Here is a 72089-nt window from a genome sequence, read left to right on the forward strand (position 1 = left end):
CAGAGGTGTTTTAGTGTCATCTGGTCTACTGGGATGGCAGACAGAGCTGGTTGTAGGTTCATGTAGGTTTTGCTATCTTTGAAAAACATAGTCATATTAAAATAAAACGACAGTGTTACACTTTTTTCCTCGTTTGTTTTTTTTTTATTTTTTATTTTTTTTACCAAATTAGCAGCGCGGAGCACACACAGGGATGCAACCGGAACCTTTGTCCCTGGCCGTGAATGTAGCCGGTGCTTTTACGTTGCAGTACCAGAGACGGACCAACGAGAGAAACAAATCCGGCTGTCACGGATTCTCAGTGATAACGGATTAAAAGACAAAATCGGCGCTGAAATACTTTTCAAAGATATTAAGGGCAGCTACTCTCCGTTCGTGTTTAACGTTTTTAATTGAGATCCAGGGCGTTACGTCATCTCTGACGATACGCCAACGTTATAAACAATAATAACAATGGCTTCTGGGTCGCCGTCGTCCTCTCCGGACACTGCGACTGGCTCAGGTACAGATCCAGCCCGGCCCGACACGGGGAGCCTCTCGGTGGGGCAGGCTCGGACTCGGACTCGGACCTGGGTTTGAGTAAATTTGACTGCAGCGCCGTGGAAATGGGGGACCGATTGGAGGGAGAAGAGCTGGAGCGGGAGTTTCAGTCTGCAGCCGACCGGGTGCGAGATCTGGTTCAGACGGCCAGCAGGGACCAGCTGCTGTACCTGTATGCACGATACAAACAGGTGAGCGTCGGATTAAATGTCACTCTTTTCGTGCAGGCTAAATATAACCCCTCAAATACTAGCACCATGTGACTTTAGATAATAATCACATCCATTGAATCCCCAAACATCCTTGTGGCATCCCTCATTTTTGACAGATGAGTTTTTATATATTATAATCTGATGTAATAATGTTTGGATAATACAAGATATACTTGTTTTATTTTCAGGCCAAAGTTGGAAAGTGCAATACGACAAAGCCTGGCTTCTTTGACTTTGAAGGACAGAGAAAATGGTATGTAGCTTAAAATTAGAAGCCACTTTGCATAAATAAGTTCTTAAATGTCTTCTTTCCTAAATATGTTTTCAGTTTCAATGAGAGTTCAAATTAAAGTTTCTTCTCTGTTAAATTATTGTATTGTTTTTTTCCACAATGAAACCTTTCTAAAACATTATTATGATTATGATGTCATTACAGGCAAGCTTGGAAGCAGCTTGGAGACATGGAGCCAGATCAGGCAATGCAGGAGTACATTTCCTGTGTCAATGTGTTAGACCCTGAAGGCTGCACAAAGGTAATAAGAACAATCTCTGTGAAGTCAAAGCTTATTGCCAACACCAATCTTGATTATAAACTACAGTGTATGGTACTACTACTGCTTTGTATCATTCGGAGTACCATTATAGTGGATTCAGTAGGGTAGGAACAGGGAGGTTTAATAATACTTTCTTAAGGGAATGATGTAAACATCACAGAGGGTAAACTGGTGGCAGACTTGGTGAAATTAAGATATCTTATTTTGTTCTGCTTAATGCTGTTTGTCATTTGTCATGATACTGAACTGAAGGTCAAATTCATCCATTCAGGAAAAAGTTCCTACTCCTGTCCAGTAGATTATACATTGCCTACCGTATTATAACATTCTGCTAAAAAGCAAATTCCAACCACCTTTATGTGTATTAAAACCAGCCTTTAGGGGTGCTTAAAATTGGCATTAGTATTCGACAAAGCTCTGCTCCAGGTTTAACCCAAAAAGGATGACAAATATAGAAACATCCGATCTCATTGCTGCCCTTTACTGATGCAGTGCGTTCTTTTTGCCAGCAGAGGTCAGAGTCACATTGTCATTATGTCCCGGGCCTTTCAGTGGCTCTTTATTCTGTTCATGAAGCATGAAAAATAAATGAGAAGGTTATGTTGTCTTCCTCAATAGCTGACATTTTTGGCTATGAATCATGCAAGAAACTGTCATAGTGAGATGTGCCTGTGTGTATGTTGACATGAGAGAGACTGTTTACATCTCTACAAGACCTTTGTCATATCCCTGTGGTCATATCACTCGACTGTGTCAGGAGAATTATGTTGCCATGGACAGGCTGTCCTTTGGGGCAGCAGCAGAAGCATTTAGTTACAACAACAACACATTTGTACTGTCTGCTTGGTTGGGAAGAGTATTATTATTGGGACACTAAGAACAAACTTGTCAGGTGTGATTTTCACTTCAAATGTTTTGCTGACTTCTGGGTAAATATGAATATAAATATTAGACAAAGCCCACTGATGTAGTTTTGCTTTGTCTACACATTGAGGGTTTTACATAAAAAATAATGTTCCAAAATTGAGATGGTTGATATTAGGCCAACAATATGGAAATTGTTTCCTGAATTTAGTCTGCATTGTTCTGGAGAGGGCTGGACCGTTCTGCTAATTTGTGGGAATTTTAGACTAAGTTTCCGTCGCTTGTAATGAGTGTGGCTGCCATGTCCATATGAGGCAACATCTGGACAAGAGTGTGTGGATCCTTCTACAAGTGTAGCATACTCTCAAAACAGGATTCACGATCACCAAATCCTATACAAGCACCGCCCAAAAGGATTTAAGTAGGTTGTTTTCTCTAGAATTGGAAGCCAAAGAATACATTTACGAGTGCCTTAAGAGGCCTGTCACATGTCCTGTGTGACCTATTGTACTCTTCGTTTCCATTATCTGCTTGTCCTCTGGCTTCCCTCACCTCTTCCTTGCTGCACTTTTCCCTCTTTGTTCTCCACCTCTATGCTGGCTGCTTTTCCTCTATTAATCCTCCCCCCACCCTCTTGTATTCTGTAACCCCTTCACTCTTTTATTAACCCAACCCCTGTTTCATTCCTTTCCTTCCATATTTATGTCTCTTTAATGGCGTCAATGTCAACCACATGTCCAATTCTGACACATTCTTTTCTCTTCGGCCATGCTGCGGGGCAATACTCGCTGAGTCTGCCCCACAGCTGCACAATGCCAGGAGAGAGCCCGGCAGACAGGCCAGCAAACGCACAACTGTCCACCTGAAAAGAAGCTGATTGTATTAGTGTTAACAAAGCACCATAGCATGGCAGTCGCTATTCTTTGGGAACCACAGTCAAACGGTGTAAGTAGGAGTGCATAGACAGAGAAGCAGGGGAGAGAATAATAGCAAGACTTTGACCTCTGTTCCTGCCTCAATTGTTGAGCAGACACTGGCTTTATATTACATTATTCTGCAGAGGAGCAGGGCCAGTGCATTAGCGAATATTCTGAGTTTCTGAAGTGAATTGGGTTCTCCCAAAAGTGCACGTATCGTTGTTTTGCTTCGCTTGTCATGTTCTCCCCACTTTCTCTATTTTCTGGAATCAGATTTGTGGGGGTGCTTTTGTGAGTCGAGGTTGGCCAGTGAAGAATAGGCCGGGTAATAAAGTCCTGGCTGAACTGAATGTGGAACACAGAAGATTAACAAGAGTGACAATTAAGGCGCTGTACGTTTTATATTGGTCTTGTGCATATTGTTAGTCATTTACTGCCTATGAGGTCATGTCTATAGCCCCAGAGGCTTGTTTCAAAATTGCACATTTTGAACTTTGTCTGTGTCATGCATTAGCTTTGCTACAGGTACATTGAGTAGATGGACCAACCCTTTTGTGTAGCATTGAGCACACAAAACAACAACACAGGCTGCTGAACTAAGCCAAACTAGGCTAGGTTGGTGTTTCACACCAGCTATCATTGAACAAGAAGTAGGTTTTGTTAACAATGTCTAAAATGTAATATTTTAAGGTGAATGTTGTTCGTTAATGTGTGTTTTTAATTTGACAGGAAAGACGAGGAGCAGAAAGAAGAACGGGCTTTGGAGCAGCAGTCAGCTCTCTATACCAGGAGGAGATGATCAGGTATTTACATCAAAAGTAACACACACACATACACACACACATCAGAAACTGCCCATTACATAGATTACTCTGGGAAAGCATCTCATAGACCTACGTTGTGCATTGTTGACTCCATACACATCTCTCACACACTCTCTTTATTTCACTCTGTGTTCTGAGGTTGTGTTTTCAGAGACCAAAGCATTAAAATGCAATTTCCCAGTTCTTGATTGTGCTGAAACAGACTCAGCTTTTTGCTTCAGTTGTGAATCACTTCTTATCTTATGCTAAGGTCAACTGGATCTGAGTCTGGCTTTGTTAACCACTGGCCTTGATGCTGTATTTGATTCCATTCAACAGACCGGAACTGTAGCCCGGGCCAGGAGACGTCATACAGTTCTGATTTATGTTAATGAAATATATTCTCCATTTACTTCTGCCTGGCAGACTTACTCAAGCTTAAAAAACCTCATCTTCATTTCAATGAAAAAAGAGCTCTTTTGGAGATGAAAATTAGATGTGTGAATCCTGCAGGTTTTCCTTCCTAAATGGCTGTATCTGATTAGTATGCACGGTCTTGGAAAGAGGAGGCCAGAGTCTCCCCTTTTTAATTACGCTACGATTCGGGAGGTACTTTGGGGGAGGGCGGTGATGAAGACGTGCCGGGTACAGCAGAGAGAGGCAGGTACAGCAGGTTTCCCGCAACGATGCTTTCCATCGGTGATATCCAGTAGCAACGATGCCCCGGGGGGGAAACCAGCAAGGAGGAAGTCATTAACATGACACGTACACACACCTATGCACACGTGTGCACACATAAATATACACTTGCCGCTATACGTCGACACGATTGCATCCGAATCCATGCGTAACCTGCCGGAACTGTCACACTCACTGCTCTGCTGCATTTCAATTTCCTGTCTCTCACACACAATCACACACAAACACACACAGACACAGACCCACTCCATATTAAACAGCTAAGCACCTGTTAACCAGACAGAGTTAATTGCATTGCTCATCTCGATATGTGTGTGTGTGTGTGTGTGTGTGTTTGTTTGTGTGTGTATCGACACAAGCAGGATTGATTAGCGATATCCCTGGGCTACTGAGCTGATCAGTGTGTGATTGAAGAGGCTTTGAATGCTACATCTGTAATTCTCTCACCCACCTTGAAAACAGGACTCTGATAAACACTGGATGCTTTGATGTCTGGACGCTGTGCTGGAAGCCACCGCTGAGTTATTTGAGTTCTCATTGTTTCTCGTACTTCTGTGGAGCTCAGCCATGTTGAGAGTGCCGACCGTGGTCCTATAGGGGAAGTGATGACCGTGTGTGTGGGTGGGTGTGTGTTTGTGTGTATGTGTGTGATGGATGGCGTGGCTGTGGTGTTGATCAGTGAAGCTCAGGTCAGGTAGATGAGTGTTCTCCACCACTGTGGCCAGTTTAGCCTGATGGATGAAGGACATATCTGCCAGTACACCGGACTGGACGGACACACACACACACACACACACACACACACACACACACACACACACACACACACACACACACACACACACACACACACACACACACACACACGTGAGCACGCAACACACTAACGCACACATACAGAAACGCACACAAAACCCTTGGTACCCCAGCTGCTGTGATGACAGAGTAGCCTGTGACCTTCCCAGCATGCATTGCAGTGCTGTTGATGTCAGGTCGTTTATAGGACCCACATTAATCATTTGATTGTTTAAAGTGTGTGTGTGTGTGTGTGTGTGTGTGTGTGTGTGTGTGTGTGTGTGTGTGTGTGTGTGTGTGTGTGTGTGTGTGTGTGTGTGTGTGTGTGTGTGTGTGTGTGTGTTACTCTCACTGTGCAATGGACTAAATACACGTGTTGGTTGTGTCTGATTGTGTCTTCTTTTAGCATTGTGTATTCTATATAACCTTACACTGCATTAGACGTGTGCTCGTGCTTTATATGTGTGAGGATGTGTCATGCGCCCGTCAGGCCAGCCCCGTCCGACCATCGACGAAAGACTGATGAGCTGGCCTATTGATTAGTTGCCGGGGGAGACGGATGGCGGCCACACATCAGGGACACTTTGGGTCACCGTGGCCATCAGACAAGGAAGTGGGTGTGGCCCAGTGTGGAGGCTCATGAATAAACATAGCGCTGGTAATCAGGAGTATGTAAATGAATGTGCTCATACATAACCCAGAAGTGATAAAAGTGTAATGAGTTATTCATAATTCATCACAGGCTGATGAGGCGATGGCGGGAAGAGGGAGGGGAGGAACGAGAGAGCCGGGGGAGATAAAGCGTGTAGATGAAAAGCTGAAGAAAGGGAAGTACAGGGGTTCATTAAAGAACAAACAGCAGACAAAACTTTGTTTGTGTATCCTCACAGTAAACAATACAATGTTTTTATGATGAGTCAGAATGTTTTATCTCCACTATAGGTAGTTTTAAGTTGTAGTTGATCCAGCTGTGTTTGTGGAGAGGGGGCAGATGTTGGAGGGCAGTGGGTTGCAGTGGGACCGAAGAACTGCGCTACGATTCTTAGATTCAGCTGTTGCTCTTTGTATCAAACATATCAGTACACACAGCCTATCAAGCATATACACTTGTCAGATGTCTTGCTAGTGATGCTGCCAACTGTGTTTTTGTTGTGTTGTGTGTGTGTGTCACCTGCAAAAATGATGGATAAACACATTTTTCATATACAGCCCCGTTCTCTTCAAGCTGAAAGACGTCAGGAAAAAGACTATTGGAAATCCTCAGAAATCCATTTCATTGGCTGTTAGTCCAACAGTGCCTCTGGTTTGCTTTTGTCTGGGTGCAAACAAGGATTTCCAGCAAAAAATGTTTAGCAGAGGTGGTAAAGAATTGTTTGGTTGAAATTGGTTAAAATGTAAGAAAAGGGTAAATAATCCCCATCACCAATTCCCAAAACCCAAGTTGATGTCTTCAGATGTTTTGTTTTGTCTGACCAACAGTCCAAACCCCAAAGATATTCCTAAAGAATGACGTGAAACAATTAATTGATTATCTAAATTGCTGCACATTTGATTCACTAATCTTTGAGGCGTTAAACCCATATCCTGACTCATCTTCATTTGTGATTCATTTAGTTAGGATGTGACAATCTTAACAAAAACTCAAATCATTGATTAAATGCCAACACAATGTTGTGTAATATGGCCCCTTTTGTAATTAGATAATTGTAATTAATTATGATGTCTTTATTTCATGCAAATCATTTCTTTTAAAATATGACTTTTCGGCTTGAATTTTCGTGGCCAAACCTCTGTATCATCATGCTAACAGAGCAGTTTGAGCTAACTGAACCCCTACCTATGATAGAGTTATGGCCACATACTCAACATGAAGCTAAACAACATCCCCAATCTGATAGGAGAACAGCCCACGTCGTCTCCTGTGTGTCTAGAAACAGGTGTGTGCTGTGGGATTTGTGAGGCCCAGTGCAGCAGAGCGAGCAGACATCACAGACAGGAACTGGGGGATTTGGCCTTGGGGATGACTGACTTACTGCGTGGGAGTGGTAAAGCGGCTGGTATGCCGGGGTTCCTGTCAGACAATAGAGCACTAAATTCAATTAATCTGAATGGCCGCTATCGGGTAAGAGGGGAGGGGAAGGCGTAAAGCTCCAAATGAGATTTCGCCCCTTCTCTCCCCTTCACCCACCACCACCACCACCACCAACACCACTGCACCCTGTCTCCCCCCAGCACTCACTCCTGTCCCCAAAGCCAGGAGGTGATTAGAGACACAGAGATATAATCAGAGGTGGGATAGGATGTGTGTGTGTGTGTGTGTGTGTGTGTGTGTGTGTGTGTGTGTGTGTGTGTGTGTGTGTGTGTGTGTGTGTGTGTGTGTGTGTGTGTGTGTGTGTGTGTGTGTGTGTGTGTGTGGTGTGTGTGTGTGTGCGTCCCGGTTGGATGTGCGTCGCGTGCGGCTGCTGCTTGTGTGCGTGCGTGCGTGCGTGCGTGCGTGTGACACAGAGAGACTAGTTATGCGTTTGCGTTATCTTTTAGGTCTGTTTCATTGATGACTAAATGATCTAGTAGCATGGTGTACACACACACTTCACACATAAAGCACTTAATTGACAGGCACAGCAGTTAAAGAAAACCCAAATAAAAAAAAACCAAATTACAGAAAAAGTATTTTCTCAGTGTCCCTGTTACTCTGCATCATAGACTACATGCTGTCACTATTTATCTTGGGACTATTTCTTCAGTAAGAAGTAGTTCCAATGATAAATTAACAAACGGGACTGAATGTGTAAAGAAACCTAATCAATTCACCTCCATTGTGTTGGTGTAGAGGCTCCTGAAATCTCACACATATTTATCCCAAAATCTGGTTTAGGTAAAACCAAAGAAAAGCAAAACAAAGTAATCTGATTCTTTACCCACAAATAAAAAGAAAATAATAAAGTGGACTGAATGTTCTCCTTTATCTCTGTTTTTGTGTCACCCTCAGGGAAGAAGACAAGAACATCTTTGACTACTGCAGAGAAAATAACATCGACCACATCAGCAAGGCCATCATCTCCCAGAAAGTGGATGTCAATAATAAAGACGAAGAGGTAACTACAGAGCGCAGCGTCTAGAAATACATCAAGGGAAACTGTAATGTCATAGTGTTGGTATGTTGCGACAGGGGGCAGAGAGAAAGGGGAATTTATGTATCCAGAGGATCCATGCTCAACCCCCATGTCAGGAGGGTGAAGTGCCCTTTAGCAAGGCACTGAGTCTGTACATGCTGCAGGGTTATGGTTATGTGCCCTGACCCCTGGTGCAGGAGGGCAGATGAAAATGATCAGTGGAGTATCATGAAAGAATACAGGTCACTGGGGGACGGTTCATGCAGCTCTTTTTTTGCAATCGTTACATAATGGTTTTCAACGATCTGAAGCACAAACACATGGGAGCCACTCCTCAGGCAGCGGTGAGTAAATTGTGCGAACAGCTATTACCATGGCGAAGGTGTTTTCTGGATTGACCCTGATATCCATTCATCTGTCCCCGATTCATTATCGGCCAGGCCAAATGGCTCACTCTCTGCCTCCCTTTTCATCACAGCCGCTCTTCAGATAAGCAGTCGGCCTGTGAGTTCCCAGCCAGAGGCCAGATGGTCGAGGGACCTCGGCAGAGAAAGCTTTGTCTGTCCACGGCCGTTGTTGTCGTTTTTGTGCTCCTGCAGTGCAGCTTGCTCAACAGCAGAGGGCAATGGTGAAGTAAGTTTCACATCAGCAAGAAGCCTGATCTGCTCCTGCCGCTCAGTGAGAGAGTGGTACTCTTTAGGTGTGAGGCCACATATCCACCTGTGTTATGTATTTATAGTAGTCGGCCCCAAAAAAACTAAATACCAGTTTAGGCTGGAGCTGTGTGGAGGATTTCTAGAATACATTAGGACAGGTTTGGTTGGTCATCCCGTCATGCTAATATGTTACACATTGCTCTTGTTTGCTCAGACACAGTGGCAGATGAAAACTTATTTTTTCAGAAAGATAACAAGCAGCAGCCACCTAGCATCACAATTATATTCAAGTAACAATAAAACAAAAACAGAAAAATCAGGGAACCAAAAGGTGTTATTCATTGATCAGAAATGATTAATGATAAAGACACATAAAATGATAACACGATCAAAATAGGATGTTTCCTGTAGGATAAAACATTATGTAAAGGTATGTACTTCTCAAAACCATTAATGGGGGAAAACAGAAGGAAGGACGGACATTATTAGATTATTTTGTATGTAATTTATATGAATTGTCAAAAAGGGATATTTGAGTCATAATCACCTCTCTGACGACAAGATGGATTGTTTGGATGTAAATTAAATAGTTCAAATGTTTATTGCTTCCCAAAAGAGAGGACACAGCTGTTGACCCCAATTAAAACATTTTATTAACAATTCTAAAACAAGATAAATATAATTTATAGTTTTGTGTTGCATTCCTTCAATTGTGGAGATGCTTGCCAGTTTATATATTTACCCCTATTTGTCATTAATATGTTCTTTTTGATAAATCTTATCATTGTTGCTCTTCCAAAATCATCAAACTGCTTGTATTTTTATAACCATTCCAATCTAATTAGGTTCCATGAATTCTATGAATGTGGTTCATTTTTAAATCATGAACAATTAACTCCAACACCAGAGTGTTTCACTCTTAAACATCTAACTCTGTATTGGTTCATTGTTGACTCAAACCAACTAGTGTGGCAAAGTAGAAGATCCTGAATGGTCTGAATACCATAAAGCATGACTAGGAAAAATTAATAATATCATGTGTTGGTTAAGTTGGTTACCTGCAGTCAACACAAAAGTCTAGAGAGGTTTATTATTGACCAGAATTGTGGAATAACCTTTCATAAATATCAAACAGACAACATCTGTACTGACTTTAAGTAATCTGTTTGGTAAGATAGGGATACTTTTGCATAAATGTATGTTTCCAATGTGATTTTTAGCATTATATTGATGCATGTTAGCTCCTGTCCAATGTGCAACACACTTTTGCATACTTGCCTACACTGCATACGTACTGATTCTTACTAACCTAAACATGCCAAAACACAAGTGAGCATTGGGGCAGAGCTGAGGAGAGAGGACAGGAAGAAGAAGAATGTACCTACATTTTGCATACATTGATCAACGTTTGTTTCTGGTCAGAGTTGTTCCTTCCTTCACCCAATAACTGCTAATCTTTCCAAACAGCAGTGCTTCTTTCCTCCTTCTCAAATGAGGAGAAAGGAGGATTTACTTATCTTCCCACTTCAGTGCTTAACATTTATCACCAATGGTTTAACTTCCTGGATCGGACTATTTCAGCTCTAATCAGAACAGACTCTCCTTTATGCCCAGACTGGCTCGCCCAAACTCTGAATGTTTCTGTTAATGGTGTTTTCTCAGCTTTGAATGCTGCACTTATTCTATTTGACACAATCAATGTTTTATTAATCACTGCAACTCCCCCAAAAAAGCCCACTTGTGTTTGTGTGTGTGTGTGTGTGTGTGTGTGTGTGTGTGTGTGTGTGTGTGTGTGTGTGTGTGTGTGTGTGTGTGTGTGTGTGTGTGTGTGTGTGTGTGTGTGTGTGTGTGTGTGTGTGTGTGTGGTGTGTGCAGTGCAGTGTGCAGTGTCCCGAGGTAGTAAACTCTGGTCTTTAGTGAGAATGTTGCCAGAAGTCATCAGCAGAAACACCTGGAAGAGAGCAGGAGAGAGAGAGAGAGGGAGAGAGGGAGGGAGAAAGAGAGCAACGTATTGGTATTCTGGCCCGGCTCATAAGTATCCATTTTAACATGCTGCCATGGTGATCAATATGATTTAAGCAACAGAATTGAACTTGGAGAGTTTGCTTTACCTAATTGGCCTGACTGAAAAATGAGCTTGCTTGGTTTTATTAGAACAAGGATCTTGGACCTAAGGAGTGTGTGTGTGTGTGTGTGTGTGTGTGTGTGTGTGTGTGTGTGTGTGTGTGTGTGTGTGTGTGTGTGTGTGTGTGTGTGTGTGTGTGTGTGTGTGTGTGTGTGTGTGTGTGTGTGTGTGTGTGTGGCTATATGTGTGTGAGATAGAGTAGGGGGTTGCTGATCAGGGGGCCGCGCTTGTTTTGTGCACGGGGTCTCATCGATCAAGCTTTACAGACTGTGTGCAGGTTACTGTGATTTGTCCAGGAGCCCTCATCGGTCTATGCTTGAACCACCGTACTGCTCTACTTTGCACACATGTGCACATCAAACACACATCATGTGCACATCAAACATCAAATGTTTGTGCATCATTTATTTGGTCTGAAAGCAAAGAAACAAATTGAAGTAGAAGTTAACTTTGAGGAGCATGAGGTAGAGGAGGAGTATGCACTGTGTATTTTTGATGTAATTCATAACTGTCTGAAATTCCACACATGACACTGCCTGCAATAAAGCTAATTTAAACATACAAGTGGTTTTAATTGTTTAGTTGTTCTTTCAAACTTTTGTACATGCCATTTAAATGAGCAGGTTCCTACTTATCCTCTGATGTGCACTTGTTTGCAGGGCCGAGCTCTGCTGCACTGGGCCTGTGACCGAGGACACAAGGAGCTGGTTTCTGTATTATTGCAGCACAAAGCAGACATCAACAGTCAGGTGAGCTTCCTTTTCCTCTTTCTGGGATAATTAATCGCTAAAGGAATGAGTGGAAATCAAACAAGCCTCTTTTGTTTGAAATTGATGATTTCTTATATAGTATTTACAGAGAATGTCTCATTTGAAGTTATTGCCATTAAAGAACAAAAGTCCCGCCTCCATCTTCAGGCTGTTGAACATTGTAGTTTCTATTTAATTTTTTAGTTTCCATTTCTCATTTTTAACAAAGACCTAACACCATTGTTTCAGATGCATTCAACAGCTTCATCGGCCATGAGTTTTGACTTGTTTTATATTGACTGAAAACACCAATATTGAGTTTCAGCTTTTCAAAAGGTTAAACTTAAGAAAATCTCTATGGAAAAATAGATTTTGGAACGGCCACTTGCCTAGAACTGGGGCAGGACAGACCTCTATTACGTTATTAAATTACACCTCTAAAATTGCATGAATTACTGAACTTGAGAGCAGGAGTCAGTTCTTTTTAGGTGATGGCAGAACAAATTCACATGCATGCAGTGTAAAGGTTCACTCACGACAACTGCTTTGTTCAGAGTGCCGGAGCCCTTTAATGTGTTTGTTTGATCCTGAATGTGTTGCAACATTTATTACACCTAACAGAAGTATAATATCTGTGTTTTGTTCAAAAAGTCAGTAGAGAAAATAGAGATGTGTGTTGTAGTGAATAACAGGTGATTTAGTGTGAAAGGAAAGTTGCAGGAGCTTTCTGATTTCTTGTAACACTGTTTTGCACATGTGTAGAAGCTCAAGGCAAATAGTGACATCTCCAGCATTCCAACTGTCCTTCTCTTCTCTTCTCCCTCTCCATCCCTTCCAGAAGGTCACCTTTAATTCACTTTGTGCCACAGACAAATCCCCCCAGGGCTTTAGCAGACAGAGTTAGCTGGTAGCTAGCATGGTGTTTTGCCTCCCTGAGGTTTAGCAGCGACCAGGAGGCTTTAGCTTTGGCGGTAAGCTGGCTCAGCTTCACATCGGAGAAATTACTCCTCTTCCCTGCCCAGTGGCACGACACAATGCAGTTCACCGGGCTGCACACTGAGGCTTTAACTGTAAGGCCGAATCAATTGGAAGTAATCAGGCAAATTGTTTTACGTTGCACAACCCACATAATCAGGACATTTCACAAATGACTTTCTCTTTTGTGGTCATGCTAGACCCTTTTGTTTTGAATGCTCGCAGGGAGGGGGCGGATTTGTGGCGAATGGTTCATAAAAGACTTAACAGTGGGATAACTACGAAAACACTCCACTAATGATTTAGAGCCATATCAAGATAAGGACAGCAGAGGAGGATTGATCTATAGATGGAAGCTTTTGTCCTTTTGTAAGATGCAGCCTCTTTACAGTCATGTATCTATCAATACAATATAAATTGATATCCCAATGTGCCAAGACTTTTTAGCAGTCAAAGAAGGAAACATAAATCTACGGCCAGGTAGTGATAATGGGTGGAGGAATTTCAGTAGACTTTTAATTTATGTCCCTCTCACTTTTTTTCTGATTTAACTGATTTTTTGTATCAAAACACATGGATGGAAATAATCCAATGCTGCTTCCATTATCTTAAATCGTTAGTATTGGAGCAAACAGAGAGAGGATGGTGTAATCTAGAGATCATTTCAGGTGTGTTTCAATTATTGAAAGACCTTTTTTGCTTTATAAAGGTCCCTTTTTGATCAACGATGTGTACTCGAAGGAAGGAAAACCAAAAAAATAATGTTTTAGAGGGAGGATTCTTTAACCAGAGTGCAGACATTTCCTGAAGTCATGCATTCAGACCGTCAGGACCTTTTCACCCGCTTTCCTCTCAGGTGTTAGAGGAAGCCGTCTGTGGAGAAGCCTGAGTATTAAAGACACTGGACCTCTGCAGCAGAGTTACTGGTAGCAGATTTATGAGGTGGCAAAGAGGTGGCTGAGAGAAAAATATAGGCAGCTAAATCATACCACTGTGTCGCAATGCCAAATTATCTCACTATGTAAAGCTTACAGAGCGATATGCTTCCCATTAGAACCTGCTCGGACGTCCTTTTGTTTTGTTTTTTCACTTGGGAATGAAATCGCCAAGGAAAGGAATTAAGAAAGAGAGGAAGGAAAAGAAAGTTCGTTATATTAGAGAACAGTAAAAACTTGATGGAGCAGCTTTATGCTTGTGTCCTTTTTTTCCCCAAAGCTGCTGTCACATGAAACAAAGAGTATGTGCGGTTGTGTGTGTGTGTTCATGAGAGGAATAGAGGAATGTTTGGGTTGTTTTAGAGTGACCAGTAATCTCTCTTGACCTCTACCAACTGCCGAGCAAACCAGTAAATAAAGATCAAACATGATTTATGCTTAATTTGTTGATTAAAAAGGGGAGGGGGACTTTGAGAGTTAAAACAAAAAGTATTATTATTTGCTTGGCAGAGGAGGAAAATCGTTCGAAATTAATCAACTGATTGTTTCAGTGAATTGTTCCCAAAACCCTGGTAACCTGCATTAAAGGCTCGTTTGATAGTTAATCCTGGATCAAGGCGGGGGGGACGGACTACAATAGGTAGATGTGTGTGTGTGTGTGTGTGTGTGTGTGTGTGTGTGTGTGTGTGTGTGTGTGTGTGTGTGTGTGTGTGTGTGTGTGTGTGTGTGTGTGTGTGTGTGTGTGTGTGTGTGTGTGTTTGAATACACAGATCACAGCTCTGCCACCTGCCAATTGTAGATCAGGCCCTTTGTACTGTACGTTAAACCCCCGTCCTCTCCGTATCACTGCTCCCTCAGCTAATACAGCCAGAGAAAGTAGGGCACAAACTGTGGGAAAGACGACAGTAAAGCCTCACTTAATGTCAATAATGGAAATTAAGGCTTAGACACTGGGCTCATATTATGTGTGCTAGAATGTATTTAAGAGCATTAATGAGGGATCAGCTTAAATTAATGACATTCCATCATATCAAGACAGCAGTGAAAACAGTACCACAGTACAGATTCATCACTAATTAGGGTTTGGTTGCTTCAACTGTAAGAAGTATCATTGTTTTAAAGACATAATAAGAGTAATTAACAAAATATATCTATGTATGTTTGTTCAAGTCGTCGTGCTAAGACAAGCTAACCGTCTGCTGGCTATTTACAGTACAGACACAAGAGTGGAAACAATTTACGCATCTAATTTTTTACAACAAAGCATATTTCCCAAAGTGATGAACTTTTCCTTTGAGAAAACTTTAATAAATAGAAATAAAGATGGCTCTTTCAATGATTGGGCCACCTTAAATATTTTTGGATTGGTTTCCTTTTGTGTGACTAAGAGTTAAGAGTCTAGACGTGTGTTTTTTTTGTGTGTGTCCGCTCCCCCTGTGGTCATTCTCCGTCCAGACGGTGTAATCCCACACCAACACAGGTGGAAATCCCACCGGAAACCCTCCCTCTAACCCTTCCAACAAGCTGTAAGGTTGCCATGGAAATCTGCATTTGTAGAAAGGACATGACCATTCATGGGAACTGGAGTCGAAAAAGGCATGGCTTTGGTTTCAGAGATGCTGCAGACCTATAACAAAGGTCAGGAATGGTCCGGAGTAGATTAACACAATGTCTGATTTAGTGAGAGGGTGACGGATTAGGGCTAACAAAGAGGAAGGACAGGTGAGATGCAGGTTAACAACACAAACACAAATGCCCGGAAGGAAACATTGTTAAGGTTTAAAGAAGTTAATAGGAGGAAAAAGGCAGTTCAGTTTTAAGCACATGGTCGTGTCTCTCTTCCTTTTACTCGAATCATGCCTTCTTTTTTTTTTTTTTTTTTGCCTCTGTCTGTCTCTATCTTTCCCCTCTCCTCATCGCTCTCCCCTCCCCCCCAAAAAAGCTCCCATCCCCTTCACTCCATCCCTCCCACGCCTCCGCCTCTACTTTGTATTAAAACAACATGATCCATGAGGCGGGGAGGGCAACTCGCAGCACCGCTAATTCTAATTAATCCAGCGTGGTAGCACGGCCACGGCAGGGCCCCAAGCGCTCCCAGTCTATCAGATAGAAATTCATAACTTAATTGAGGTCAGAGCCTCGAGCCGGCAGAACAAAAGTCTCCAGCCAGGACCAGCTAGATCAATAGTAATAAATATCTGACTGGGCGGCCTGCAATTGGTGGCTAAAGAGCACACAACAAGTCTCATCCACACAGTCTGCATGTAGAACCTGCAAGGGGATCTGTGTGTAGCTGTTTGTTTGTCTGTGAAGAGACTGGCAGATATTTTATTACATTTTCACCCTCTAACATTTCTTGAATGTGCTTATTTTTTTTGTTAGGTTTTAGGAAAAGTATTCTTTATGGGTATCAACAGTTTGTCTGCTTGTGTGTAAAATAGAGCGAGGGAGCTCTGTACATACGTGTGAGTGGCTGATTGGTAATGACATAGTCTCTCTTAAGGTATGGATCCATTGATTCGATATTGATACGAGTGGTATGGGTGGACTCCGGCTGTTGATTGGAACAGTGAATTGAAGACTGTGAGAGATCTCAACTCAACTGATAAAAGTTTACAGATGTCAGTGAAGAACTTGGGGAATCTTTATGACATAAAGGGACGTTTCCTCTGATTTTTCAAAGTAAACAGTCACATTTTTACTAAAGCTGCTTAAGTATCCCTTCTAGACCTTCTAGAGTTGGACTGATAAATTGGTTGGACTGATATATCTTCTGATATTAGGTCTTTGCAGATTTCAAACTTAGGTTGATAAGACATAAGACATTGCAGTAAAAAAAAAAGGCAAAGATACATTCTGTTAAAAGATACTTTAGGAACAGTGTCATCAATACATAGTTTGTTCACCAGAGAGCTCTGACATGTTGATTTTTTTTTTTAACACACGGCATAAATCTTTGTCACAATTCTTTAATACCCACATTTATAGGATGCTTATCAAAGCTGTTTGTTTATGTTGTGTATTTAAAAAATGAAAGATAAAGTATTAAAAGATTAAAACCCAAATACTGACATGTGCATACAGACATTTACCAGTTACCTACCAGTTAGTTACCACTCCATTAGTTAGTTAAAATTATCATCCCAGTTGGTTAACGGTTAGTTATTAATAAGTTACAAGCTAGGGCTACCACCAATAATTATTTTCAAATGTAAACATTTTAGTACAGCTCTTGAAGAAAACTGTTGCCTTGCTAATTAGTTGAATAATCTGCTGTTGCATGAAATAGTGCAGATGGTGTGCATGTAAAATGAACGGAAAAAATATAAAACGTCAGACATTCGTATAAATATGGACTACTGCAATTACCAAAAAGCACAAGACTGCTCTTTCTCAAAGGAAAAAGTGTTTCCCTAAATAAGGTGTTCTTTGTGCCAAATCCGTGGATCACAAATCAAGAAGCATGTCAGAGGGAAATATTCCATTTTAATCAAACTGAACAAATCATAAGCATTAGCATCTGTTCATGCTCATTTTTCATAAAAAAGCATAGTAAACCTGTATCAATATTTATGACGTTTCATATTGAAGTCAGCAAAAAATAAATACTGCAGCCTTTATCGTGGATATTATGCAGCTCTACTCTGAGCGTTTTAGACCTTTTTGAATTCTCATGCTCGGCCTGCTGTTAGCAAACAAAGAACACTGAACCATCTCATCTGTGTCCTCTACTGTGGTGTCAACTACTTGTGTGCTCAAAACACACACACACACAAACACACACACACACACACACACCATGGTGGCTGATTGAAATTCTATGGTGGAGGCATTATTACACGTTTGTATCCCTCCCCTTTCCCAGCACAGCCTCCTATAACTAATGGCTCAGTCAGGCCAGTCATAACAAATATCCAGCAAGATTCGTCATAATTGTGCATGTGTGTGCGTTTGTGTGTGTGTGTGCATGTGTGTTTGTAATTGTGCAACCTATCCCCCAGAATATATAGGGTCTTTAAGAAAGGGAAGGCAGCAAGGTGGGAAAGTAAGAACATAGAATAAATCAAGAATTCAAAATAAAGATAAAATAGGATGAAGGGAGAAATAAAGCAGATAAACAAATAAATGACTCGGTCAAATACTGTTTATTCCATAGTATGTGTCCTTTTCACCTCTCTGGCTGTATTAGGACATTATTGACCATCTTACAAATCAATCAGCATGATGACTTTATGGCAGCATTATATGATATTTGCATGTGTCAATTTGCTGAATAAGCCAAAAGTAGACATTTATGTTTCATTATTAAATCCACAGTTTCTCAACAGATTCGCCAGCAATTTTATCATGTTATATATTCAAACTATATCAAATTACACATACTATGATAGAGATTTTAATCCATATTGCCCAACCCTAGAGAATATTAGAGAAGAAGCGGGACAATACACCTGGGTCAATGTGTATCAGCATGTTCCTCTGCATGTGTCCACAGCTTGCAGCATGTAATTGGTGCATATTCAACTGAGGCATGGGTGCAGGCAGAGTGTCAGAGCTACAGTGAGCAACTTCACAACTCCCATGGCTCTGCAACAGATTAATAGTGGACTCTTGAGACGCTCACACAACTCAGTGCACACATTAATGCAGAAAGCCAATTCCTTGCATCCTCTTTATAATAGGCTGAAGGGTTATTTATTGTTCCTGCATTTTCAAAGGTGTGTGTTTGTGTGTACCTTCTTACAATATGTACGCTTCTGTTAAAGTAGAGGAATCTGAACACACCTTGGTAACGTATAATACACACACACACACATACGTAAAAGCCACCGGAGCCACTTGACGTTTTATACGCCACGCTGTTAGCCGCTCTTATAGCGTTCGTATTTAGTACTTGCTGCACATTAGCTCAACTCGATGAAATGAAGGCTGTCCCTGCGCTGTGTTAAAAGGGCCTATCGGACATAGATACAGTTATGAATCTATAATATGAGCACTCAGAAAAAGAGCCAGTGACTTGACAGTAATAGTGCGGCCTAAAGAGCCATTCCAGCAGGTAACAGTCCTCTTTGCCATCATCAGCTGTTGTTTCTTTCTTATTGGCCATTCACTGGGCCTTGCCTACACTCAACTATTTGATTTCCATCGTTCTTAACCGTCCACATAAATTGTCAGGAGCATTAAAGCTGTCCTCGACCGTTTCAGACAGAGCGGGCTGGAGGGGGAGAAGAGAGTGAGAGAGTGGGAGCTGGATACAGACAGCGAGGGGAGGGGACGGGGGTGAGGAGAGAGAATAAACAAAGTAAGTGTTTTGCCTTCCATCAGTCTCCCGCAGTACTCAGCTTTATGAGTCCCCCACTCCAAATGCCTCAGCCGCAGCCCCTTGCTGCCTGGCCATTGATTTTCATATTACACTCTTTTATGTATTTATTTATTTCATATATTTCTTTTTAAACATCATCGATGAGCAGCAGGAGGACAGACGGGGGGGGCCTCTGGCGATGTTAATTCTCAGTCTCAACCTCATCCTCCTCTCTGATGGCTTTAATGGAGGCTAAGGTGTCCCATGGGAACAGGCAACCTCGGCGACATGGGGAGGGGAGGTGAGGGAGGAAAGGGAGGGAGAAAAGAACAGGGTTGGTTAGAATGGAGAATTAGTGAAAAAGAGAGGCTTCTTTTGTCTAGTGTGACAGAGAAAGGCAAGAAAATCAGGCTATTATGGGGAAAGGTATGTCCAGCCTTTAAGAGGGGCTTTTACACTCAGATGGAGCTTCAGATACTCATATTAAGCGTAGCTCCAGACCCATAGTTGTTGTTTTGGGATGGAAGACATTTCCTGTAAACTGTGTCTCAGTTTTAGGCCTCTTGACAATTCTGACACAATACATATCTATAATTCCTGGCATCCTCCGGGACCCCCCCATCAGCTCTTGACCTGGGAATCATTCAGGATTTCCCAACAAACAGCCATATTACTGATGGCAGCTATTGGAGCGAGGGGGGGTGTATCACCGGGGCACCTGAAGGACACTCCCAGGAGGTGTGAAGGACAGGGAGTTTTGGCGTCAGGCTAATTTGACCGTGGGTGGCAGTGCTCACACGCTGAGTGGCAAGGTTACCTCTCCCGGCTCAGAGAGGAGACCCAGATTCAATTAGGGCTGGCCCCGATCTGCAGATCCTTTTAACACCGGGGGGGCCTTTCCCAACACCGCACACACATCTGACGGATAACACACACAGGAAACATAGTGTACACTCATGTGCATGCACATGCCTTTACATACAATAATACTTACCTATACACAATACATATGTTTGTATGATTATTTCTGGCTTCATCTATGGATTTCCATGACGATTCTGCATGTACTTTGAATACAAATCACATCCTACATTATATACATTATATTATCATAATGCAGGTTTCAATGGACTTTTGGAAAGTCTTCCTTGTTGTTGCATAGTAGGAGATTTGAGATTAAGGTACTCAGTGATAGAAAATACAAGATTTACAATAACATTATGGAAAGCAATGGGTGTATTTGGTGAATTTTCTACATTTTGCTTCTGTTCTATAGCTGACTTTAAAGTCTCAGATGTTTAGAGTTTCCTTAAATGCACTAACTAAGAGAGCATTTTCAAACGGCACATCTATGTGACAATAATGTACTTTTAAAACATAACTAAACGTAACTTTTAAAAATACTGATATAGCAGGCTAAATGTTCTTTGTTATAGATTACGATAAGCAGAAAAAGTCTGCGGAATTAGTAATGCATTCTATAAAAAGTGCTATAAGTTGCTTCTGTCTGGTCCGTGATGTCGTTTGCCACAGTAGCTGATCTGGTTACAGATTGGACCCAGTGAAGGAGGGTCTTCCTCTCCCCTTCATCTCACTCAGCTCTGTGTTCTGCTTTCTGATTAATGGCACCTGCTCATCATAATGCTATCTGCCGGAATCTGCATACCAACGATCCCAGACGCCTATCGATTCACCCCTCATCTTCCCCGCACACACCCTGGAGACTGATTCACATACACACACACACACACACACACACACACACACACACACACACACACACACACACACACACACACACACACACACACACACACACACACACACACACACCCTCTCATTCCCTCTCTCCCTCCCCCCGACCACTGTCATTATAAAAGTCAGCAGCTGCTGCATGCATTGATCATAAATCATAATTGCTTGTCCATTTTTCCCCACTTGTTTAATGTTGCTGTCAGGGACATTCGGAGGGAGAAAGGGGGGAGGCGGAGGAAAGAGAGTGGGGGGGGAAAAAAGGCCATGAGAAAGTTTACGGAGACGAAGAAAAAGAACCTGAAGGGGAAATAGAAAGGAAGAGTTGGAGAGAGAGGGTATGATGGTGAGAAAGAATAAATCTAGTAGAGTTTAAAACAGCTGGTGGTCATTAGAGGAACCGAGCTCAGGACACCTGCTTTCATATATTGGTTTTACCTCTTGAGAAAAATGTTGAAAGTGATTCTTTTCTTTAAGCTTTTGCAGATAACCCACTACCTTTTGAAAGTGTTGAAGCCCATTGCTCACTCAAAAAAATGTCCGCCAGTCATCTTGACTAAGGTCTTGTTTGTTGGCTGTAATTACACTAATGTCTCTGTTAAATTAAAGCACCTTTAAGTAGCATTTATTTTATAAAAACATGAATGCTTTTACAGTCCATTGGGGCAGCACACACATTTACACACTGTGCTTTCTTCAGTCTCAGACCTGACAGTGACAGACCTTTTACACCAGCCAACAATCTCTCCTAATGCTCAGACACAGACGAACAGCAAAAAATGGCAGACTGGAACCTAGTTTCAAGAGGAGATATACACAAGGGACCTCTTGCGTCCTATTTGTATCCCTGACTGAGTTAAGTTTCCTCCTCTGATGTGCCCTTGATGCCTCCACTTAATGCTGGTTTAAACAGCTTGGGTGAATGTATGCAGTATTCTTGTCCTGTAGTCCAAGGCCCGTGAAGGCAGACAGATAGAGAAAACAAGTTAAACCACTTTCCAGAAATGAACACAACATCTGTGACAGTCCCTTTGTGTGTCTCCTGCAGATAAACAGAGTTACAGAAGATGTTTTATTCGATCCTGGTTGGCCAGTGAGTCTGACTCCTGCACTCTGTTAGGACAATCTGACTAAAAGACACAAATGTATACACACAGACGATCATCTTTCATTGGACCAATTTTGAAGTAGTTACAGTATTACTTCTGATCTGTAAAGAAAAAAGACTGCGCTCATCTTCCTACATCCTTGATCTGCCGTCTCTATTCTTTCATCCATCTCGCTTCACATCGCCTGTGTAGTAGAAATGATAGATTGATGTGACTTAAATTCAGCAAAACTGCAATTGTACTAATAGATCAATCCCTATCCATGCTGCTCCTAAGCATATTGCTCCACCCCATTAGGGTGATACACTACACAGTGCTGGATCTCTGCTGCTGGTATTGTGCAAGCAGCGGCTTTATTGAGCACTCTGCTGACATCCAGCCCAGCATTTCTGCACCGCAAGGGGAAACTTTGGATGACATGTAAAAGCAAGGGGTTCGGTTGCGACACGCCTCCGTAATGGGATGGGAACAGGGGTGCACCAGAGAGAGGGTAGGGGGGGGTAGCTAACTGCAGGTATTGGGGGAGAGTGGTGGGCCGAGGGGGGGGGGGTGGTGTCTCTTCCAGGCTGCTTCCAAAGCAAATGGAATACAATCCAATTTCCTGTGATTCCATCAAGCCTCCGTCCTGGATGAAGGGGCATTAGGGAACGCTGAGAGGACAGGCCGCTGACCCCTCACATGAACATGCAAGAAGCATGTACACCGCACACACACACACACACACACACACACACACACACACACACACACACACACACACACACACACACACACACACACACACTGGCAAAATATTTCCTAACAAACATGCACCTTAACCGGCAACATACTGTATAACTTTTTTAAATATTCTTTTTGCCTCCCGACTCGCTGCGCTTTACGGCGTATAGTGTTTACTGGTGAATTATCAACCACTCATTCATAATTTTTCTGCTTGTGCTTGCTGAACGACTCACCGCAGATTAGCGCTCGCAGCAGATTAGGGCTTAAACCCCTTACACTTTAATTATAACTGTATGTATTTGTGTGCATCAAGGTCTTTTGCTTTGCCTGCGTTTTAAACATCTGTCACTGCGTGTGTGCGTGCGTGCGTGGCATCCCAAGGCATTTGATTTTTACAGAAAATGCCTAGACAGTAAAATGTTACACTCTTAGCTATTGCATCTCTCTCTGTCTCTCTGAATCATCGTGAGAGACAGACACAATGTCCTCGATACATCACAGGTTGCGACTTAACTCGCAGACAGACAGCATTGTTGTCTTGGGTTAACTACGGCACGCTTTCCACGCTGGTGGCGATTTGCATCTGTGCTCTGTGATCCACCCAGAGGGAATAGAAAGCTCTAATCCAATCAGCAGGTCCCCGAAGTGCTGCTCCTGAGAGAGAGAGACACATAACAATAGGATCACTCTGCACCGGGCCCAGCTAGAGAGGGAAGACAGGAAAAGGAAGAAGAAGAAGAAGGAAAGGAAAAGGCTAAAGATTTAGGAGAAGGCTGAATGGAAAAGAGAGAGAAGAGAAGAGGAGAGAAAGGAAGGACTGTAAAAAGAGAGAGGTGACTGTTGGAAAGGTAATGAAAGAGAAGAGACGAGGGAGGTGTGGTTTGGAGAAAGGGAGGTCAGAAGAGGAAGAGGAAGAATTGGATCAGAGTATAGGAAGGACATGAAAGTAACAAAAACAGGAAGGTGCATGAGAGGATCTGCTGTTGGAAGGGCAAAGGTGAAAAAAGACTAATGAATAATTTTGCCATAACAGTTTTAGTAATTTGGAGGTATTTTCCACCGCAGTGACATTTTACAGCTCCGAAGGAAATGTCACGGCGCCCGCTGGCTTTTAATCCGTCTCCGAGCATTTGAGACCGTTGTGTTTGGCTCAACTACTGCTCTGGTTCTGTGACCGAAGGCAACAGTTAGACCATTTATCATCATTATGAGGTGCAAAGACAGGCTGGAACAGTGATTAAGAACTGGATCTCCCGTGGATGATTCCTGTCATACATTGTCTTATTATACCCACACACACACACACACACACACACACACACACACACACACACACACACACACACACACACACACACACACACACACACACACACACACACACACACATATATATTTCCTCTTCGCTGTCTCCAATCTAAAGTTCTAACAAGAATTATATCTCCATCATTGACCCCTTGACCCAAGGTATTTTTAGCACCCACACCCACAAATCCACCTGCACACACACTCGCTGACCACTGTATTTCTGGTCACCCTCTGACACTCTTCTCTCCATTGGCCCTGAGTTGTTGTATGTCAGGGTCACATAGCCTCCATGGTTGATTCATTTAAAAGATAAGGCTGTAAATATAAAATGTTTTTCTTATTGTTAACAAATCACAACATGGATGACGTGAGCACATTTGTCCCGTATATACAAATCTAAATGTTTAGTTATATTTAACCGCAGCAGAGAATTGTCCCTAAAAAAAGCAAAATCCTTGAAAAAGTTTGCTAAAAACTACAGGGAGCAGCTCTTTTGGAAATATAAGCCAGTATAGGGAAGTCTAAAAGTTAAGCAGATGGACTAATGCTTCATTCATGTCATATTGTTAAGACAATCATAACGAGCAGCCAAGTGGAAAAACTGCTCACTTCAGCCTTTGAGTTGTAATTCGGAGTCAGCGATAACAACTATAATATCTCCCACTTGATGTCTAAGGTCCATTGTTAACACTCATAGAATAAATTATGTTAATTTAAATGACGCTACAGACTGTTTTTATCTACTTTCACTTGTTAACACACTTAAAGGTAACTAAGGGTAACAGGGTTCGTACGGTCATAAAAAAACTGGAAAAGTCATGCTCTTTTATTCTTATTTTCATACAGATGTTTCAGAGAATGTATGGTCTTAAAAATGTGGCACAAAGGCATGAAAACATCTTGCAAATGTATTGGTAAAAACGAATGAACACTGATTTAAATAAAACATGAACGATAGCTTAATCAACAGGATAATGGGAGTTTCTCCTGTTCTGCCCAATAGGCCCAAACTACTTAAATACAGCATAATGTATTGTAGTTTGTTTACAATAATAAAAAATATGGAATCAAAAGCCTGAATCTTTAAGACTCTTAGACCTTACACCTAGTTCCTACTGTGAGCACAACATGTGTCGTGGAGTAGCAGACATGAGGTTGAGATGTAGAGTACACTGGTTACACTGGTTACAGTGGTCCGTTGTTTTGTTATTCTATGAGTGTTAACAATGGACCTGATCAGAGCTGCAAGTCATCTGCAAGTTGAAAGATTTGATTTGCAGGTCACATGTTTCTCAAATCAATATCTCATCATCGCATAATTCGCATTTGGTACAATGAAAACATGGCACCATTTGTCCAAAGCCAACAAGTAGGAGGAGGTTGGTACTTTAGAAGCTGAAAGTTTCCCTGTTGACTCTTGGGGAAGTTTGAGCAAAATCATTTCTCTCACACTAAATGTTCAATGTATATTTTGTTTTATCTGATATTATTATTAAGACTTGTTTTGTGTTACAGGATAATGAAGGACAGACAGCGCTACATTATGGTAAGAAGGACCTTTTTATTCATCTTTATAGTCCAAGATGTTGTATAACTTTAAATATATAAGTTGGTACACAACTTGATAAGTGTATGTATGTTTATTTTTCACATGGTGAATATCTCATTTTGGAAAGAAACTCTTAACACCTATCGTCCCGTGACATCATTGTGTTGTCTGTGTACGAACTCTCTTTATTTACAGCAGCTTGTTTTTGGCTCTTTTTCAACATTAGTCTAACATTTGTCATCTCTCCCTCCTCTTCCTCCCACACGCTCTCCTCCATACCTCATCTTTATTTTCTACAGTTGTTTTTCACCCAGTTTCTCTTATTCCACTCTTATTGTATCATGCGAGTTGCATGTGTGTGTGTGTGTATGTTTGTGTGTGTCCTTTGGTATGTATGTGTGGATGCCTGTCTGGTTTTGTTGTGTGTGTGTGTGTGTGTGTGCGTGTGTGTGTGTGTGTGTGTGTGTGTGTGTGTGTGTGTGTGTGTGTGTGTGTGTGTGTGTGTGTGTGTGTGTGTGTGTGTGTGTGTGTGTGTGTGTGTGTGTGTGTGTGTGTGTGTGATAATCGGCAGGCCTCCCAGAGGAAATCAGCACTGGTCCTTAGACTCCCTGACCCTCTCATGCCCCAACACAAAAGTCCCAGAGGGGCGTTTCCTCTGTCCTCTGGGTGTGTGGGTGTGTGTGTGGGTGGGTGTGTGTGTGGCTGCACCATCTGTCCCTCAGCTTGGTGGCGTTGGTGTGGGCATGTTGCATCACCCGTTGGTGATCTGCACACACAAACACACTCGGTAAAGGAAGCCCCGAGGATGGGGCATAAAAAGATGACTAATAAACATAAGCGATGAACTCCAAGAGACAAATAGCAGAGAATGAAAATTCATTCCCACCTCTCTTTGCACAGGGCCACAGTGGCTGGCAAGTGATTAATTGAGGGTTTACTGCTCACCATAAATTGTTCTCCTCCTCTACGGCTCCCCCGAGGGCCAGCCACTTTTTACAGCTCAAGGCCCAGGCAAGACACCCGCCACGCGCCCACACACACACACACACACACACACACACACACACACACACACACACACACACACACACACACACACACACACACACACACACACCACTGGCTAAATAAAATGCTGTTTAGAGCAACAAAAGGAAGACTGCAAGCGTGGCTAGAAAAATTTGTTAGTCTGATTGTAGTGTTTGATACTCGCACACCTCGTGCTATTCATAGACACAACTTGAGCATGCACACACACACTTGCTCACACACTTGCGTGCATTCCGATGTATCATCATATCTCATGCACACAGCCAGCCAGCCACCCTGGGCTTGAGGTTAAGAGGCCTGGCTGTCAATCACCGTGGCTGCTGACATCAGCGATCATGGCGCGGCACAGAGTCCGCTCTTTAAGAGGAGCGAGCGATTGACACCGACGGAGGAGAGCACTCAGAACAAGAGAGGAAGAGAGAGAGGGTGGGTGGGGGGGTGAGGTGCCAGAGGGGCGAGAGGTGCATCGGGAATGCAGAGACATGCTAACTGGGTTAAAAAAGAGCATGCCTCCCCCACTTCCTCCCCCTTATACAGAGAGAGAGAAGACCCTTTTAGTGGGGCACAAATTGCCAATGGGGCAGAAATGAAGTGTTTGAGAGAACCACAGGTCCAGGCCGGTGTCAGTGCTGGGCCTGCAGATTGGCTTTTCATTTACTGCAGCACTGTGCATACTGTACTTCACTACAGTTTGTAGAAGAAAGGGATGAGGCACGTTTACTCCAAATTGGTCCACAGCATCATAACAGTCTGTAATGAGCAGCAGTGATCCATCAAATTCCCAATTCTGAGATTTTTCAAGTTGAGAATAAATGTAAACGTTGATGTTTAGCAGGATTAACATTTACCATGTTCGTCATCTTAGCTAAGCGGGTAAGCATGCTAACATTTGCTAATTAGCACTTCAAATAAATTGAGCTCATAAACCAAAGTACTGGGCACATTGAAATTGTGACCTAATGAATGAAGTCAGTAAAATACAAAGTTCTATGGATTCATCCTCAGGGGAACATGAATGTCTACCGAATTTCATCGCAATCCATCCATAGGTTTTGAGATATTTCAGTCTGGACCAAATCGGTGGATCGACCAACAGACGTACATTGCCACCCATACATTTTATTTTTAGCTTGTCTTCTTCTACTATGTCTCTTGTGTGCACTTTACTCTACGCTGTTGTAAGTCTGCAAATTTCCCCGCTGCGGGACTAATAAAGGATTATCTTATCTTATCTTATCTTATACAGCCATACAGATGCTAGCATGGCTAAAAAAAGCTAAATGCCTTGCAGAAAGTGTACATGAATGTTTGCTTTGTATCCTTTTTCTTATAGCTCCTCAATCATTTTTCTCTCTTCTTTTCATAGCATCGGCGTGTGAGTTTGCCGACATCGTGGAGCTCCTGCTGAACGCCGGAGCCGACCCGTCCATCAAAGACATGGAGGGCTCTCTCCCTGAGGAGGTCACCGAATCCAGCGCCATCTCCTCTCTCCTGCGTCAGTACACGGCTCCCAAAGGCTAGAGGGCTCATCTTCCAGCACGTCTCATCGCTGCTCCAGTCATTCACTACTCCATCTTCCTTCATCCCTGAAGAGACTCTGTTCATCCCCAGCAGTTAGTTTACCCAGATTGCTGATAGAGTTTTATTTTGTTTTATTTTCAAATACTTGAGGTGAGTTTGATTTCGTTGGCTTAGCTCTTTGGAACTACGGGGTTTAAACATTAGCCCTTCTATTTGATAAGACATATGAAACGAAGAACACCACATGTATTTTCCTCTAGATATTGTATATTAACTTTATATGCCCAGTAGGGTTGAATGAAATGACAATTACTGCGAGCCCTGGTGAAGATTTTGCTATACTGTAGTAATACCTTAAATATCTTGACCAGTGCAGGCAATGTTGTACATCAATGAGGACTGTTTATTGGCAATATTGGACAGGATTTGTGCATCAATGTGATGAAATATCTGTATTTGTCAGGTATTTAAGTCAATGGACGAACCAAAAACAGACATTCCCATCCACTTATTTAATCTGTAAACGGTATGAAATTCCCCAAATATTCATACTCTAATAAAATATGTTATACATATCTCCCACTTATACTGTCCAGGCCTGACGATCAGCCAGGCCTTTTAGTCGGGGTCAGCCCTCTTTGACCTTTTGTTCATGATTCAGTTGTTACGTTCAAGGAATGCTTTAATCATTTGTCATATGTCACATTAAAGTCTTCAACAAATACTTTCCCTCTGACTTGTTCTCTGCTTGTTAGATAAGTTACAATCGGCATCGGATAGTAATCTGGTACGCTTTATCGTATTTATAGTTCAAACACACACTGCAATATAGAGTGTATACTACTGCAGTCCTTGTTCAAGTAAAAGCTTAACTGACATTTCACCTTAGTGAGCACCAAGCCATACATTATCCATTCAGATTAAACTAACTGAGCTTTTCAATTATGTACCTTTATAGCAAATACAGTTTGGAAACATAGATACTTTATGATACGCTTTATCAGAATAAACTAACATTTGTGTTAGAGTTTAAATTATTTATAAAATGGATAAGTTACACAAAACATCCCCCTTGAAGCAAAGACAGAAAAAAAAAGAAAACAGTAGAAAACTTTCTGGGTATCACACAGAAGACACCACCCACCAGGACCAGTACATGCAATTAAAGGTAGCAATAATAAAAGTCCAGAGAGAGAAAATAAACATGAAAAGATCATTATCACATCACCAACAACAACTTGACCGTGCTTTAAGTCCAACTATGTGGTATGCCACAATACAAATGAGCACCAATATGAGTCCAATGAAACCTCATTTATTTATCCTTTCTGTAATAAAATGCTGTCAAAACCAATGATAACACACTGCTGGAAATCATACTGCCAACTATTTGTGTGACACATGAATGAAACAAGCCTAAATGGAAATACTTAATGTGCAGTCATGATACACAGCACACTATTGTTTAAATCAATAAAGCTTTAATCCACCCTCACCCCAACTGGCCCATCTTAGTCGTCCTCACAGCAAACGCACGACTTACTGTTCATACAACACGGGACTCTACAACCTGCCTCTGTAGTATTATGTCATATAGGAGAGTGCTGGATGTTCTCCAAAAATAACCAACACATGGTCTGAGTCCAAATCTGCTTTATTCGTCCTCAAGCCCCTCTGATCAGCACATTCTCTCTGCCTCAGCTCAGCACACACACACACACACACACACACACACACACACACACACACACACACACACACACACACACACACACACACACACACACACACACACACACACACACTTACCCAGATGAGAATACTCTAAATCTGGATGCTGCATCTTAACTACAGCTTCACAAAGATGCAAATGAACATTTTGTACACAACAGCAGGGACAAAGCCTAATCCTTTACTCCCTAACACACTCACTGACTCCACGCTCGCCCTCATCCCCCAGTGTTTTACTTAACAGGAAATCTGCCTCGACACAAGGCGTTAGATAACCGCTTCAACATGTCTGGTCGTAGCCTGTCAGTCACTCACGGATCTATGACAGCAGCAGACAGTCTGCTCGGCATTGGTAGTCATCGCCAGGGGCAGCACTTCAAATTCAATTTTTGTCTTGACAGCTGTTGTACAGTGCTTGTGGTGAATTGAGATGCAAGTGCGCCGTGCTATACATGAGGTGAATTAAAATGTCTCCACATGATGTCTGTATCTGCATCCATCTACTGTCCATCCATCCTTCACAAATCACACGGAAGAAGACGGCCAAGCCTTTTTTTGATTTTTCAAAAGTCTCATCATTCACTTTTACGTACTCCAGCCTTCCTCAATGACATTTTCTGCCTCTCCCTTCATGAATTTTGAGGAGGAACAGTGCATGAGTTGAGGGGAAAGCTTTTGCGTATTCCACCTGAGTCTGAGACACGGTGCGCTACAATCCCACAAAGAGACGACCAGTGACCATCTTGTTGTTATGAATTCCGTCCACATCCAGCCATTAGGCTGCTGGTGTATCTCTAAAGCCTGTTTGGGGCCCGATGTTGTCTCCGCATTGCTTCCTAAACCCCGTTACACTGGCTAGAGGTAAGAGAGGGTGACGGCAGTCGTGCTTCACCCCCCCGGCTCGTCTGCAAGACTCTGACACTAAGCCCATTATGCTTCCATTATGGGGCTTCAATTTCCCTCTGAGCTCTTCACTTCTGACACTGCAGCTCCCTCCCTCTCTAAACCGCAGACTCACACACCCCCCCAAGGCCCAATATTGGTCAGCCGTTCTGAATATTTATGCATTTTTCAGAGGTGAAAAGTAATAAGCTTCAATTTTTCAAGCAGTAAACTTAGGTACAGTTTTGAGGTACCGGTACTTTGCTTGAGTGCTTTCATACTTTTACTGCACTATATCTTTGAATGAAATTCGGATGGGCATTTTATTCCTCAACAGTTCTTTACGGTGTCCTGAAAATGCATCAACATGTTGAATAGGCATATTGTTCCTTTAAATATTAAATTAATTATCTAGGAGATGATGACTACATGTTTCATCACTGTCTATAAGTGGGGCCACATTCCCCCGACAATGGCCACTTATGGTCAAAACGTAGCGTCAAGTTACATCCTTATTAAACAAAAGAAGAGCAGGGAATAAGTGTGTAAATGTGCATGAGTGTTCTAGTTATGATCAGGTTTTTGGAGTAACCCTTTTGTATTTTGCAAATCCAAATCTATTTCCTGGTTTCAGAAACCTTTATCCTAGTTTTGAGAAACCTGGATACGCCAGTTGGAGTGCCCAAATAGTATACAATGGCATGTATACACAGGTTTCTGACATTTTCTGCCATGTAGGGAGGTACAACTTTAACTCAAGTTAGTGTAAGAGGAAATATGGTACAGTATGTAATGTAATGATGATCAACAAGCTGAAGTAAAAGGAAAGTCTGACCTCAGTAATGCAATGCATGTCATAAATTATATTGTCACTCTTCTTTACCATTACCAGTGATCAGATGTAGACTCTAAATCTAAAAGATGTTGAATTAACCCTCAGTCTGTGAAGAAATGAGTGGCTGAGATGTTTAGAAATCAAGACACACGTGCAGGCAGACGATCGGAAAACCTGGTTACTGACAGAATAATGTGTTCAGGGATATTAATAACCAGGTTTAATGTAAACGGCAAATCCCCGATATAATCAAAACCAGAATGGGACTCATAACTGAGATACTAATGTGCATGTAAACGCATTAATTCAGACGCCAGAGGAGAGTAATTTGTTTTTTTTGTCGGGGAACCTGTGATATATTTGTGGATGTGTGTGCACCTCTTTAACAATTCCTCCTGAGGGACTCCTCCATCTCTCCTCCTTACCACTCTCATCACTCCCCCTTTTTCCTCTTTCTCTCACCGTCATTCTGCACACTCCCTTCTTCTACCTCTCCACTCCTTTCTCTCCCCTGTAAAAGCAATACCATGTCGTTGCTTTGGCCAGCTCTTAATGCAACCCTTTGCCCCCCAAACCTCCCCTCCCTGAGCAAACATGGCTTGGAACCCAACAGTAAGCAGAAATCCCTCTGCTGCTTAAACACTTCCCACTAATATCAGAGGCTCATTCACTGGTGTCCAAGTGTATATATGTGTGTGTGTGTGTGTGTGTGTGTGTGTGTGTGTGTGTGTGTGTGTGTGTGTGTGTGTGTGTGTGTGTGTGTGTGTGTGTGTGTGTGTGTGTGTGTGTGTGTGTGTGTGTGTGTGTGTGTGTGTGTGTGTGTGTGTGTGTGCGTGTGCGTGTCTCCAAGGCTCAGCTCTAAAGCTTTATGTGTAGTTTATGGTGATGAACAAGCGTTTCTGTTATCCACCAACACCAACATGAGGACCTGCGCTTTCAGACTTCAGATAAGCCAACAGTCATTTTACAATCTCTCACAGCATCTGCGTTGCAATCATAAACATAAACCACAAGAGAACTACAACTGGAGACCGTAGCCTTCAATACAAAAAATATATTATCCTCATGTCAGTATTTATCATAATTTCCTTGGGGTTATGAACCATCCTCCTTTGGTTACCTCTCATCTAGTCGATATGTGCAGCAGGATAATTATTGAGCGGAAAAAGGCCCAGTTTCACATTAAAACAGCATTGAGCTCACAACCTTGAGGGTGTCATTGAGAGGCCTCCGTTTGACTCCAGTCCCTCTTTAAGAGTCACTCCGTCATCCTGCGGATCATTGTTCACTGCAGGCCCACATGAAGTCGTTTGGGGAGAAAAATGTCCTGTCTTGATGCTGCGAGATTGACTTTCGGGCCAAAACAAATCCTCTCTATTTTGCATGTTAATTTATTCCCTTTTGCCTCAGTCGAGAAAAAAAAAACTGTTTCCTTCAGGAAGTTTGTAATAAAAGCCTTGCGATCGATGATAATGGCATTTGTGCTTGTGTTTGTCATCTTCGCAAAAGCAACAGTGGTGGAGTTCCCGCAGATTTATTTGTATACTAGTGCTGTAAGTGGCGTGTAAATTATCCTAACTGTCTGTGTGGCTTTTTATCTTTGTAAGGCGGTACTATTAGAGCCTATCCATTAATGCCCATAGCCCAGCCAATCAATGCTTAAATAAAAATCAGCTCAATTTGTGGCGTTTTATGCAAACGTGCAAACTCCAACCAGGCTGACTCTTTGCTTTTTGTTTTTATAATGTAACAGGAATAGCTAAAACACAAAGGAATCGATAACACTTAAGTTTGGGTTACGTTGGCCTGCTCTCAGACAAGTGCTGCACATTGCTGCATACAAATGAGTTTCATACAGATGTTCACTGTGGTGTAATTTCATTATAATTCTATACATAGTTAGCCAACACCATAGTTATTAGGGAATAAATCCACTGTAACCTGAGAGGTTTTAGTAATGCAGCAACGGCTACTAAGAACGTTAGCCGAAGGCGGAGCAGCCACAAAACACACACACACACACACACACACACACACACACACACACACACACACACACACACACACACACACACACACACACACACACACACACAAACGTACATGGTCAGGGACATAGCTACAAATGAGGACACAGAGGTCATTTCCCCTGTATTGGTTCTGGAAATTGTGGGGTTTGAGAATTATTTTTTATTTTGTTTTTTTATTATTAATATTTGGGTATTTTATGCCTTTCACAGAAAGCCAACATTAGAAAGCTGGCAGGATGTAAGGAGAGAGAGGGACGAGGAATAATATGCAACAAAGGCTGCCGGATAGACACTGAGAGTAACATTGTGGTTCATGGTCAAGTCCTTACCTCCTTTTCCACCTGTTCGCCAGCGGTGTGTTTTTTAAGGCTGGTTCAGATAATTCTAGCTAGCGATGTGACTTTAGGGATGACAACGTCTTTTGTTGGCCCATTTCGTCATGACTGAAATATTTCAACAACCATTTTATGGTCTGCCATAATATCAGGTACAGAGGAATTTTATTACCTTTGGTGACCCTTTTCATGTAGCGCCATCATCAGGTCAACATTTGTTCAATACTTTGGTTTAAAAACCTGCAAAACTATTCCCATTACCATTAACCCGATATGTACTTCGTGATGAGTGCTAAGAAGCAGAAGTAAGCTTGCTAACAATGCTAGCATTGTCACTGTTAGTATGCTAAAGTTTGCATTTAACTCAACGCACTGCTGTGCCTACATACAGCCTCACAGAACTGCTAGCCTGAGTGTAGATATAATATAAATTTGACTCAAATATAAAATAAGATTTAAAGTATTTCGTATTCATCCACCAGAATAACAAAAAAACAGTGGAGGGCTTTGAAACCGCCTTAAACCATCAATAATGAAGCTGGAAATAGCTGGAAATGGAAGACATCCATAGCAACAATGGTTGCTAGTCAAAACATTTCCAGAGGGGTGTATGGTTGTGTAAGGAAAATGTGACTCATGACCTCAATGGTTAAAAAATCTTGGCTACAGCCCTGCATTATAGCCTTTTTTAGCAGCTTTACATATTGACATACAAGCTAACTGCTGGCATATGGGCCATATTCCCTCTTTGCCTGACCACAAAGCATATTTTCCAATATTTCACAAAGCACTCTACAATTAGTTAACAGCAGAGGGATTAAGGATAGATTTGACGGTGCAGCGCTGCAATCTGCTGCTGTCTCTCTTTAGTACTGAGAGGATCAGTGAAGCCAGCGAGGCATCTGTTTCTCCACTTGTTTTTATTTTTTTCTCTCTTTCTTCTCTCTCTTCATGTATCTTTCTTGTCACCCCCACCCAGAGAGCGAGAGAGGAAAGCAGCATCAATCACTGTTAACTGACTGACCACTGTCTGCTGGTGGTACTAAATGGATCTCCACAATTGAATAGAGGCCTAAGTGTGTGGTAAATGCTCTCAATGGGTAAATGAATTTGCGAGTTAACTCGCTCTAAGAGCGTTAAGATAAGGCAAAAAATAATAAAAACACCTACAGCAGATATTTTTCTTTTGATATATTGCAAACAAAGTTCAATGTTCAGCTGAAAATCTTAACTCCCACATTCATCACTGCAGGCCCAGTCTATTAAAGAGAAATGCACTCGAGGGTAACCCAAAGACAATTCAGCTTTATTTTCCTCATATAGATTTGACTGTACACGGTTCATACCATTACACAGAAGGCATAAATGAATAAATTCAGTGCTCTCTTTTACATCTTTTTCAAAGACACATGGCAATAATAAATAGCGCTCATGAAACAAGACGATCAACACGGTTTCAAACTGTACAAAATTTACAACAATTAAGATGCGAACTTCTGAGGCAACACAGACTTGTAAAAAAAAAAAACTGTAGTGGAAATGTTTTTGTGTTTGATTTTCATTTTGTACTATAGCCCGCATATTACACAGAAAATTTGTTGTCCATATGAAGTACCAATGAAACACTTACTGGCATGATCAAGGGGAGAATAATGGGTTACAGTTGGCATTAGGATGGGGGCATAGCAATGTTTTAAAACCTTTTACATTATTATTTCCGGGGTTATTTAAATTAGTATATCATACTTTTAAAATAGATTATACCACAATTTATGTCATTGAAAATATCAACAACCACATTTTCTTAACCCCCCTTGTTCACTAATTTATTGTCACCTTCCTCTTCACTAATATTTCAATCCCAGCACAGTAAGTATTTTATTGATTCCATGTATTTACTAGATAATTATGCTGCAATTTGCGGGCTGTAATCCAAAGTGTTCCCCGATTTTTCTAATGGGGTCCCTTTCTGTTTGTTGAGTTGCTTTCTAGCTCTTAAATAGGATGCTCTGGTAAAAAAAAGAACTTGGCAATTGTTCTCGAAAAAGGTGACAACATATATCAGATTAAAATAGCTACTGGTTTTGACATGCTCAACAAGTCAAATCAAACTATTCGAAGAGAGTTTGCATTTCAAGAGAGCCAGAAACTTTCAGGTAATCAGTCCTCTATCTCGGTTGTCATTGGTGGCTTTAAGATGTAGCTGATGTTTCCAGATCTGATGGAACCATATCAGTCATACCAGCACTGACTGGACAGTAGGGTATCAGATCTGATAGTGGGGGGCTCTGTGGTAATCCCTGTGACTTTGGGGCCAGGCAGAGGGAGAACAGATTGACAACACATCTGGGGTCAGTAAGTAGGTTGATAGCAGGCAAAGCTAGAGCTCTGCTGGACTGAGTAGATTACCAAGAGAAGCCTAGAGCAGACGGAGGAAACAGAAGAGCCAACACAAAGGGACGTTTTATCCGCCTTCCTGCTACTAATACTTGTTGGTGTTTTTAATGTCAATTTAATGTTTTGCATTTGCATAACCATTTAATTTGATAATAATATCTGCAAGGAAATCTGTAAACCTGTCTTATAAATGGGCATCTGCTTGTTTTACATCTGTGCATTCAAAAATAAAATAAATTAATAATTTAGTTTTGTGATATATTACTAGAATGGTTAGCGTTGAATTTCTCCAAACCCTAAACTTCTTGACTGTCCTCCAGCACGTGAGCTTTGATGCCTGGTGAGTCTGGAAACAGATAATTTAATACTGACAAATTCCTCCTCTCTCAGGCAGCTTTTACAAGCACCTATAAATATAGACGAGAGACCTGCTGTGTAGCAAACAGTGTTGGCCCTCATTCAAACAGAGGAGACATCAGTTTCTACGGACAGACGGAGGGACCAACAGCCATCTACTTTCCCTAATAACTTGTGAGCTTCAGCAATACGTTAAAAAACATCAGCATTGTTCAAAATTCACACTTGTGCCACTGTTTTTGTAAATTTTTCTCTCCCAATGAAACACTGTGTTTTTGCCTTGTGCATATGTCTCTCCTCTTTTTCTCTCTTCCTCTCTCTGCGTTCCTGTCCATATGTGTAGAAAAAGAAGAGGAGAGTAAAGTGCATTGCCAATGTACGAGGCTTTGATATGGCCAGACAGCAGTCCTACTCGTTATGAATCAGAAGCATGCAGGTGCCTCTTGGGTTTCATAGGGACTTTGATCTAGATTGTAGCCCTATTGTTGTAGCTGTTAGACAGGGATGGTTTATTTTCAGGGACAATATTAGCTCCTCTGTGAGCATTAATCCAACGAAATCCAGTCTCATTCTTAGAGTGAAAGAACAAAATAAAGTCAGGCGATACCAAAAGTATGTTACAGTGTTGAGATTGAACATTCAGCGGTTTGGAGGTGTTCTTCACTGCTTCTGTTTGGACTTCACCGTTGCCTCACCGTTAAAACTGCTGAGAGATTGAGAGTCACACTTTTTCTCTTTCTTCTCCTCTTCACCCAAAAATCACAAAACATACCAGTCTTGGACGGTGATGGAAAGAAATGTAAAAAAAAGCCTCGTAAGTCTGTTTTGCCGTATCCCCACAGAGATCTTCTGCCGCGTTCGAGACTCAAAACTGGGAATGGTCCATCTCGTCCAGCCATGAGGCGGGGCTGGTGGGGAAGTCGGGGTATCCTGTACTGCTGCCTGTGGAGAGGTCTGAGGTCGGGCCCCCTGCCATGGCCCTCAGAGCCTGTCCCACACCACCCGGCCCACCCTGTACCACCAGACTGTCCATGCTGAAGCCCAGGTTGTTGAGGAGAGGGGTGTGGCCGGGCAGAGAGGTGATGGAGGAGGGCGACTGAGGGAGACCGTAGGGGCTTCCGGCCCGGATGTCGTGGTAGGGTTGTCCTGTTGCGTCGATGGAGAAGCCGCCGTTCATCACCGAGCTGTTGGTCACGTCACCGACGCTCCCGTAAAGCCCGTTGGTGTGGCCCAGATCTGACAGGACCTGGTCGTCTGTGAAGGAGATACCAGCACTTAGCATGAGAGGTGTAAAAACTTCTGACACATCAATAGTGCTGTCGACTGCAAGAACATTATATAGTTGTTATATTTCAATACCATTAAGTGCTTTTATGAGTGAAATTTATTGTGGCGACACTATGTGGATTTCACAGGTACAGTGAGGGGACGGCTGAGTATTTTAATTGGCTTTTGAATTTTGTTGGTGAGAAAGCATATGCTTTACTTTCTTCTCTAACAACGGAGGTCTGTATGCGTGCACAAAATATTTGTTTCCATCTCAGTCCCTCCACTGAGTGGCTCCAATAACAACAATGCCCCAGAGCGCTTTCTCTCTAATTGACTAAAAGCCTCATATGCTTTATAGAGTTTCTGTCACCATGTTTTCATTTCTCATAAAAATGGACTTCTTTTAAAAAGTGGCTTGAAGACTTTTATGGCTACCCAAAACGGGTTTTGTGAACATTAAATAACACAGGGATGTCTAAAATGTCGTTTGCATCCCACTAAGGACCTTCTCTCTTTTCCAATAAGCTCCATCATGGCGATAAACAGAGGCAGGAGAATGCGTCAGCGGGCAACGAGAGGCATGAGGAGAATGTAAAATGAGAATGCTGTTTTGGATTTTCCTGACGCCGTGCATTGAACAATGAAAGAAAACAAATGAATTGCCACAAAGACACATTCAATTGCTGCTGCAGCATATCATTTAGCAGCTTTTAGGCTCCCTTAATCCCATTAGCCCGACAGCATGACTGACAATTTCCTTTCAGGAATCTCTCTCCCAACCAATAATAGATATGGACTCGGTTCGTTGACTCGGTGGAAGTTCTGCACACATTAAATACCTCTGAAGCTCAGTTCACTGTCACTGAGTCCTGCGTCGTCGGCCGAGCTCTCCTTCTCCACTTTCGTTCCCCCTCGGCTACGTTTGACACTTTTATAAAACTGGGTCCAGCGATGTCGACCTGCATCTTTCTTCAGGCGCTTTTCCTTTGCTCGCCGGTTCTGGAACCACACCTGATGGAAATAATAAGAATTATCATTAAGTGAAAATAACACCTAATTGTAACTGTTCATGATCATTCCAATCATCATATCTAACTTTTTTTTTTTGTTAAATCGGACATACTCAATGTTTTCATGATATTTCAGATGTTAAATTCTAAAAATCAAATTTGACTTACACAAAATAGTTGTGAACACATTGGAATACTTGGTAAAATACATAACCAACCTAGCCTAAACTAACTAAGATGCACGTTATAATAAACTAAAAAACTCAAAATTGTGTTGTTAAAAGATTCACAATTTAGTAATATATCAAAGGTAAAATGTAAGAAAATCATGGAAAGAAATGTTAATGCAGAGCATAAATAGAGGCTAAAATAATAAAGTCCTTACATTAAAGTTAATAAATATATATATATAAAGTTTTATATATATAATTTAGAGGAAATGTGTTTGTATCACATATTTGTATCATCTTTAAAAAAACAAACAATCTTTTTAGCTCCAAAGACAGATAATAAATATGTGTGCGTTTGTTTAACATAACCTATATTTTAAACAAACATTGGGTAACTAAGGACCTCAGCTTGTGAGCAGGTCATATGGGGCTAAAACATTTGTGACAAAGCTTATTATAAAAAAAAATTGTAGCTAAATTTATGATTCCCAAAAGAAGATGATGTTGTCTTTTTGCTACTGCATGTTGTACAAGTTGGAGATAACAAAGAGTCTTTTGCAGGAAAATGAGAATGAATCAAAACCCTCTACCTGCACTACTCTCATGTCCAACCCCGTCTCCGAGGACAGCTGCTCTCTGACGTGGCGTGCTGGCTTCGGCGAGTTTTTGTAGGCACTTTTGAGGGTCTCTAGCTGCTTGGCCGTGATGGTGGTCCTCGGTCTCTTGGTCCCGGCCTCTGAATCATCTGAAAACAACATTACAAGTGTGAGTGACTTCGTCTTACATTTGTCACACTACCTTAACAGTCAGTGCCCCTCGGCCTTTGCGTGGAGTGTATGCGTGTTAAATGAAGTGAATGGTCATGTATGGAAGTGCATTATTGTGCTTGTGCATCTGTCCCACTCCCACAGCAGAGGACATAAATCTACACAGCCGGAGTGCCAGAGGAATGGAGTTATTGGAGTCGCACCATATAAGAGCATTGCCTCACTTTACATAATCAATCAGAGATGCATGAAAATCTCAGAAGAGAGGAAGGGGGAGACAGCACACACACCCCGACGACAAACAACATAGATCCACAGCCAATAGTCATTTCACTGCATTACACAGTGTTCAGCTTGATCTGTCACGTCCTCTACTGTGAATCTGATGTAGTAAAGTCAAGCCAGACTGAATCACATAGGCTGTGTTTGACTGTATCGATATAGATGAGACATCATTTTTGAAAAACAATCTTTTTAAGTCAAGTTTCAATCCGTATTTTTTCTTTTAAATTGTAATTTTGAATTACTATTACTATTTTTGATGCATGCAGACCTACCGTTTTGTTTCGCGGTCTCATAATCCACCTTGCACACCAGCCTCCCGTCCTCCATGAGGTAAAACTCGTCCCCGGTGGCCAGCTGTCGGCTGCACATGATGCAGGCGAAGCAGTGCAGGTGATACACAAAGTCCTGTGCCTTTCGCACAACCTGCGTCGGAGGGATCCCCTGTTGGCATGATGCACATTTCGTTCCAAAACGCCTACAGGAAAACATAAAGAAGAGAGCTGCCATTAGAACATTTGATGCAAAACAACAGCAAGGAAGACTGACATTCTTCTCCTATTTCTGCCCATTTTACAGGCTGGTGGAGATAGCGAGACCAAAGGTGATTAAAATTTAACATGCCAGACAGATATTTCTTCAACTGCAGCTAAGAATGATGGCACCATGTCTGTATTAAAAGCTGCAGCTGTGGTACAGGAAAAAAAAATCAGCACTGGAATGCTTTTCTGTTAACGATAGACCTGTCTGCAGGTTGATGGATGGAGAGGATCAATGCACTGTGGGGTGTGTGCACGCCTGTGTGAGTGTGTGCATGTTTGCATGTTTATGTGTTTGCAGATAAAGTACAGAGAGCTAAGGAGGAGGAGGAAGAGGAAAAGGAGGAAGAGGAGGAGGAGGGGTGCTCACAGTAAACACACCCTGAGGAGAACCAATAAAACACTGACTCAGGAGAGGCTTTTTATCACGCAACCAACCCACGGGAATAAGAAAGAGCAAGGTGAGGCATCCAAATCACTGCTGGACACCACGCACCACTGAATCTATGTATTCCTGTGTTTATGTATGTGCGTGTTCTGCATTCAAACATGTGTCCCTCGCCACAGAACATACTAACGTCCCCCTGCTGTCCCCCGGGGTCGGCTAACACTGTTAGCGCTCAGTGAAGACTCCAGAGCTCTTTAGGTCTCATTCAAGCTTTGAGCATTAAAACCTTTCAAACATGATTTAGTAAAAAGCCCCGATCTGCTGATCCTGTTTTGGATAAAAGTCAAACTCAATTTTCCTCTGTAATGCCTCAGAAATCAAATCGTTTGAAAGACAAAAAAGAGAGAGAAAAAGGGGGAATGGCAAAATGATAAAAACAGAAAAGCTGTTTTTGATCTCTTGTTTTGAAATGTTGCTTCCTCACATCATGTCAGAAGGACAAAAACAGCAAATTATGAATATTATAAATACCATCAGCACATATTTGAATTCTGAAAGAAATAAACAAATATATTCCAGCATGTTGCCTTTAGTTGAATAATGGCATCTATGTTTACCAGACCAGCAAAATGATAGGTGCTTAATACAAAATGATGTTAATAATTAGACAAAAATAATTATTAAATAAACCACATTATTTTAACATGTATTAAACCAAAATATTATAAACCTATAAGCTCTCCTTTAGAATGTTTAGGTTCATAAATAAAAAATAAAAGGTAAAAAATTGAGATATGAGAAACACTAGATTGTTGCTAATGTGCTAATAGCAACTCTGAACAAGTAAGGAAATGTTAACGTTAGGCTAACAATTCAAGCTAATGTTGCTAGCAATTTTTTTTTTATATAGATAGAATAAAAACCATAAGGTTGGTTTTGTAAATATCAAATATCGACGAATTATTCAAAGATTTATTTCCAAAATTGAGCTATTTTGGGGTAAAACACAAAGCTGTTGCATTTCAGACCAAGAAACCAACTCAGTTTAAAACAACAAACAAATATATAACTGAAATTACTGAGTCAAAAATAAATAAGAAACTGACTTGAAGAAATCCTCCTTGCAGTAGACGCTTCCTGCCCGGGAGAAACATTTGTCCGCCAGCGGAGTCTGACAGTCGGCGCACTTGAGGCACTTGGAGTGCCAGTGACGGTCCAGCACCTTCAGGATGAACTTGTCCAGGATGTGTTGACTACAGCCGGCACAGTGAGGGATCTCTGCGGGGGAACAGGAGGTCACACTCACGGTGAGTAAAGGCAGATGTGAGCGATCCCTGATATCCATATCAAATAACAATTTCATACATGCTGACATGAATTTAAATCTGAACTTTGCACATAAAAAAATGTCCCAGCCTGCAGGTCAGTCTTGAAAAGAACAATATATATTTTACTGATCATGTGACATCTTAATTGTTAATATTATTCAAATATATTCATTATGGTATCCAAAGATACAAGACGCATATTCCAGGTCCAATAAGTCCAAAATTGTATTTTTCTGACCAATATCGTCCTATTTTTTTTAAGTTATTTTTATTTTTGACCCAGTTTTGTCTCTCTGATTTCTTATTTTTAATCATTTTGAATTACGCTATGAATATATATTTATTTATATCATTTTTGTAAGAGAAAAATCATTTCTCGGTTTTCGTTTTTATTTGAAAGCGCTCTGTGAAATGTGTCTGTCACTGTCCAAGGTGCTGAACTCGGAGCTGTTTCCCAGCCGTGCAGAGAAAGGCCTACTTTTTTACAAATATATTGATTTGTATTAATTGTGTTCCTCTGAAGCCTGGTCGTGTCTCTGGGTGGTTTTCTAGGAACTATATGGTTGCAAATTGGGGTCAAGACGAGGTTCACTTTCATTTATGTGACACAACTGGGAAGCAGCAGCAGAATACACGTGCACATATCATACCGTATTTGACCCCACAATTCATTAATATCACCTTATTCTGCAGCGGTATCGATGATCTACTACACTAAACTGCACATTTCAAAAAAGTGAATTACATTCATAAATAAATGAGAGTCAAATGTTTATTTATTAACGAAATATAGATTTCCTCCCAAATCTGCACCTTTTTATAAACAACTAAATGCCATGAAATAGGTATTTTTTGAGAGTGAATATGCTTATTTAATCATAATTAAACGTATCCTTTCCATTATATTTCACAGCGAGTCAATCCGAGATTTATAATTTGAAAAGAGCCTCGTCCAATCATTTAAAAAAATAACCTTGAATCATCTTAAATGAATCTGTAAATAAATAGCAGTGCAATTCCTTACAGTTTTTTTTTTTTTTGTTTGTTTTGCGGCTTCACTTAGTCAAACATCCACATGATATCCGATAATGAAAAATCAATATCGAGGAGAAATGGACCGAGCAGCCGTCAGAAAACACCAGTATAAACACACACACACACACACACACACACACACACACACACACACACACACACACACACACACACACACACACACACACACACACACACAAGCCGCAGCAGCGAGACTTGTCAGTGTCGAGACAAAACATCATCTAACAATAACCGTCTCAAGATGCCGTGTGTTTAATCTCAGTACAGCACAACACAGTGTCCCAAAAACAAAGCAAACAAAGCAATCGGGTAATACAACATGGAGGTAAAAATATAGAAATAAATAATAATAATAAATTCTGCTATTTTTTGCAGTTTTTGTTTTGTGACTAAAATCGAATAGGTTTAAATGTAGCTCAGTCATACTAACAGATTAATATTTTTGATAAACTCACTTTTTTTGTGAAGAGGAAGAAATCTATAATTCTGAATGTAGCCTCGGTGGAAACCACGAAAGAAAAGCGATGCACTGAATAAATATAGAGCCACATTCCTGCGCACTCACAGGCAGAATAACAGGCAGAATAACAGGCTGAATAACAGGCAGAATAACAGGCAGAATAACAGGCTGAATAACAGGCAGAATAACAGGCTGAATAACAGGCAGAATAACAGGCTGAATAACAGGCAGAATAACAGGCAGAATAACAGGCAGAATAACAGGCTGAATAACAGGCAGAATAACAGGCTGAATAACAGGCTGACTGCTTTTGTTTCACCTCGACAGTCAGTTAATTCGTTTGATAGAGGAAATGATTTAGGAAGAAATACACCTGATTGTGTGTGTTGCCTTTTATATATTTATATATATATATATATATATATATATATATATATATTTTTTTTTTTTATATATATCTGGAGATAAGTGGTGGGAGGATGAAGCTGCGCGGGACCGAGAGAAGTGGTGCTGAAAGGAAAGCAGCACGATCTTGGCAACGACAGAAGGTCCACCGTCCAGCTTCAGTGTGTGTGTGTGTGTGTGTGTGTGTGTGTGTGTGTGTGTGTGTGTGTGTGTGTGTGTGTGTGTGTGTGTGTGTGTGTGTGTGTGTGTGAGAGAGAGAGAGAGAGAGAGACATAGAGAGAGAGTGTACACCTCGTGTATTCAAGAGATCTTCGTATCAGTTGCTACCACTCTCCACTCTTTCAATTCATTCTTCAATTCAGACTCATCACCTCCGTCATTCCACACAGGAAGTGAACACACATTTTCAGAGATGTCCAACAGCCAAAACTACTTTAACAGGGTTTTTTTTTCTTCTTCTATATAAGTGCAGTCTGGCAGCCTCTCGTACTTTACAATTGTCAAATGATTTGTGGTAATTAAACGTGAATAAACACTTTATATCCCAGACTAATAGCCTGCAGGTTTTTTGTAAGGTTTTGGGTATAATTGCCCTGAGTCAGCAGAGCATTTTGTCCACGATATGAAATAAAGGTTTAGATCAAATTCGCTGTTGCTTTTATTCCTAGAATAATCCAGGTTTAAATCCAGAATGCATGCTGGTAGCCTAGTGCAGGGGGCTGAGTAGCAGGATCTTTATCCAATCTTTTAATCTGCCTCGATTTATAAAATTAAAGAGCATAAGCTGACTACATACAGTCTCTTTTTTATCATGGTCAGGTTTAAATACCGAACAGGCTGGGTCTCTAAAATGACACCATTGTTTATTTCCTCTGCATCTTTGCATTTGTGGGGGGTTTTTTTACACTAAAATTGATACAAAAACAATAATATTTTTTTGTATTTTTTGTTATTTGCACAATTTGTATTAGAATTTATACCCAAAATATTTACAGCTACAAAAGGAAACATTTTTTACCAAACGTTTTATTATCAGTGTTTTGAAACCAAAGAGCAGTCCAGTAATTATCAAAACAATATGGGATAATAGTCACTGTATTATCCCATTTTGTTTTGGTTTTTTTTGGGGAGGTAGCCTATTAGAGGAGGTCCATCTGTACATTTGAGTAACTCGCCTGTAAATAATTAGGTCAGAGCAGAGATGTATCCCATTGCATTTCTATCTTGATTGCACGATCAGATTAGAAAAGGGCCTGAGACAGATTAACACTCCGGGACGAACAGATGTAAGGTAATTCTCGCCTTTGATGCTGGAAGGTTTAAAAAAAAAAAAAAAAAAAAAAAAAAAAAAAAAAGCTATTATATGCTGAAAAATAACTGGGATAAATATTTGGTCCCATCCTTCATAAATAACGACACAAACGAACAATAATTCTATTTAAATCACCATTAATTGTAAAACATAAAAGACTGATATGTAAGCCTTGCTTCAAAGACAAAAAAAAACACGACTAAATAAACTGTATCCGGCATTTATCCGACCCGGTAATGAGTGTCAATCAACGTCAGTGTGTATTCGTCTGATGGGTGATGACAACTGCGTCTGATCTCTTGACCATGCAGGCTCGTTTACACATTAACAGCTGCCTGGGACAACCTGACCGGGGGGGGGGAGAGGGGGCAAAGTTTGAGGCCAAACTGGGAAAATTACAGAAATGATATCTATATTTTCCTGAGAATGGGTTAAAAAACCCAAAGTGGCACTAAGTGTTGCCTCCTATAGCAGAGTAGAGTCTAGTGGGGCTGTGGAGGTGAACTGGACATGAGGCCAACACTGTGTTATTATAGACTCACATGCTCGCTGAAATATAAGCAGCATGACACATCATTGGCCTGTAACGTGACAATCTAAGACAGAGAGGTTCAGCCTGCTCTCCTCATCCTCATCCATCATCCTCATCCGAGTTACTGTGACTCTCTCTCCCCCCTCTCTCTCTCTCTCTCTCTCTCTCTCTCTCTCTCTCTCTCTCTCTCCCTCTCTCTCTCTCTCTCTCTCTCTCTCTCTCTCTCTCTCTCTCTCTCTCTCTCTCTCTCTCTCTCTCTCTCTCTCTCTCTCTCTCTCTCTCTCTCTCCCGACAGCAAAACCCCGCAGCACAGGTCTGCACTCGGCCACCTGTTTTGCAGATCCATAATGGAGGAGGTTAAAATCAAAAAACATAAAGATGTCTTACGTTGCAGTGGCACTCCGAGGATCTCCGGTAAACTCTTCACAGGACTCTCTGTCGTTAGGACCGCCGCACTTTGCATCATCGTGATCCAAACCGGGAGACAAACGCACGCACATACACCCGCAACACGGCTGGGCGCACTCCCCCGTCCTGTCTTCTGGAGAAAAAAAAAAAAGTATGATGCTGCTGATGTGGAGGCCTCTCTCTCCTCTCTCTCTCCTCGCTGTAGGGTGAGCTCTCTCTCCCCCTCTATCCCTGTTAGACGGTCTATTCCCGGGATGGTGTCCGTGCCGTGCCGTGCAGAGCTGTTTTGGAGTGAATCAGACAGGCTGCTCGGTCCGTTCAGCGCTGCAGGGGCGGCGGGGTCTGACGTCACCGCGGCAGAGGCTCACCGAGGGGGCCAATGAGAGAGCAGGAAGAGGAGGCCCCCAGGGCGGAAAGCATCCTCCATAGGTGTACACTGCGAGGAGGAGAGGGGGAGAGGGGGAGAGGGGGAGAGGAGTCTGACATGGTATATGAAAACGTCTCAGGAGAGGCGGGACCTTGTTCCTGTGGAGACCATAAATAGCTCACTGCAGTGGCTCCTGGAGGGGCCCCGGGCCAGCTGGGCTCCTTCTGGTAAGGAGGAGGGAGTCATAATGCAGCCAGGAATATGAGGAATAGTTCACTTTTATTTTATTTTAGGAACTAACAATAGAACACTTTATTAAGAAAAGGTGAGAGTTTTTCTTGCAGATGTATCTGCTGCTCATCCAGAATGAGAGAGCCTGCAGGCTTAAACTAAATATGGGATGGTGATAATGAAAACAATTGAATATTCTTTCTTCTTCTTTCTTTTCTTCTTTTATAGAGCTTGAAAACGAACCTAGATTTAGATGGGCACGTAGTTGTAAATATAAAACGTGCATGCAGGTAAAACCATTAATATTTCCCCCAAAAAATATCATTATTTTTTTCTTTCTTATACCAGTTTAAATATCCTTTCACAGTGAAAAGATAGCACATCATGTTGTCACTAACAGCCATGAGAGCAAAAGTGAAACCACGCCACAGAAGGGAAGTTATCACACGTCTCAGTCAAATTCACAGCACCTTCACCTGCACGAGCTTCTCTCTCCCCCCCCGGCAGTGTGCTCGTGCAGCTGGATCTCCTCAGTGACAGGTGGGATCAGGAGTCTGGGCGCAGTCCTCCTGACACTGTTCATTTCAGGCCCCATCGTCTGAGGCTGCTCCCCCGGATAAGATATTCCCCCCGGAGGCCTGCTAGTTCAAGCTAGATGAACTCAATCTTCGCTTCCAATTTACTTCAAGAGTGGAAAGAAAAGCACACAGTGGTGTTTTTACCTCCGGTGCTCCACCACGTTGTTTCCACCACCAGAGAGTCCGTCTGCAGGTGGATGTGTGAGCAGCTCACACCACATCTGCACTGACACATCTGGATACACGCTTTACTACAACAACACCGCTGAGTTCATTTTGAACAAGAAATGAGGTTTCGTGTTATTTGATTTTATTCAGTTTAATCTTAATCAGATTTAACTTCATTGGTTTCTCATTATTTTAAATAATATGATTATCATTGTATCAATTTAACATTTTATATGTAATGATAAACAGAGGCTCTAGAATTAGTGTCAACCTCAGAAAATGGTATTTAGAAAATGTTTTTTGTCGTGAAAAAAAAATAATTCAACCAATAATAGGTATATTGAAAAATAAAAAAACAATATATACATATATATATATATACATTATTTAATTAAATGTATATATATATATATATATATATATATATATATTTAATTAAATGTATAAATATATATATTCCCAGTATGCAGTGTGCAGAAAGTGTGTATACAAATTTCAAAAGTGAGTGTCGTGTTGGAAACTCGGATATTCTGCTTTGTGAAAAAAAACGAGATTTTTCGTGTGTCCAATTCAAACAAGTAACATTTCTCTGCTACATTACGCTGATTTATCCTCCCATGTTTTCTCGTACATTTCCAACTAGGAACTGTTTATTCTATTGTCGCACGTCGTTTATATACTGGAGGAGCCACAATCCCATAAGCCCTTCGATTGTGTGGTTAATGTTCCAAATGTAATTTAGTAAAATGAAAATGCACATCAAGCTGATTAAAAAAACAGGCTGGGATATTACAGGAATTTTATCCAACCTATTCAAAGCTGCGCTCTCTCAGGCCAGGTGTCCCCTCCATCCCATCCATCCTCCATCCATCCTCCCATCCATCCATCCATCCATCCATCCATCCTCCCATCCTCCCATCCATCCATCCATCCATCCATCCATTCATGGCGTGCACGTGTGGCAAAGGAATCATCTGGTCTTACTTTATTTTCATTATACACTTTTCCCCTCAAGATCATTCAATTTATTCAACTATTCAATTACTCTGATTGTTGGTATCGAGACCCCTTTAGCTGCCCTGGAAAACAATGCAGATAAAAATGCTCTTAACCTGTCAGCAAAGGGCAACACAATTAGAATAATTGACGGATGCAAAATGCAGAAAGAGAAAAGATGTGAGCGCGCACATCTGGTTTAGTGGGACACTAAATGGCGTTTTTTCATCGTTAAATGAGAGGGCAAAAAAACCAAAAAAACCTGGGAATGACAAAATGAATTGCAAAACAATACACATCTGAAAATATAGATGGTTTCACGGAATATTTATACTGCACAAGGTGACAGCATATTTAAATGATGAAGTTATATATGAAGAATTAGGCTGCGAAAGTATATTTGAATCTTTGAAAAATCATGTCCAATTGTTTACTGCTACAGGCCCTCATGCATACATCAAATTCAACCTAATATCAAGTCGTTTTTATCCCTAAACGATGCACTCAAACACAAGAAAGGAAAGCAAGAATAATGATCGAATCATTCAAATAATGCACTTTCTGAGGTAGGTGCAGTGACTTATCTTTGTCCGTGTGTAGGTGCTACTGTAAGAGGGATAGGAAGCTGTGGATGAAGCAGCTCTCGGGTAATAATTCACGCAGAGGGCGACTCCTTTGCCTCCGCCGTTGACCCAGCCACCTCTAATTAGATCTAATATTTCAGTGGACGAGTTCATTGACATCTGAGATTCACAGATCCATCTTCCTGAACAGGGGGTCAGAAATACAGAAACACATCCATCTGTGCAGCAGGAGCAAGGCTCATATAACACAGGTGTGTGTCACCCTGTACTGTCATACATAGAATGCAGCAGGCAGGCCTGCTTTGTCACCAGCCAAAACATCACATATATTTAATGGATTTAATGTTGTATATATTTTTTTTTATGTGTGCAAATACAGGATTCATGCATTAATCTGTTGAACGTTATTTCCATTTTTTACAATCACATTTTTTACACAAACAAAATAAAATAGCAAATGAGTAAATAAACACTGCGTCGCACATTCATTTTCTGTGCAAAACAGCAATTCACTGCAACGATGGTGATCAATAAAAAAAAAAAATGCATTGTAGTTTAAGAGAAGATGCCTATTTTAGAGAAGTGTAAACCTCCTCTGTGCTGGTAAGATGAATAAATAACACCACCGTGCAGACCTACCTACTCACCGCAGCTCGCCTGCGATGTTGAGGCAGACTGTCTCTCCTTCCTCCTCCTCCTCCTCCTCCTCCTCCTCCTCCTCCTCCTCCTCCTCCTCCTCCACCTCCTCTTCTTCTCCTCCATGCTCCCGGAGCGTTGTTCTCAGAAGGATGAGCCGAAAGCTCGCAGATAAAAACAAAACAAAACAACAACAGCAGTCAAGTCAACCATCTCTCCTGCATCCGCTGACAAAAACACCAGCAGGTACAGCGATGGCACCGAGTCGCTCTCCATTTGGTCCGAAAGCAGGAGAGGACCAGAGAGAGGGAGGCAGGAAGCGAGAGGGGGGAAACCTTAGGAGAGAGCGCGGAGGAGAAAATTAAATTGCACTTGGGGGGCAAATTCTATTAGGGAATAGTTATTGTCTCCTGACAGCTCCTGTCCATTTGGGTAATTAGTAGAAGAGATTGGTTCAACAAACGAAATCTATCCCCGTCAGAAATGATATTTTCCAATTCCCTTTATTGAACCTGACCCTCTGGTGCTAGAAGACGAGGCGGTAATAGGCTCATTTGACACAACCAACTTGTACAACAGTCCAGCCAAGCATGCCTGATGAAAAAGCTTGATGGAGGTTTTTTCAATTGACCTGAGAGAGGTGTTTTATACGTTTTATGAGATGCAATTTTACCACTATTATTATTTGGACTATAAGTAGTAGTAGTAGTAGTAGTAGTAGTAGTAGTAGTAGTAGTTGTTGTAGTAATAGCAGTATTTAATCAAAACCTGCACTGACTAATTCTTGAGATCTTATAGGAATCTCTCTGGAAAGCGTAAGTATAATTCAGATATATTATCCAGTTTCATTTTGAGTCCTGGGATTCACGCCGTCTTCAGATAAGTATGGAAAGCAAGTGAATGGATCACAATTACAAAAAACTTGCATGGAAAGTATTGATAATCGTGTTTTCCTTTGTGAGAGAGGGATGTCATGGTGCCTATTGATCTGAAACCCAGTGAACAAGCACGTGATTGATGAATATGCAAGATAAAGTACATCACAAAAGATGTCTCTCAAAAAATACATACTTATATCCGTCTTTTAATAAGCAAATAAGCAAGTTTTTTAATTAAGTTTTTGTCAGCAGCTCTATCTTCAAGGCCTTGTTAAGTTGGAAACCTTAATTTCAAGAGTATATCTAAATCATTTTTTATTAGAATTCTCAGAGGACTGGCCACGACACAACATACGTCTCAATTAAAACTCGACTGCCAAGTATTCTTTGTCACCTTTATTTAAATGACACTAAATTAATTCATACAACTTAATTGTTGTTAAATGATTACATGCTTGGGTGCCATGTGAACTGAATCCCCAGTGGTTACTAACAAATAGCATTAGACAAAAAACGTACTAAAGCCCTTTACAACTCAAGATTTCTTGTGGAAAGCGAACAGTGGATCTTCTCACTTCAATGACAGGACCAGAGTCAGCTGAGTGAATTAAAACTATCTGACTGACAAGTGTTGGATCTCCTCCAACTTCATTACCTACACTTCCTGTAATCTAGATGCTAACTCTGGAGGAGGACGGGTGAGACACAAAAAGACAAGAAACAGAAGAGAAGAGAAAACTTAAAGGTCAGATTTGTGTGAAATTAAAGTACTATTTTAAATCAGGCGTATTATCAAGGCCTAAATTGATAGTAGGAGATTATTGATCCTCCCTCCCTCCTGTCCACATGTCTGCACTCTCTGCTGTGCACAGATGGCCTTCCAATTTGCTAAAATCAAAGATCCTTCAGTCATTAAAAACACACACTACACATGCACAAACACACATCATATATATATATATATATATATATATATATATATATATATATTGATTGTACAGGATCAGACAGAAACCATGCAAATAAATAAACATGGCTTTGGTTTCTTTGTGGATGAAAACAGGCTGAAAGAGACCGCCCCCTTGGTACAAACAGCATCCCGACACACTGATGGTGAGATGGGATGTTTGGGGAGATCAGCAGATGAGCGTCCACATGGAAGGGGGAGGGAACGCAGCAGTAAAATGAGATGGATCTGACCCTACTTGACTCCTGCCTTTAAAAGGCTGAATGTTTAAAACTGAAAGGGGATCTGGCTTAGTTTGGATGTGATATATACCAATACCATATATTAACCTCTTTTTCATAATTTATTCACCCCCACCCCCCCTCGCCTTCCTTCTCTCTCTCTCTGTCCACAGCAGGAAGCTTTATAGTATTATTAAAGTCAGAAAGAGAGATGACAGAAAAATGCATCAGGCCCCTCCTGCATTTTAATATCAATACCAGAGGGGTAATAAACATCCAGGCAGAGAGCTACAGGAGAGGAGCGACTATAAAACCCTACATTGTCTAATTTATGGAAGACAACAACAGGGCAGCAAGGTGAGGTTTTTACCCTTCAGTCTGAGCTTTCATAACACAACGTCTCAGCACACAACATTTGTTTTGAAGGGAATAAACACACACAAAAAAGTTTTGACAAAAGTAAGATAGTCCATATTGTTAATCTGAGACAGACTTTGCTCAACGGTCGTGGAATTTTAGATGGTCAAATTGCTTTCTTCTTAAAGAAAAAAACACTTTAAGGGCTTCCTATATGCTTCGGCTTAAAGCTTGAGCTTAAAAGTTTGTTTCTTGACCTCGTAAACTATTTAGTTTTTATTAAATCTCTTTTGGAATTGTTAGATTTGTGTTTTTCATTTTTTTCTGCAATCCGTTTACTGTAAACCAAGTTAGCCATGATGCTAGCTGTCTGAGCCAAATGTGTTACGAATAAAATGTTCTAAATAACCTTTAAGATGCTGTTGGGTTTACTGTTTTTATATATTTTTCTCCTTTAAGTTTTGAGGACTCTTTGTATATTTTTACTAGTTGAACTACTAGGATGCTTCATATACTTCATTCTGCCCCGTCTCTATGTTTCTTCCTGGCATGAATAACTAACCTATACTCATTTTTACTTCAGTAACACCTTTGGCCTATTGTTTATGGTATCAAATTTTTTTTTTTTATGAAATCCCTATAAATTAATTTAATGTGGTAGCTTTAACATATTTAACTCAACTTTCCGTTTTTTTACAGTTCAAAAACCTTTTCACCCTCAAATTGAATTCCTGTATATAAACTTGATAAAACTGAAGTCAGACGGATAAAGAGCAGCTCTGAACGTGTCTTGATTTAAATTTGAAGCGTCTGTCCTCAGTGTGAACCGCTCACCTCGGCCTTGGCAAAGCAGCAGACAGATATTACAATGCTGCCAACTTCCTCATTAACCATCATTAGTGTGAACCAGCATAACGCTTTCAGCTCACTGAGGCTCAAAGCACCTGATGAAGGGCTTCTGTAGAGTAAGCGGCACCAGGCAATGCTGACTCCAATCCTATAACAAACACAGGTAAACATTTAAACAGATTAAAAGATCAGATGTGTTGGAGAAAGGTGCTTAAACCAAAAGACAAGGCATGAATGTGTTTAGCATTATTTTCAAAATCCCTGTCTTGGTTTTAAACTCATAGAAAAGACAAACAAAATCAGATTTAACAACACAAATACTTACTCAACACCAAAAAAGTTTGAGAAGGACACACACTTCCTCTTTAAGCACTTTGAGATTTACATTTGTTAGGTGATATACTGGAAAATGTTTGATAAAGGAATAAAGAACATGCAGAAGCTTCCCTTTGACAAATTATGCCTTTCTCAGTCCACTGAGGGTCTATTTCAAAGTATCGGAGAGTTTGATTAAGTCACAGAACCACAGCTGCTCAAGCCTTGATGCTCCTCTGCTTTAATGTAGGGCTATTAATCAGCCTATTGTGTGTGTGTGTGTGTGTGTGTGTGTGTGTGTGTGTGTGTGTGTTGTTAGAGGAATCGACTGCCCTTAACTCAACTAATTCACCATCAAAACCTGTCATGCTGCTGTTGCTGAAAACGTGGTCTGGATGAAAAGATGGAGTGGAGTCTCCGATGAAATCAGAGAGTGCATGTGTGTGTGTGTGTGTGTGTGTGTGTGGCAGGTTGGGGTGAAGGTAAGGGGCTAAGAGTCAAGGGAATTCAAGCCAATGCTCTATAACACAAAGCTCAAGATCAAGCATCGCTCGTCCTTCAGACAGGTTTGTTGTAATCCGAATGACATCAAACCCTCGTCCATCCGTCCATCTATCCCTCACACACACACGCTCTGCTCCCTCTTTCATCCACCTCACCCATGTTACCCTCCCTGAGAGTCTGCTGTTGCCCCCCCACACCCCCTGCGGAGCTCACCTCCAAGTGTGTGAGGGAAGAAGCCCCAGGAAAGCCGATTGCGTTTTAATAAAGTTTATTATCTGCAGGGAGCTAATCCTCAAGGGTAATCTCTCCCCTCTAGTTCTAAAGGAAAGCTGGATTACTCACTTGCTATAATCCCAATGAAATTGTTAGGATTTAGTTTGCGCTGCACAGCAGATGGCAACAGGCTTTTTCCTTCAACCTTGGATGCTTTAACCCCCTTTATTTCTACATGCGACACCCCGGTCCTCCTCGTCTCGTGTCCTGGTCGTCTTGGTAAAAACAAAAAACAAACAGGAAGTTGTTTTTGCCAAACCTGCAATGGATAATATCTGGGAGGTTCTCGAAACATGTTTTGACATCTGAGTCAATACAGACGGGAACGAGGTTCACCCCTTCTCTGAAAATGTACGTTATTAAGTAAAAAGAAAGTGTTATTAATGAGCCATTTACTTGACCGGCCCTAACAGATGACTTGGTTTCAGTGTCAGATTAAAAGCAATGAGTCCTTATCAAAAATAATTTTATTGATTCAGACCGAAGCAAAGAAGCAAACAGAAAAACAGTGTTTTTGAGATGACCAGCCGAGGCTTTACATCATGGACAAAAGCCAAAAAACAAATCCTGCTTATTCTAAAACCTTGTCCAGTGTGAACATATGCGTCGCTCCCTCCAAAACACTTCATAAACAACCAGAGTAGCTGTTGTGTGGACTCAGCAGTGTGATGTAATATTCAAAGGTGTGACGTAATGCTCAGTGTTATGAACAGTAAACCACCTGAGAGGAGCTGAACAACAAAAGGCTGATCCGCTCTTCTCTGGTGAAAGTTAGTGTGGCCCTGCTGGTCCGCTCACAGTGTTCAGCAATATGGAGCCACTGTCAGGCCTTCAACAAACCCACAACACATTTAGGGACTGGGACTGTTTGGTCTAATTATACAAAGAAATGCATGTTATTGATTTGAGGGAAACGGTTTATCTGTAATTTAAGATACAACTGAATTTATTATTATTATTTTTTTTTTTTAAATCAAAGAGAAACCTATTTGAGTATTTAATTGAAATTATTCAAATATTTATATGTGTAAAATATAAAAATTGTGACTGAAATGAAAAAAATAATGTTGTCATAGTACACAGAGAAGTAGTTTAGGAGGTCCTCTACTACTAGCAAAATAAAAAACAAATAAAAAAAAACCCCACACTGTTACTAATGACCAAAAATTCAGTAAAGCAACAAAAATCACTTAGTTCAAAAAAACGCATTAGTTGCATTTATTTCATACAAATTAAAATTGTAATTAATGTGATATTGGGATTAATTTGATCCACCATAAGTGGTCAAACAAAAAATCAAAAATGATTATCCTTAACTTCAAACAGAAACCCACTTCTGGAATTATTCATCTATATTCACAGATTTCCCATAGCTGTGATGCTGCCTGAAAAAAGCCAGAATAGGTGTGACATTAAATAATTGTCCTGATTTTTAAAGATTTGGATGGTTATCTGCTCATTTTCCCTTCTCCTCCACTCCAGTTAGACACAACATATCCACGACATTCAGGGTGAAGCTCGCTGTTTCCTGCTTCGGCTGTAGGGGACGGTTAAGTGGAGCGCCTAAGATCGCCCTAATCTCGACACATCCCCTTACAGTAACCCCAACCTCAGCCTACATGAACCTAATGAACCTTAATCATTGCTGACTCAGCTCAAATTTGGATACACTTTGGTTCATGGTAGGGCCAATTTACCCCGCCGTAGCCTGAGGCGTTTTTTGAAAAAGAGACACATGGCCAGAAGACACATGGAGGAAAGGAAATACAGGATGACACACAGGCTGATGTCCACTTTGGAGAATCCAATGCTCAGCGCCGACATCAAGCGTCCCCCGTGGCTCAACTCCACCTCCTCGTCGAAGTGCTGGCCCGTCAGTTCTCGCTTCTGCAGCCGCTTTCTCTGCTGCCCCGCATCCAGCTCAAAGTCTGCTTCCACAGGCTGCAGGCCCTCCATGCCGAGACCAAACGCCGGCCCCGGATCCCGCTCTTCCTTCCTCTGCAGGGTGCGCTGTTTGACCCGGCTGGAGGCGGCCACCTGCAGCGCCTTGGCCCTGTAGTGCTGGTTGACGAACGAGTCGAGATCCACGATGTCCTCCTGCAGCTCTCGCATCCTCAGACCCACAATGCTCGGCTTCCTGTGGGCCTGCCGCCGGCCTCGACCCACCTCCATTTCGGGTTTGGCCCAGGGGGTCGTCTCCAAGGTCTTACCCTCCATCTCATCTGTTGCAGCTCCTTCATTACCTTCGTCCTCTTCATCCTGCGGCCCCTCTTCTTCCTCCTCTTCCTCCTCCTCCTCCTCGTCCTGCACAGTGGACTGCGATGGCAGAGGATGCGTCATGGAGTCCAAGGCCTCCCTGGCTTTCCTCTCTACACGCTTCTGAGCTTCTAAAGCTTGCTGCTGACTCGCATGTTTCTCCCTCTGCTCTGCCAGGATCTGGCTTTCATCTTCGAGGTAATCTGACAGGACGAGGAAAAGAAAGTCAGAGAGACATCATTTGTAAAATCATCACCTGTAATCTAGAAGCTTCACTTATAATCCTCAATTAATCAAACGTGAACTTTACTCCGAATCAGAAACTCTTTGTTCGCTATTCACTCCTTACAGGAGAAAAAAAGTAATATTATAAAGAAGTATTGAAAAAAAAAACTACCGTCCATACGTTTAGAATAGATATGATTTATAAAAATAAATCCTTTAAATTCGATAGAACGGGCAAACCCAAATTAAGAATGTTGCTGGGTGAAGTAAAAAACAAAAACTACGTTAAACTCACTAAAAGGCTTGCTTCACATACAGACAAGAGAAAAAGACGGATGGATTTTATGCTTTTCGAGTTACCACAGGCAGGTTGACTGTAGAAATACACTTCTGTAGTTTGTTAAAATACTTGAGATACAAGCCCTTCAGAAAAAATAAACCACGGCGTTAACCTGTACCTGTGAGGATACTGCTGGATGAGAAGTAGGACATGAGGAAGGGAAAAACCTGCTCCTGGCTCCACCTGTGCTCCCCGTTGTCCTTCACTGAGTGGCAGGCCGGACACATTTCTGGTGAAGGCCACTGGACCTTTGGGAAGTTTGGATCTTCACTCAAATCACCTGCAGAGATAAACACAGCAGAAGGGTTAATGCTTCCCACTACAGATAAAATGACACATAGCTTTACATACTTGTGATACTTAAGAACATTGGCTGCCCATACGCTAAAGTACATTTTTGAATGCAGGAGTTCGACTAAAGAGGCCTATTTCTTTCCACAACTACAGCTTTCTACACACTAATAATACATCACTATCTTATAGTAGATTATACACAAGGCCAAAAGATGTTCCATGGATCCAGATTCATTGTCACATACAGGAATCACACAACATAAAGCAGCCAGTCAGCGGCCTTCATCCATTGTTGTTTCTTTTATTCTCCTTGTTGGTGCATTGACTTGAGGATGTAAGTGCTTTGAGGACTGGGTGCAATCTGTGTTGAACCCATTTGATCTTGTCACAGTGCTCGTAAAAACTAAGTGCCTATATGCATATGTGTATGTATGTGTTTAAGTGTGTATATGTAAATCATCTGTCTGTGTTTTTGTGTGGACGTAATCTAGGGATTGATATTTGTGTGGGTGTGTGTGTGTTTGTGAGAGTATATGACAGGGTCTAACAAATGATCAATGGGCTTCTGGGATGTCCCAGTGGGAGGGGTGGTGAGATAATAGATGTGGCCAAAGTGGACAGCTTCCCCACATATATACACACACACACACACACACACACACACACACACACACACACACACAAACACAATCCCTGTTTTCAGGCAGCAGACCTTGGTGCTCTGGACCACCTGTCTCGTCGCTTCACACCCCTCTGAAAGCAAAGTCCAATCTCCAAATTGAACATGAGAGCAACAGAAGCCTCAGAGGGGAGCTGCCCTTTTAATGAATTAGAAACTTTCTCCTTAACATGTTTTCTTTCATGTAGCCGCTGCCCGCTCACGCCCCTCGTCACACACACACACACACACACACACACACACACACACACACACACACACACACACACACACACACACACACACACACACACACACACACACACACACACACACACACACACACACACACACACACACACACACTGGCATCCATGCAAACAGACTGGCAGAGGATACTCATACACAACAGATACACTCTGCACAAATGCCTGCAAGGCACACACACACACACACACACACACACACACACACACGGCAGCATCTAGTAATAAATTGCTTGTTGTCACCAACAGGCCATTGTGTGTGTGTGTGTGTGTGTGTGTGTGTGTGTGTGTGTGCGTGTGTGTGAAGAAGGAAAAAAGGGGAGCAGCAGCTCTGTCACTTTACAGCACTGTCAATTTACATCCTCCACCACCTTCGTCCCCCGCTCCCTCCTCCGTCTCTCTGCCGCTCAAGATTAATCTCAGTCATATGCATGTGTGTACGTACTCTGCATACAGTACTTTACATAAGGGATACATCAATTTTACTGTGTCCTGGATGGGCTGCTGTGTGGGTGTGTGTGGGGGCTTTTATACATTTCAGCAGGTGAGAGCAGATGCGTGCACGAACACACACACACACACACACACACACACACACACACATGCATATATATGCACGGCACAGATGCCTCAGATCTCTTTCCTTATTCTAATCAGCTTGCCACGTTTGCAGCCAGGGTGACTTTAGCCATACCAGCCATATTGAGATTGCCACAATGGCCTGTCACGGAGATGTCATCACCGCCCGCTCATACATATTCATCAGGTATAAATATGTATTGTTCAGCACGTCAAACTAGCTTCCTCAGCACTAATTCTGTAAGTGAGGATCACCTACAATGCACGGCACACTGAGCCATCATGGCTGCTGGGGGGTGGGTGCATGATGTCAGGCATTTTAATGCTTATTTGAATGATCGGGACAAAATCTAAACCAGTAAATCTGTCTATTGTATGACAGATCTAACACTTTCTCATTTCCAGATATAATCTCAAACTATCAAATACTGAAAACTGGCATTGAATGTTTAGTTTAGTTTAATTGACATTATGAGCAAAGGAGAGAAAATCAGAAAAGAGAGCAAAGATTTCAGGGATGACGCAATTAAGTCCAAGACTTATTTCCAGTGTGGTATTCAAAAGGAAAAGGAGAAGTTTTCTACACACTGAAATTTGCAAGCTTACAGAAAAATATACAAAGATTCAAAATGTCATCCTAAAGGTAACCAAAGTCCCAGCAAAACAATACATAAAGGAACAGATTGGCTTTGAGCATGACATTGACATCATTGAGGCTCTGTTGATATAAATAAATATTATGTACCACACTGAGTTGAGGTTGTACAGCTCGACCCTTCAAGGGTAGTAACCTTCCTAGCTGTTGGAGTTACTGTTTCAAACATGTGCCATTTGGTTCAAGCCCAACTCAACCCTTACTAACTGTGGTTTGTTTTACACTCTTCAAACAGTTCCTGATTTAAGTCAAAATTTTGAAAACTTTTTTTTCTCAAAAAAAAAGGTTTGTGCAATATCACATTGTCCTTAAATATACTGGTGTAATTTTAACTGTAATACAAACATGTTAAATCATGATATTGACTGTATTGTGACATGTTGACTCATCTCATGACTATTTGAAGTAAGCAACATGCATGACTGACATCTCAAGCAAATGTAACCGGTCTAGTGCGATGAGAGTCAGGAAACTAAAACAACTGAAGATTAAAAAAATAGTATTTCTTATTTATCTCTATATTGTTTTACCTTCAAGTATATCATAATCACATTTTAAGGCAATGAAAATTCATGTTCTGTTTGGCACTAGTATGGAAACATTTCTAAGGACACCCAGTATGGTTCTACTATTCTGCATGAAGAAATGCACAAACCCTGAGCTGCATGTGAACACACAGTGCTGAAGGCAGCCAGGCCTGCTGCTGGTTTGTCTGTAGAAATGTGAATCAGTCTCAGCCTGTTGACAAGCAGCAACAGGACTGAGCTGCCAGCGGTCTTAATTCTGCTGCTGCGAGGAGACCGAGGGCCCTGGGGCCTCTTTGTTGCAAGCTAAATTAATTGTTCGGACGCTTTACAAATAGCTGCTCTTTCATGCATGGCTGCTCCTGAAAGGAGGGGCGGGGAGGCCTGCTAAAGAGCTCCACTTTAGGCAAAGGGGAGAGGAGGGGTTGAGTGGATGGAGGCTTGGAGTGTGCTCTCCTCAGGGAGACGCCGCCGCTTATTGCTACAAACACAGCCAAACCCCCGTCTCCTCCCTCTCTCTCCTTCCGATTCACCCGACTTATCCCCTGAGGACCCCTCGACTCACCCTCCACCATCACTAACTCCCGCTGCCACACGCTACAACTTGACCCATGCTTGGAAAGGCTGTGTGTGTGTGTGTTTGGGAGGGGGGAGGAAAAGAGGGGGAGCGTGTGTGGCTTGTGTCATGGTGTTTGCCACCTGCTGTCACACAATACCTTGGGAATTGTGTGTGCGTGTGTGCGTGTGTGTGTGTGTGTGTGTGTGTGTGTGTGTGTGTGTGTGTGTGTGTGTGTGTGTGTGTGTGTGTGTGTTTGTGGGTATAAAGAGGGCTGGTTCCTGGGGGAGCCATCCTGCGAGGATGCTGTGCCATTACTTGTCAAGCGGATGATACGACTCCCAAGGGATGTTGGGTGGAAAGAGAAAAAGACTGCAACAGAAATAGAGGAAGCGAGGGAAGACGGATGGGTGAAGGTGGCGGGTTGAGTAGTGTTTAAGTGTCTGGGGAGCAGACACTCGCGGGGACGGGTGTCCTTCTGGCCTCCCTGCTGTTCAGGACACAAGCTGTCCCTGAGTTAGAAGAGGGGGCAGTCCACACAAACAAAAGACAGTGATTTAACAAAGTGGGCTGTTAATGACAGGCCCTGTGCCTAATAAAATCATATGAACAAGGAAAAGGGAGGAGGGATGCTTAGGAGCTGTTAAATACTCACTGATGAGACTGATGTGCAGAAGTGTAATATGCTGATACATCAGGGCCAAAATTAGAGAAAACTTTGTGCTTTCATATGGAGAGCAGGAAAAGACAAGTCTGTACTGAGGAGAAACTAAAATGGTGCATTCCGATGCAAAAAGGAGAGACGGGAAGATTCTCTTTTCTGTGTAAAGCAAACTAAAAGTTAATAATTTGACATCATGCTTCATTTAAATAGATAACCTGGATAGAAATTCCTACTCATTGAATCCTCAACAACAAAATGTATACAATGGAATGAAGGGGTTACATTTGGGGTACAGACCAAGGAGGACAAGGTGAAAGGGCAGGATTTGGGGAAAATAACTCTAAATAAGAGTTGTGAAGAAGAAATGGTTGATGACTGGGGAGGTGACAGTGGGAGGGCAGTGGGGGTGTAGGAGAGAATCAAAGTACGGGTGTGAGAAGGATGAGGGGGTTAGGGAAAATGGGTGAAGCCGAAGCGGAAGATACTTGGGGGTCTAAGACGGGGTGACAGCTGGTGTCTGATCTGAGGATCCATCCTTCCTCCTCCTCTCACCCCTCTTAGTCGTATTACTAAGACTTATTGACCATTGACCATTAGAGGAAACTGGACTTGAAAATCGTCCCCCAAAATTGGGTAAGGTAATGCTTCAGATCCAAAAGTGTAAACAGGCACAGAAAGGAGAGTAGAAGGAGGAAAGGATGTGATGGAAAAAGTGGGAGGGACAGAGATTAGCAAACTAATGCTGGATTTCCACTGCATGGTACAGCACTGCTTGAATGACTTGAAACTGTTCTTTTTTTGGTTTTCCATTGGCAAAAGTTGAGGGTAGTACCTTCAAATTCACAGCTGAACGGCTTATTTTAACTTAATATTAGTTAACCCAATATGAATTCATGTTTGTCGTAACCAAGGTTTTGAATCATGCCTTCAAAACAAAAGCACACATCCTCCTTGTAGCAGAAAGCAGTTTAGAAATGTGGTCTTCACTTCAAAGACATAGTGAAATAAAAAAACACACATTCTCTTTTCCACCGTTGATTGTTTAGTTATCTCTAGGTATATGCCGAGATCTCTAGTCTGGCCCAAAGGGATTCTGCAAAGTAGCGACAGATGATGGTGCTGACTCCTACCTGCCAGTCTGTTGTTGACCCGATTGTGTCTGGACCAAAGCCACAGCACGGCTATCGACAGCGTCTTCACCTCCACCATACTCTCGCGCGCCATGATCTCAAAGTGCTCGGCACACGCCCTGCAGCCGAAGAAGCTGTGGACATAGTTTCTCATCGCACTCAGCACCTCCTGGGGATCTGGAAGGGAAATTACACTGTATGTTGATCACCAATAATCTGATCAAATTGAAAAATGTGATGTAAATGTATCAACAAAAACAATATCACAAACTCCTTCCTAACACCAGCATTGTTAAAACTGTGGTTAAAGCTGTCATTAAAAAAATTGCATGTTTAGAACAGTACGAATAAATGCAAAATCTCATGGATTACCTCCTCAACGGGCACAATCACCTGCTCCTGTAAAGCTGGTCGTCTCTTTACATTAAAATGTACTGTTAACTTGCTAATGGCAGCACGGGTCCACAGCTTCCTGGATTCCCACGGTTATGTGGGCCAGGAGTCACAGAGAGCTGGGTTAACCCCATATTGAGATGAATTATCTATGCGAATGGGATAACCCAATCTGGAGATTAACTACAGTTAACACTGTGTGTGAATGGTGGCCATGCTGTTGTCTCAGGACTTCAACAGTCCACAAACATATTTTCCTGGAGCCGTTTGCTTTTGTTCTCGGCTTAGCAGGACCCTCAGATGAACAGTACTGACAGTGAGAGTGTGTCTGGGAGTGTACTCATTCATGAAAATAAGGATGAGAATTACCAATTACCAAATAAGAATTACCAATGTGTTCGCACCTTGAATCTATGCAGCCTGTGTGTATGAATGAATGGAGCTTCATGTTATATATCAACACTGTACACTATGTGTGTCTATGCGTCCATTAAACTGGTGGTCTGTGGGGGGCCAGATGGACGCCCCTTTGGGCCAGTCCATCTGCAGGTCACATGATGGTCCGTAAACCTCGGGATTAACCTCTGTCTGTCTCTGTGTGTGTGTGTGTGTGTGTGTGTGTGTGTGTGTGTGTTGAAGAGAGATTATTGTTCCTGCCAGTAGTGGAGCCTCCGGTCATCTGCCTGTTTTATTAACCACTCACATTCCACTAATCTAACGTAATCCTTTTTCACACAGTCACAATTAGGCTCAAATTTAGTGATGACAAAATTACAAAACATAAGCAAAAACCTCAGAAGAATTCTGGTCAAAACTTCACCATGAGATTTGTTTGTGTTTCTGTGTGTGATGTTAAAATCAGGTCAGTGTGAAAAAAAAGCTTTCCACCAAACATTCCTGGGCTAATTTGTTTACAAAGCCTCACAAAGCCCTCATCCTCAGTCTACTCCTGTTTTCGTGAACTTTCAATGGACCTTTCCATTCACAGAAATACAACCTCAGTGTGTGTGTGTGTGTGTGTGTGTGTGTGTGTGTGTGTGTGTGTGTGTGTGTGTGTGTGTGTGTGTGTGTGTGTGTGTGTGTGTGTGTGTGTGTGTGTGTGTGTGTGTGTGTGTGTGTGTGTGTGTGTGTGTGTGTGTGTGTGTACCTGTGCCTCCTGTGTTCTTGGCCTGGACAGTGAGAACATGGAAGAGAGTCCACATCCCACAAGGGTAACGTCTTAGGTGGGGTTGTGAACCCTGACAGCCCACCCACCTCTCTCCTTCAGGCAGGGCAGTGTCTGGAGACTAAGAGAGAATAAGAAAAACAAACACACATAAGACAAATTACTGACAAATGGGAAGCAGGAAACAAAGAAAAAAGCTTCAAGGATCAATCTGGTGACATTCTATATTTTTTTTATTGTCAAGAAATCCCGTGAGAAAAAACAACAATGACTTGCTCCTACTAACAAGTATTGTGTGTGTAACCAAAGTCTGAGATTGCTTATTCATCTGTGTTATACAGAGCTACAACTGATGATTATTTTATAGTTAATTAATCTGTTATTTTGTTTCTTGATTAATCAATTAGTTGTTTGGTCTATAAAATATCAGGAAATTGTAGAAGATGAGGTCCTGAAATATCTTTTTTTCTTCCACAACTCCAAGATATCCAGTTAACTGTCATAGAGGAGAAAAAGAAACCAGAAAATATTCACATTTAAGAAGCTGGAATCATAGGATTTTACTTTTTTCTCTTAAAAAAAAAATTACTCAAACAGTTAAAAGGTTATCAAAATCATTGCCAATTAATTTAATAGTGGATGACTAATCGATTAATCGTGGCAGCTCTAGTTTTCATTTCAGTCCATTGATTAACACCACAATGTGTCACTGACATGTTCTATTATTATGACAAACATGATCACAAGTAGCTCTTGTTGGGAATCACTATTACAAATGTATGATTTAATCATGTTTGAGTAATATTTTCTGGAAAACTATGATGCCCAGTTGTTTCAGGAGATGGAAGTACATGTTTATGACCCATTTTTTTTTTTTATAATTCCTCAGTGACATCTTAGTGCCATAAAAAGAGTAGGGAAGTTGGAAAGTACTGAGAGAAATAGAACATTTTGATGGTTTTGGCCTTTTCATTGGATTTGTTGACAATAAGAAACATGTAGAAAAAAGCAGTCTTATCCTTTTAAATGAGACTACAAAGGTTCTCTAAAAAGCAGAGCCTCTCCAGCTTCTCCCAACCTGTTCAACTTAATGAAAGCTCCTGAATGTAGTTTTTCTTGATCAATAAGAAGTCAATCTCAGGTTAATGGCTCAGCCCTCCACTAATGAACAGAAGCTATCCAGATCTCTAACCACGAGCCACAGTTGAATCCAATAACATATTTTCTCTGACATAAAGTCGTTTCTCTCAATGCAATGCGTTGCCATCGCCGGTGTGATTGACAGGGTTACTCACATGTCAATAGTAAAGATTTGGTGTGGGAGTGTATGTGTGTGTGTATACAGAGTCCATTTCCTCTGAGTCTATTCATACCTTACCATTGATTCATTGATCAATTGATTTGCCTGCTAAAAGCTAATGATGTAAGTAAGTGACTCTTTCAATTTGTGAGGGGCGGTACTGGAGGCATGCAGGCTTCATTCCAAAGACAACAGCACATAGATCCTCAGCTGTATGTGCTGGCACAGAGACAAGGACAAAGTACACATTGAGAAATCTGGATATTTGTAAAATACATTTTTATCTACTCTGGGGATTTTTTTTTTGACTGGATAGGCATCACTTTGGTGCCTCTGATGTGGTTCTGAACTGATTATGTGTCCAGACTGACAGGTGACCTTGGTATCTTGGTGGAACTAAGAGGCTCCTCCGAGACGGACGTCCTCAAATCAGTCCGGGTGCATTTGGTGAAGCCCTGTCCTTCGTTCTCCCTGCAGCTGCTCACCTGTCTGGTCCTCTCTTGTCTCCCTTCCTTTCCCTTTAAGATGCCTGTTCAGGCTCAAAACAGTATGCTCTTTTCTCAATTTGCATTAATGTTCTTCCTCAGTGCAGCATGTAATGGACAAACCTCTGAATCCAATGAATACCAAAGATGGAAGACGGACAAAAAAGTTAGATAAAAACAATGTGGATGTTGACTTGACTGATAATAAAGAGGCCCAAGTTCATCGCAATATTGATGCATAAGGATAAACTAATACGATATTTATCTATACAGCTTTGTCTTGACTCACCTGAGCTGTGTTATTCAGTATCTCTCTGACTGCCTCATAGGAAATCTCATTGCCAGTCTGGTTCTGTAGCTGAGAGTTCAAGGACTTCAAAAGGTTCATCACCACTGGACGTCCTGGAAAATACTGCAGACATAAAACAGAGCACAACGTTAAGAGATGAGGGAGACAAAACTGTTGATTTTGGAGCAAATGGGATGCAAGATAAAATGCCATTATAAACCATAAACCATTATAATAAACCATAAACCATTATAATAAACCATTATATTCTTTATTGATTATTTGTTTTGATCCATTAGATATTTACACTGTAAAATGTCGGGAAAATGGTGAGAAATGCCCACTGCATTTCCCCAAAACCCCAAAGTATTCAATTTACTATCATAGAAGACCCAGCATACAGTCATATTAAAGAAGAATTCTGTCAAGCTCAAAGTGCAGGCTTGAGAAGTAACACAACTCCTTCACACAGTCAGTAACTGATAATGACTTTATTCAATAATGATATTTCTGTTAGCATGTTGGCATTAGATGAATTACTTTACCTATGAAGCTCCACTTAGTGGAGTAGTAGTTGCATCTTAAGATGTCAAATCTGTCAAAAAGTCAGTCTTACAGCACATGGATATCTAAATGCTTAACAGCACATACATGTAGACTGTGATAATGTTTATATCTTCCATTTATAAAAGCGTTGTTTCTCACATGTTAACACTGATGATCATACTTCTAAATATTCAGACTCCTTTTCTAAAATGAGCTGTTCAAATCAACATCTTCACCCTTCGATTAACATGGTTTTGTCCTTAAAATACACAATATACCAAGCAGAAATGTAATGCCTAGATGATCAGTTGCCAACGCATCCTCAACTATGTTGTTCATAAGGTTTAAAAGATGCACTGAAGCTGTGGTTGCGTGTTTTCACTTAAAAAGAAACTCACTAAACGTGACAGCAGTCGAACTTAAGCCTCTTCCTTCATTAAGATCCATTTCCTAAGCCACTAACAACCACTTAACCACTGTCTGCTCAGCACATCCTCCTGATGTGTATTTACATCCTTTCAAACCTGCACTACCATGGTTACAACCACAACTGGGAGGAAACATGACACTGTAACTAGCAGAGGTAGGCACACGAGGAGAAAGAGGAAATCCAGCTGATGGGTGTCTGAGACCAGTGTTGACAGATCAGAGACAGACGCAGACAAACGTGTCTTCACACAGACGTTACTGACAATAGAAACAGCTGATGTCTACAGGGAAGAGCGCTTTAATAAGTTTGAGCTAAATGTGCTTCCTATTCTTACTGTAAGCCTCTCTCTGGAAACATTTATGATAATGGTCCTGTTAGTCAGAAATAGAACAGTAAAGGGATCAAGCGTTTTTCCGAGACTTAAACAACAAAGCAAAACAGACAACTTTCATGGGAACTTTCATTTAGCTCTGCAACTACTGTATTTTCAATAGCAATTGCTCAGTATTTTCTTTTAAATTATAATTGATCGATCATTTTATCTATAAAATGTCATAATATAGGGAAAGTTCCTGTTATAGTATCCCTGAGCTCAAGGTGATGTCTTTCTCTGCCCGACAACAGTCCAAAACAAAGATTTTCAGTTTACTATCACGTACGACAAAAAAAAGCAATAAATCTTCACATCTGAGAAGCTGATTCAAGCAAAGGTTTGCTTAAAATTGGATGGAATTATCAAATAAGAGTCTTTTCATGTCAATCGACTAAGATTCATTGACTAATTGTTGCAGTTCTACTTTGTTTCTGAAAGATACAACAAGATAGAACAATCTCTCAACAATCTTTCTATGATAGTTCTGGTCAAAGTGCATGGGGACTATAGATTTCTACAAAGTTGTGGTGAATCTGAGGGAGAATGAATACAAGAAAAACAAGAGAAAGCAGACGACAGAGCCAGCTCGCGTCACCAAACGTGGACCTTTTTTCAATTTGCATCACTGAGTCTTTTTTAAATTGGCTTCCACCATTTGTTCAACTAAATATGCCTACATACACTGACAATCTTGCAGACGCACACACATGCAGACGCACACACACAGGCCTTTCAGTCAAAGGCTCAGCCGTCTATTCATCACCCTCTAACAGGATCTCTGTGTTACACCCTGACCACTTAACCGGACCCCCGGTGATTTGCTTAAACCTCCTGGTCCAAAGCTAACAGAGTCCTGATCTGTCCTGCGTCCTTCCCTCCCTTCGTTGCAGCTCCTTTCACCTTTCATCAACTTGGCTTACAGAAAACTGTGTTACTGTGCGTAAACGGCAGACATTAAACATATTGGTAAGTGCTGGGCCATAAAAGTTTCAACTATACATTAGCAGCTGCGTTTCATGACTTAGTAACACAGTCAAGTATACTGGCCATTACAAATAAATAAGTACATAAATAATCAGTTACCTGACATGGCAAAAAATATATATATATTTTATAAAATCCTACTGAACGTTTAAAATGTACTATAAACACTTTCTATTTTAGCAGCAGATATCTGTCTCCACGCAAACACGGACACACACACACACACACACACACACACACACACACACACACACACACACACACACACACACACACACACACACACACACACACACACACACACACACACACACACACACACACACACACACACACACACACACACACACACACACACACACACACTAAAGGTGGAATGTAAAGAGCACACAAAGGCCTCTGATGTGTGCTCACTGCTGGGAGAGTGATATAATAGGTTTAGGTTTGGATCTGGGGTCTGGATGCCAACCGGTCAGAAAAGCTCATTAAACAGCCATATGAATTTAACCAGAAGAGAAAGAGCAGGTGCTTCCTACTAATGGGTTTAAGTTAGCATCACCAACGCAACACTATTCATGAGCTATCTGGGTCTGTTGACGGCCTAAAAGCTCAAATGTTCAACTTCTTATTTGTACAAACAATATTTATGTTATCAGATACTAGTCAGTGTTATTTGCTATGTTTTATCCTTGTATGTCAAATTTTACATTGTTTTCTCTTTTTCTGAACCTCCCTCTTGGGCTCCCTGGCCTTGATCATTGATGGTGCACAATGTCAGTCAATATGCCGATCGATATATATATATATATATATATATATATATATATATATATATATATATATATATAGTGATATATATACTGATATGTTGATGAATTATGTGCCAAAAACAGTGACAGGCATTGAAGGACGACAGGTCAAGTGACAGAATTCACTTTCAGGCGACAGTGGGAAAGTTCAAATTAAATTTAACAGACTTGCATGAAAAAATGGAATAATCTAATATGTTATAGCAAAAATAATGATGTCTGCTTTCCAAATATAAGATGTATTTATAGAACACTTTTCTCCTTCATGAATACTCACTCTTAAGAAATTCATTATGAGAGGCGATATGCTCCTTTTAGATGATGCATTGAAAACAAGCATAAATGTTACACAAGAACAACAAATGAAACCCTACTGGAAGCTAGACACTTTTGTCGGCTAGCATAACCATTTAATCGATTAAAAGATACATTTTATTATTGGAAATACCTAGTGATCAAACTGAAAACACTCTACATTTTATCATCTCTACTAGATATCGCCCTCTACATTTTTTTCTCTCTATGTTAAGAACACACACACACACACACACACACACACACACACACACACACACACACACACACACACACACACACACACACACACACACACACACACACACACACACACACACACACACACACACACACACACACACACACACACACAACACACACACATCCCCTCCTCTGACTCTGTATCCCTCCTGCCCCCATACCAGTTGGACCATGACAATCCCCTTCACCCTGGCAATATGTCATCCTGATCCGATTAGTATCAGCAGCACTTGAGAAACCGCAAGCTCCTTGTGGTGAGGGTCCCATGAGGGAGGCATCTGTTGGCTGCAGCGGGGCAGACCAAGCCAGGCGCGGGGCAAAAGACAGGGGTGAACCCCCTTGATAGTAATCTAACTTCAATTCACCCGGGGGGGGGGCTGCAGACACGCGCCACAGCCATATACACAACAGCCTCATCTTTAGACACATATACTTGTTGTACTGTCACTACGGGGACACTACAAAAAGAAAACAGTTAAATGAGTCAACTTCTTTGAGGATTGCTTTTTAAAACAGTAACAGGATCCATAATTACATGGAAAGCTTGTTTTTAAGTAAAGCACAAAGCATCTTTAGTAATATAGGTATATTTGAACATTATGTTCTGAGCCCTGGCGTGCAAAGACGAAGCCTGTGTCCCTTTAGTCCAAAGCCCCCCTCTTAATTCTTTGTTTTATTCCCCTGCCCCTCTGTCCCCTCTGGGCTGAAGGGCTTCTTTCAAGAAAAGCAGGATAGAGGTGTAATCCTTAAAAACCTCGCTGTAATGCTCTCACGCTTCCCAAGATCCACTTTTTTAATCCTAATATGCATGTAGAGGCTTCATAAATCCGGCTTCAGCCTAACAAGACAGTAAATCTAGTAATATTATGAGCGCGTCAAAAAAAAAAGAAGATAAAAAAACAACCCCCATGTTTACATGTTTGGGTGGAGATGCAATGATGGGAAGATTGTGGATTGAAAAGAAACAAACAATTTGTGGAATTATAATTCTTGGAGAGAAAGGAGTGTCATTTTTTTTAGGTCAAGTAAAAATAATAATGAAAACATGAAGGAGATTAATGCAGTTTTGTTTACAAACAGACTGTGCGACCTCAAGATGTTCATAACAATGATTATTCGATTGATTGAATATTTTTGGGCAACTATTTAGATATTTAAGTCATTTTCGAGCAAAAATGGTAAAACATTTGATGGTTCCAGCTTCTCAACGGTTTGTGTTTAGTCAGCCATAAAAGCAATCTGAAGATGTTCAATTGGCATTTTTCATGGTTCTTAATTATGTTTTATAGAGAGAATTATTGATCAATTAATCAAGAAAATAAGTGGCCGTTTCACATTGAAAATATTAATAAATTATGGCACCTACTCCTGCATAACGGCAAGTCATAACTGTCAATACACCCTCATGTATGCAAATACACTCTCTACTAATTATTCAGTTTGGTAAAAATTCAAAAGTGCGCCATGATTGAGGAAATGTGTCACCAGCATGAAGTGATGACACTGTGGTCAGGACACTGTGAGTCACTTTCACTCTAATTTAATCACATGACTCACGCAGAGATCAGGTGTCAGGTTTTTACATATTGTATCAGTAATCTAGAAGAGAGATAATTTCTTTATCAATCAACAGTCATTTGAATATAGACAAAAAACAACAATAGAGGAAGAGAAGTTCAGGATTCTTCTTAGCTGAAAATACTTTTAATTTAGAAATTAACTCATTAAATATGTGTTTGCTTTTCAAAGTAAACCAAATCCCCTTTAATCCTGGTCTCACATCCACACTACTTGCTTGTCTTACATGAACTGTTCCTAACAAGCTGACTGACTGAAAGGATTCGGCCTCCCTGAAGCGAGATCACTCAGTCAAACGACAATACGGACCGTCACAAGTCTCGGTCAGCTGCAACAATGACGGCCTCCTCAGGAACACAAAGCC

The 72089-nt window shown here is 41.4% G+C and overlaps 3 protein-coding genes across 3 annotated transcripts in view; 1 reads left to right on the top strand and 2 right to left on the bottom strand.

Moving 5' to 3' along the window:
* Positions 1–255: 255 nt before the first annotated feature.
* On the top strand, positions 256–28960 carry acbd6 (acyl-CoA binding domain containing 6). Its single transcript, XM_054603205.1, is given in 9 exon segments — positions 256–523; positions 526–731; positions 941–1005; positions 1189–1285; positions 3817–3890; positions 8374–8479; positions 11938–12027; positions 25647–25677; positions 28097–28960. Coding segments are annotated over 9 exon segments (894 nt in total). The 5' UTR covers positions 256–453; the 3' UTR covers positions 28252–28960.
* Positions 28961–37683: 8723 nt separating this feature from the next.
* On the bottom strand, positions 37684–46802 carry lhx4 (LIM homeobox 4). Its single transcript, XM_054603377.1, has 6 exons — positions 46724–46802; positions 42350–42521; positions 40592–40794; positions 39858–40012; positions 38927–39098; positions 37684–38072 (listed from the first exon to the last, which is right to left on the bottom strand). The coding sequence occupies exons 1-6, from the start codon at positions 46800–46802 to the stop codon at positions 37684–37686; spliced, it is 1170 nt and encodes a 389-aa protein (XP_054459352.1).
* Positions 46803–55117: 8315 nt separating this feature from the next.
* qsox1 (quiescin Q6 sulfhydryl oxidase 1) overlaps positions 55118–72089 on the bottom strand; it is a 26639-nt gene continuing 9667 nt past the window's right edge. The window contains exons 9-13 of the mRNA XM_054602910.1: positions 66448–66570; positions 64356–64494; positions 62816–62992; positions 57608–57769; positions 55118–57127 (exon numbers count right to left, since the gene is read on the bottom strand). Of these exons, the coding sequence (XP_054458885.1) occupies positions 56346–57127; positions 57608–57769; positions 62816–62992; positions 64356–64494; positions 66448–66570 (1383 nt within the window). The 3' untranslated portion in view covers positions 55118–56345. The remainder of the gene's footprint in view (positions 57128–57607; positions 57770–62815; positions 62993–64355; positions 64495–66447; positions 66571–72089) is intronic.

This window comes from Anoplopoma fimbria, chromosome 8 (genome assembly GCF_027596085.1).
Source record: "Anoplopoma fimbria isolate UVic2021 breed Golden Eagle Sablefish chromosome 8, Afim_UVic_2022, whole genome shotgun sequence".
NCBI classification, from domain to species: domain Eukaryota; kingdom Metazoa; phylum Chordata; class Actinopteri; order Perciformes; family Anoplopomatidae; genus Anoplopoma; species Anoplopoma fimbria.

Coding starts and splice junctions, on each gene's coding strand:
- lhx4 (XM_054603377.1), bottom strand. CDS start 46,802: ATGATGCAAAGTGCGGCGGTCCTAACGACAGAGAGTCCTGTGAAGAGT. Junction 40,013..40,591: donor TGAGACCGCGAAACAAAACG/GTAGGTCTGCAT, acceptor TGTTGTTTTCAG/ATGATTCAGAGGCCGGGACC. Junction 38,073..38,926: donor CAGTGAACTGAGCTTCAGAG/GTATTTAATGTG, acceptor TCTCCTTCACAG/ACGACCAGGTCCTGTCAGAT.